Source organism: Pezoporus occidentalis, unplaced genomic scaffold (genome assembly GCF_034315485.1).
Source record: "Pezoporus occidentalis ecotype Australia unplaced genomic scaffold, CSIRO_AGI_Poc_V1 ctg139, whole genome shotgun sequence".
NCBI classification, from domain to species: domain Eukaryota; kingdom Metazoa; phylum Chordata; class Aves; order Psittaciformes; family Psittacidae; genus Pezoporus; species Pezoporus occidentalis.
The window spans coordinates 97353-169441 of NW_026913198.1; the positions used below are offsets into that span (position 1 = coordinate 97353).

Consider the following 72089-nt stretch of genomic DNA (forward strand, 5'->3'; position numbering starts at 1 on the left):
CAACAAATAAAGTATGAGCAACACATTCCTCAATCTATTGCAGGGCTAGCACCAGTGCCCGTAAATTATACACATGCAGAGTGAAGACAGTCAGACTTCAAGGATCACATCTCCAGGGCACTTTCAACTGACCACTAAATTCAGATGGTCAAGTATTTAATGACAGCACTTTTATCTTTGCTCTCTTACCTGCTGAACTATTTGTGCTTTGGTATAATTGCTATTATGTTGCTTGAAAAATTATATGCACTTATAATCAGAGTAGATTTTTTTATTTCTGACTGAAAGCAGAATCTGAAACATTGGTTTTAAATTACTCCAATTTATTTTATTGTCAGTTCTAGGCTAAGTCTAAGTAGGTCAAGAAATATATCCTGATATCACATACATGAACTGCACATACTCTCAAAATATTTTCACTGTACTAAAGCAGATACACTGATAATTCTTTGAATTGTTCACAGGATCAAATAATGTAAAAATAATTTAAACCATTTGTGAGATACCAAAATTACAAAGCCTCTCTTATTTTGCCATGCAGGATGGATGTAGAAAATATGTAAAAGCTTTATATGTGAGAAATTTTTTGAAACTATCTGCAAGGTCAGTGTCCAAACTGAAGTGGAGGCAACGGAAGATATCTGATAAATAGATATGACAGGTGGAGAGAGCAAGGGAAAAGGAACTGATGAGTTACAAGTGAAATGTAATTGGCAAGTGTCCATGACATCTCTGTTGAATACCTTTCAACTGTGGTTTGTCTTGCTAATATTAAGCCTCACACATACATCTGCTTACTCTGTAGAAATAGGCATGCCAAGAAGATTTGCACAAGGACCAAATCTCTCTCTCTCTTCAGGCGTACTATGTATGTATATATACATACATATGCACTCACGTGTGGAATGAAACACATGTTTATTTTCTTTCAAATCTTGCAAAAGCTTTTTCTCATTGCATCATTTGTGTATTTTTTAAGTGTCATTGCTTGGTTTAACAGAGTACTTCACTGCCCTATACAGATCCTGCTCAGTCTGGTCCTCTCCTCATGTACTGCCTCTTCCAGCTCTACTTTTTTACACCAGAAAAAGAAGTATCCCAAGAAACTCAATGACAATCCACTTACTTGCTTATTCCAGTTTTTCTCAACATAGTCCTAAGCTTGATGTCTAACTTTTGCAGGATTTGTGTGAATGTGGAAATTTAGTAAGGATGTGTTAAGGTGTTAGTATAAAGCGGTGAGAATTCTATTATAAAAAATATATGCAAAATGTAAACATTGAATATTTTCTTCAAAATTGAGGCACTGTTGTAGACTGGTTTGCTTGTCAGAGCACAACTGGAAGGAAATGCCATTTTTCTCAGGTAAAATGAACTTATGTGTGGGAGAAGGCAAAACAAAAATAGGTCAAAGTTTTCCGTAAGAGCGCCTCATAGCACATTGCATCAATCTTTCATGGATTCAGGCTCCTGTTTCTACACTGTTTCCCAAAGTCCACTAGTACTGTTTATAATAAAACATAGCTGCTAGAAAATATGACAAAAGATAAAGAATGATTTTAAAGTAGTTCTGCAAAAACCTGTTTATATTTCCTGTAATGTCATTTTTCAGAAGAAAAAACCCAAAGTTGCAATAAACTATGAAATGTGCTCCTTTCACTGATGTGTGAAGCAGGCCTGTAAGTCCAAGAAACACTGCACACATTTTAACTTTTCATTCCTGAATTCAGATTTTTTCTGATCATGGTATCTGGGATGCTTTACATCTACTGCACCATGCTTTGCTGTATCAAGTATTGTCACCCCTAGAGAAAAGTGGTCTAAAAACTCATTGTTAAGTTGGTATTTTCTGGATTTAAAATATCTGTCTTAGTCTGTTATATGTAGTTAATAAAAAATCAGTATGAAAATTGAAGTCAATGTTATGTTTGCACCTGCAAATCTACTGTTTTCATCCCAGCTAGAGCAGCACTACCTCGGAAAGGGCTTTAGGCTCACCTCATTCCCTAGGGATTGAAACCCCCATCTTCCCTGTTTTCCAACAGTTGCCTTAATCATTAGCTGGACAATAACTGGGGAAAGGAAGAGAAAAGGTTAACTTCCATCATTCCCACAGAGGTTACTGACCCTTGCAAAAATGATGTTAAGAAGCCACAGTGGACTCAGGCTTAGCTGATATATGATTGTTTGGGCTCCTTGGCTTGGCGTGGTGTGTGCACTGGGACCCTGAGATGTAGCCCCATCATCTGTTTGAGAATCCCTCCACTTACAACAAGGCTTTGGCTGCAGCTGAAACACTCCCTTCTCAGTCATTTTAAGATTGTAGCATTTTCCTCAGCAAAAACATGTCCTGTATGTTTGAAGCACTGTACAGTGGAGTGGCTCTGATATTTGGGTTGATTTTTTTTATCCTGTCAACAGTCCTGTTAGGGCAGTTTTACATTGAATCACAGAATGGTTTGGGTTGGACACCGAAATTCAGGTTAGAGATTCCTATGGCTTTTCCAAAATATAAACCACAATTAATATGTCAAGAATACTATCAAACGCTTACTGGACTGAGACTAGGGCCTGGCCAAATTCTTGCAACTGCACCCTTTTTTAATTTCATATACGTTGCATCTAAATTTTGATGTTATGCTGTAAAAAAAAAAAGATGAATGCCACCCATAAGGTGTAAAAGTTATTAACTGGATCTTTACATCAGAAAGTAATTGATAAGCTGAAATCAGAACTGTGTTTTACATGTAAAAAGCAAACACAGTGCTTACAATGAAGAATTTGGCATGCCTAATTTCAGTCCAGAATGAGTTTGTGTAATAGTGTTCAAGTTGATTGTGGACATAAAGATATGTGTGGACATGAAGATATGTGTGGCTATATCTGTGTGCAGATTTATGATGAATGAATATCAACTTACTCAGAAACCTGCAACTGGTACCACTACAGAATTTGTTGGATGTTTGCCAGAAAAAGGCAAGGTGTTTTCTGAGTTTATTCTAGATTAACCATAAATATGACAAATTACCTGTTATATTAAAAGTCCTCAGGAAAGATCTCTGGAATTCAGACATCCAGTTAATGTAATCAATCATAAGGGGTTACTTTTCCTTTATGCAAATGGGATAGAGAGAACATTTGTCTGGCAAATTTGTCTGTCTATAGCTTTATAGAGGCACTCTTGTGTGCCAGTTACCATTTTCTCTTCTATCTCCTTCACCAAAACTGATTTCCCAAGAAAATCTCCCTGAACATATGTTGCTTGTTCTTACTTGTCACTGACTATTGCTCACAAAGGCCACCAAAGTTTCTCAAGACCAAGGGCTGTTTATCAAATCCAGCAAATGGCACATGCATAGTGTTTGCTAATGACCAGACAGTCGTCCTGTAACAGAGAATTCCAACAGTATCACATGAGAAGGGAATTCTTAACTATTCTGTCCACTCATAATTAGTTTAATGATCTGAGCTTACTTGGTTGATTAGGCTGTGGCAAACTGGTCTAACATTTTCTGGCTTCTTCATTGATTTTTAAAGCATTGCATGTAATGTTAACATTTGATAAGTGATTACTAAGAGCCTTGACAATGTGTGAGAGACACTCTCATCCCTTGGTTATCCTTCTCTGTATGCGTATTTTAAATAATACATCCTGTAGCAGCAGTTCTACTACTCCACAGCTTGGAAATTTACATTGCAAGTCTTCTGCTTTTTATTTTTATTATATAGGAAGCAAAACATAGTGTTGCACTGAAAAAAAGTGATGCATAAGCCTTCCTTATGCTGTAGTTCTTCTGTTTATGAGATACTTAAACCTTGTACTGTTAGCTGCATTACATTCATAGCCATGAACTCAATAACATGCTACCAGCTAAATCAGTGCTCCCTTTTACTTTCTTTTCAAGCACATTCCTTTAACTCAGCTGTGAGAGGGAAGGGTAGGGAAGGAAACAGAGTTTGTCAGCATTATGCACAAACACTACCATACTCACACTAGCTGATTTTCCGAGTCATGAAACAGCAGTGGGGTGGGTCTATGCATCTGGCCCTATGTCCACATAGGGGCACTGATGGCCAGTACACAAACCAGCACAGAGCTTCTGCTGGCTGATTTTAATTTTTCCTGATCCTACCCACTTGATTTCCTGTGCCTTCTTTGAGGAAATAAAAGTCAGTCTGCTGTTTACTCTAGATCCACATTTTTTTGATCAAAAGACATAGCTGACAGATGACTGAGATCTCCTGAGAGGTTTAGGACCTCTGTTTTTTTCCCACTTGGCTGATTGTGGAGCTCCAGATTTCTTCTAGTCTACTTGCAAAAAGATTTGTGTTTAGTTCTTCTTTGTAGTGTTATAAGTCATAATTATTTAGACTGCAACACAGACCTAGATCCAGATGCTTCCTACAGTGGGGAAACTTCCTGTTCAAAAGCAGGGGTTTTATGCCATTTATACACAAGCATGCTGTGTGTTCTATATCCGTAACATATCCAAGTACTGCAAAACAGCAGGTTCGCTTGTAGGGACACAGGTCCTTCTCCAGGAAGCCAGCCTTCAGCCTTTTCGGCAGCCCTTGGCTTTGCATGCTTCACAGCAGGCTTTTAGGAGGCTTTCATTAATTCTGATTCTAAAGACCCCAGTAGTAGCAGCCTTCTTTATGGCAGTTGTTGCAACACTTTCAGTTCTTCTTAGAAAGCAGAAACAAGAAGACAAAAGGGTTTTCTTTGATTTCAAAACTTCTGTTTTCTCTTCCAACATCTTTATGCTGACTCTTTGCCAAGTCCTGCTATTTACACCTGTATGTTGTGGACCTTGTAACTCACAGTGGTGTGAGGCAGGCAGCTGGTAAGGCCATGTTCACAAAACTGTATGTATCATAGAATCATAGAATCGTTAGGGTTGGAAAAAACCTTAAGATCATCTAGTTCCAGCCCCCCTGCTGTGGGCAGGGACACGTACTTGAGATTTGCGAGCTTCAAAACCCCTGCCCAGTACCTGCTTAAATCTGTGCAGGTCTTAAAATTAAGACAGAAAATCTTATGTCCCCAGGGATCCTGAAGTTCCCTTTCTCCAGCAGTCTCAAAATGGGTCAGATTCAGGGAGTCTGAATAGTTTCATCCCTGACATCCCACTGATGTGCCACTGGGTTGCACAAACAAGGAGTTCATCTGCTGTTACTGGAAAGTAGCTTCAAAACACATGTAATACATACCTACAAGGTTAGGCTCTACATAAAACACAGTGGCAGAAAGTACTTTCATATAAAACAAAAAGACAGGAGGAGCTATGAAAGAGCATGTTCCTTTGATACAGCTGTACAGCAGCCAGAACAAGTACTTTTGAAGGATGACATTTTAACGCCCTCTGGCCTAAGCCACTAAAGGACACACTCCCTCCACTGAGAAGGATGCCCTGAAACCCAGGCTGAAGACTGCTCTCCTGCTAAGTTCTGAAGGATATCCTTGAAGACTAACTGGGTCAAAGAAGGAATAGCCCTTTAGCCTGATGACTGGAGCACTCATGGAGAATAAGCCTGGGTCTTGAAACTTACCGTATTGATTGTTTCTGCACTGTTACAGAAGGGCAGAGCAGAGACCAGAGCCTTGGACTCCCCAGGCAGCTCCCTGACTGTGTGCCCCCTGCACAGCTGTTGCTCAGCTTTCCTTCACTCCCTCTCTCCCCATGCCCCCTCCATGAAAAGGTCTACATGTGTGATTCTTTGTTCCTGCTTCTTCCTCTCCGGCGCATACAATATGTATATATGTGTGTACACATATATTTACCATGTACACACATGTCAGGCACAAGCACTGACAGCTACATCATTTATCCTCTTGGCAGACAGGAAATGTTTTGCTCAGCTCAACTCAGCAAAAGCAGGAACCATGACTGCAGACTTATTAATAAATAAAGTAAAATGTCAAAAGGAAAATTTTAGTCTGGTCACTCAACTGAGAGAGAAACAATACAGTCACTAATGCAGCAGTTACACTTTTGAAATGGAGCCAGATGAAATGGAGACTGAATTGTGTCTTGTGTTTAGTGTATCAAATTTAGATTTATATTTATTTATATGATTTAATAATGAATTGAATGACTGTATAAACCTTAGAATTTTTTTGTTATTTATACTGGAGGAGTCTAGAGAAGTTTCTTGTGCCAGATAGCTATCTGCTTATGTCATTCTTCTACTATCAAGTTAAATCATTTGTGTTAGGACAGTTTTTGGGTTAGGTACTGTCTTCTAAAACACACACTCATCCAAGGGATAAGCAGTATGCTTGGAATGAGGCTGCACGTGTGGGTCTGCCAGGGCTCTCACCAGTATCCAGAAGGCTGTTGAATCAGAGGAACTCAAACTCTGTCTAAATGCCAGCAGGCCCTGTGCTCAGCGATTGTAGGCAAGGCAGGAGGATGGGTCTTCCTCTGAAAGGTGTGTTCAAATGGCTTTTCACTTGTGAAAAACACCCAACAAACTGTGTGGGCAGGTTCTTTCCGTTTTCTGTTTCTCAGACTCCCTCAGGTGGTGGAGTTATTTCACGAACATTTCTGTCATTTTCTTCCTATGCCACAGCATCTATGGGCCTTATAGATGGAACAGGCCCTGTAATAGCGTGAGCTTAGCAGGATGACTGTCTACTTTAATTAGAGAAGAGAGAATGTGTCAGAAGCAAAATAGGGGAAAATAGGCTGAAACAGCTGCCCCAGGCCTGGTGTTGGTCCAGTGGCGTTTTTCTGGGTGTCAGTAGCCTGCCCCATCCCCTCCGGATGCTGAGGAAGTCCCTTTCCCCCCGCCGCCGCCGAAGCTGGCACTCTGCCTCTTGGCTGCAGTCCCTGCGCTGCTGCCCAGGCTGGGCTCTCCCTGTCACACCCTGTCTGCCAGGCTGCCCTGAGGTGCTGGCTGGGGAGCGGCGTGCCCCTGCTCCCCAGCACAAACCCCCGGCGCCGCTGGCAGGGCAGGCAGCCCTCCGCCTGCGCTGCTGATCCGGCAAAGGAGCCGAGGAAGGAAAGGGCAGACCACAGGCAAAGCAGCAGCAGTGCAGTCTGGAGCCAGGCTTTAAGTCTTTGGCCGATAAAAGCATTAGTAATAGCAGGATGCGGATGGTTAGTGCAGCCTAGAACACTACCCTGGAAGTCAGCTCTGAGCTGGGACCAGGACCGGTAGAGAACAGGAGATGGGGAAAAGACCTGGGCAGCAGTGGCAGGACACACTGCCAACCTGCTTCTTGCCCTAACCTCCATCCCCAGGTATTGAAGATTTTTTTGCTTTCTTGATCTTCTCTGACTGCATTTTCATCTTTCCTTAACAAGGCAAGGTTGTGTCCTGCTGGCTGAGCAACAGCCTCCTCAGATCATCCCCCTCCCCAGCATCCTAAACATCAGGCCAAAGTACCCATATTCTGGACAAGATTTCCTGGTAAACCAAGTGTCCTGAAACAACTAGTGGGCTGCTCTTGTATAGTGTACTCATTTATACAGTGGGTTCATATGATATTTCTATGGCCTGCTACAAGCTTAATATTCTGGGTGGTGTCAAGTAGAGCTTTGCACTGGCCAGATGTGGTCAGTGTTTCGGTCTTTGGGCTAAACTTGACTGGGGCTGGTGGATGATCTGATGGGTTTCAGTAGGCATTTTTTGGGTAGGGACTGGAGCAGGTTTGTTGCTTTGAGCACATCAAAGTGAATCAATGTGAACCTGTTCTTTGTGTCCAGCATCTCTTCCAAGTTACAGGAATCACTGAAAGGGCCATGGGAAAATTGCCTGGACCTTCAGGGCCTCGAGCACAGGGCTGACTGTCATCATGCTGTCTTTGGGTGAGCATTATAAAAGGTAAGACTAACCAAACCAGATCAATTCAAATCCAAAGTTCCTCCTAGCCAAGTGCTCTGTCTCCAACAGTGGCCAACAGTGGATGTTTTAGGAAGAGAATAAGGCCTGTGGCAGTAATTCCTTGAACTGTTCCTCTAGCTTGCAGCATGCTGTGTGGCAGCTTGGGGAGTGCATTGAGGAGGAGGGAGAACTTCAGAGCTCCCTTGTGCTTCCTTCCACCTACATGAGATATGGTTTAGTCCCACACTGCAAAAATGCTACAAAAAGGATGGGAAAATGGCAGCTGCTTCGATTATGATCTGTGGCATTCATAAAACTAAGAATGGATGGTGACAGTGATAAGTAAAGGCCAAAAAATGGCCCAAGACCTTCCAAAGAGAAGAATTAAAGGTGGAAACCATGAGGTATTGTTCCTTGTGTGATCTTATGCCAGTGTCTTGATGCTGCTTTTGAAAACATGAGTTAACTTCATATATTTCCTCAAAGCAAGGTTCAGGTGTTAAAGGTGTTCATAGGTGCTGATTTCCAGAACCAGTAGATATTGATTATCCATTAATGAGATGGTATTACTCAGTGTTTTGCAGACTAGCTAGTCTCAGTTACCACTGCTTCTCCCTGTACTTAGAACAGAAAACCAGTGCTATCAAACTCTGCTATCAAATACTGACTTTTGGAGTAGTGCCTGTTGTACATCATCTTCTACAGTGAATGTATCTATATGTGCTCCCTGTAATAAATAAGCAGGGAAACAACATATAAAAAACATTCCAGTTAGGACTGCGAGGGGACTGCAAAGTTCATGACCATTAATTCCTCCTCCTCAAACATTTTTTACATTAAATATTGAATGAAGCGATGATCCAAGGAGGAGGGCTTGTGAAAAGCTTATCAGCGATAAATATTTAGAAATCTTTGCTATTATAGCATCATTCCTGACAAGTTTATCTTAAGAACTCTTGCTTTATACAATCTTCCAGCACAGAACTTGCACAAAAATGGACATTCAAAGTGGTTTCATCTGAAGTGTATTCAGGCTTTCCATATGCATTTCTAATGTTTCCCTGGACACCACTTTGAGCTATTTAGGAAATCTCAAGGGTGGTGTTTGCTTAAGATTGGTGAACAGAATGGCACTGAGCCTGGGAACTACACAAGCAAAAGAGAAATACTGTCCTCACGAAATACAGTGTGGATGCCTTGAATTACTTTGAGTTATAGCTGATACTAAAATTAGCAGTGGAGTGTTATTGTTGTGGGAGCACGGGGAGTGTGTTGCAGCACAAGCAGAGCTCCAGCACCCAGGGCTGGCTGGGATGGGAGCTCCCATTGTCCTCACTGCCTGGAAATGCCATGTTTCTCTTACATTTAATAACTTAAAAAACATATTACTCTCACCCTGCATCAAAAACATAAAGCACCTCAATTTTCTTTCTTTGAGCACACTGAAAAGTCATCACTTTTATTGTGGGTTTAATGCTTTAGTTCTTGTAAGCCCTGTTGGTGATAACCACTTCTCACATGAGAAAAAGGTGCAAGGACTGGTCCTCTCTTGGGCAGGGACCCTTCACATGGTAGAAAAGAGACTTCACATTTTATTTGTACCTTCCAGCAGTGGGTTGTTGTTAGCTATTCAAAGCATCATCTAAATTAGATAAAGACAAACAGTGAGAGAGTGTGTTCTCCATGGTTGTCATAACCATTTATTTATTATGTTTTTCTTTCTAAAATAAAGAAAACTGTGGCTAGATGTTTCAGGCCAAAGGCATGTTCCTATGTCTAGCTGTCCTTCAGCCCTCCTGTGCTTGTATGTCCTGAGACTCCTTGGGAACATGGAAAAAGATATTTTTGTTTAAGGAAACAGGAAAACAATCAGGAGAAAACTGGCAGTGCTCCCTGTGTTTTTATACAGGAGAAAGAACAGGAGAGAAAAGTGCAACCATAGCTTTGCCCATCATCTGGAAGCAAATAACAAGTGCTTGGCTTCATACTTCAGACATCCCAGCCATATTTCCAGTTTCTTCTTTCTCCAGCTTTATTCACAGATAGGAGCAGGGCTAGGGCCACCCCATTATACCTGTTACTTGCTTTGACACCTTCTGTACCAGCTGTTAGGTCAAATCCTTCTGTTTAGTTCTGTAATCTCTCCTGTGTGTGCATATGCTGTAATATCTACATTTTCACTATTACTGGTCAGGACAGGCCTTGCTACAAAGTCAGCTTCAGATCACCCCTGCTCTTGGATCTATCTACTCCAGTTTTACAGGTTCTTTCTAGACAGAGAGTAGGTATGGTGCAGGGAAACTCTTGAGATGGGTTTTTTTCTTCACAGGAAGCAGAGAGGTAGCCCCATCACTGTGCCATGTAACTCAGAGAATGACAGGGAAAACAGAAGTATTTGCTAAGTGGAATGTTTGTGAGCAAGTTCCAGAGATCACATGTAAAGTAAAGCAAATCTTCCAGGGTATTAGCCTCTTTTACCAGCGTGTTGTCCTGTTCTTCTCTCAGGCAGCAGCAGACATAGCTGGGCTTGCGAATCAGCCTGCAAGTGAAAAAAAAAGTCAGCTAAGAGGAATCTGGGTGTTTTGCAATGTAGATCATTGTATTTAAACATCTCCAACAATGCAGCACAAGTCAAATAGCCAAGCAGAAGATCCTTCAGGAACCTCCCCTCAAGCACTATACTCCTGTTGCAGGAAAACAAGAGTTCCCTTAAAAACCACTTTGCATCAGAGATGTTTTCAATCAGGTGCACACAGAGAAGCTCTCGTGAATTTTCCACTACACTTTAAAATGCTACCCTTCCCCTTGCCCCCCCTCAAAGCTGTCTGCTCCACTCCCCTGCCAGAGGTTTCCACTGGGATGGGAGAGAAGCTTAGCAGGTCCAACCTGCTTATGCTTACCACAAATACACAGATGCTGGCTGGAGGCCGCAGCACACAATAGGTCTGCTTCAAACTTGGTGCTTCTAGGTCTCCAGGGGTTGTGCAAATATTTGCTTTGCTCTGCAGTATCATGGCACTCCCTAAGTTTCTGTTCTGAATAGACCCAAAATGCTCAAAACAAGTTCAAGTGAAACTGCCATTCTTCAGGTGGTTTTGTACTGAAACCATGTCAAAATACACAGTCACTCTTTCGCAGGGAGTTGTGGAAAGATATATTTAGAAAAGATAAAAAGGACAGTGACATTTTGGTAAACTCTGGTATTAAGGACAACTTCACGCTACATGGGTGGATCCAGAGCTCTCATGCATTATGATGAGCAAAAATACATGCTGTCCATAAACATCCAACACTATTTTCAAGACATGCTCTTTCATCCCTCACCATTTAATTTAAAGATGTGACACCATCAGGAGAGATCCTGACTCCCTTTCATTCTTGTCCAAAAGCCTGTTACAGTGTCAGCCATCCTCCCTTGTTAGGGCAGGACTGGGGCCACAGCCGAAACTCAGGCTTGACATTAATGTTATCAGAGAGTACTACATGAGAGGAAAAGTTTCAGATGACAGGCTGTGATTAGGTTCACTGAAACACCATGTCTGGAAACACTGATTACAGAAAAGAACAAGATTAGCAGCACAGGGTGACCAGATTAGCACTTGCTTAGCTCCTGTAGCTTGAAGCTGCTAAATTCCCCCTCTATGTACAATACAAACTTGACTGTCAGAGACTTGACTTAAAACTATCAACTCCTGTCACCTCAGGTGAGCTCAGAGACTATGTGCTGTGCTTGTACTGGTCCAAACTTCCATTTTAAATACAATGCATACACATTTCCTAAACCCTTACATTTTTGCTAACAAACCACAATCCCTCTTTTCAGTAGCGTCACTCTGAGTAGAGTTCAGTAAGGATTTAAAATCCTTGTGAAAATCATTGGCAGACCCCTGAGCACCAGGAGCATTGGCTCTCCCAGAAGAAAATGGGTGGCTGCACTTGTCTAGACTGAAGCTGCTTCTCTAGGGTACAAATAGAGCTGATGGGAAGCTGTCCATTCCCAAACACGCAGTCACAGTCTACGACATGGAGCAGTGGCTAAACACCATTAATGTCTAAATTACCTTTAAGAATGTTGTATAGGCTCTCAAGTCACTTCCACATATCTGACCACGTTATCCTAATGGCTGAATGTTGATGCTCTAGAAGCATTAGGTTGCGCATCTGTAAAATGATCTTTTTTCCTTTAGATAGGGCTGTCATGAATGGAAAAAAAAAAATCTGTCAACAGTAAATGGATTCATAAAGTAAGAATAATGAATATGTTTGGGAAACAAAGACACACATAAAGATGGAACAGTGTACCATGGCAAGAGCTGGCATTTTAATTGAAAGTACAGACAAAAAGGAGAGAAAACAAACCTACACAAAGCTCATCTTGAAAGATGACCGGAAGTGCTGATAATTCAAGAGACAGGTTGATGATTAAGACTTTTGTTGACATTTAAACCAACAAGGGAGCAAGGGCCACATCTCAGTTATGTCTTTATCCCATTGGGATCTGATTAAAATGGAATCAAAGACTGATGCTACGGTTCAGCACTGTTTGGGTGGGCTTTCAAAGGGACAACGTTGGCACAGACTTGCAATAGCTCAAAGCTCAAACTGGGTAGTGAAGAAAGTACATTTGTAGAAACACACTATGGGGCTTTGAGCCTGACCACAGCAGGAGGGTTAGAACCATATGATCTTTAAGGTCCCTTCCAACTCAGACGGCTCTATGATTCTATGATTTGTATTTGTTAGGTAAGGCCCCGCAATGTGATATTAAACAGAGGATCAGAAGGCAATGGCTACAGGCGTCTCCCCTCCTCCTACATTACTCCAGGTTACACTCAATCACATAGTTTTGGACAGACTTGAGTTTCGCTGTGGCTTTTGATTTCTGACACTGCAGACTGTGGGGACTGGCTGGTATTTTTAATCCCTCTGCTCCTAGTATCAGTGAAGATTTCTTGCCCAGAAGAACTTTCCTGTTTGTGTTCCACACAAGGATTTACAAGAGACTGTAAGAAATAGAGGAAGAGATAAATGGGGGGGGGGGGAAAGGCAGAAAAAAAAAGTGAAAAGTGATTCAGAAATGTGTCTGTTCTTTCCGCTCAAGCCACTGTACAGAAACTATGCTTCTATTGTGGGACAAAGACCTTTGAGCACAGTGAGATGTGTTTATGCTGCTCCTATCAAAGAGCCTTTCATCTCCACAAAGCAAATTATTAACACATTCCACTGAAGATGTGGGGGTGGAGGCCTGGCCTTGGAAAAAAAGCTGGCCAAAAATGAACATTTTTTTTTATAAACACTTTTAATGATAGTGAATGGCGCCTTGCCAAGACCCTTATGCCCAGTGAAGCACTGCAGGCTGATTGTTTGTCTGGAGAAGTCCCGTGGGCTGAGCCTTTTGTGCCAAGGAATTTCTCATTTGAAAGGCAGTGGTGTGGGAGGTGTGGGCCTTTCCAGGTTCATCGAGTTAAGGCCTGCACTGCCGGTTGCCTTAAACCTGCACCAGAGACTAATTTTTGTTGGGTGAATGAACACCCACCTCTGTTCCAGGCGGTAAATATTGGCCTTTCAGGAGAAGCTTAAAACATGAGGAGCAACCTACACAAAATATGCAGAACAGCTCTGTTAAGAGACTACTCCCCATGTACTCCGTGCCCCATGGATCAATATTGGCTTGAGTAGGAAAAAGGCTCATTGTTAGTAAATGGAGTTCTGAAGTCAGTTTATCAATAAATCTGTTAAAAATGTGCAGGTTTGGGGCTTTTTCCCTGTTTTTTTTCTGTTTCATTTGAAAACAGTATCATTATTTGCATGAGCATCCTATTTCTTCATTGCTATTATTGTCACAGCACAGAATGCATATATATAAACAAATTGCAATGAGCTTTGATGGGTTCCTATGATTCAAAGGACAGCTGCTGTCCCTGGAAGACAATATATTTCTTCTGGGGGAGCATTTGAGTATAGCTCAACAGGCTCCAGGAAAGGGAAGTACCTGTGGGTTTCTACCCATGCTCAAGTGCCTCTTTCACACTTAACATTTAGCTTTTGGGCAGTCATTGACACCAGGGGGGAATAGGAGTTTCTACATGCTTTAGTTTCTGCGTGCTTGTACGTATCTTGGATATTTATATCCTTGTGTTTGCTAATTCCAAGTTAACTTAAGATACTTAAGGAGACTCTTCAATGTTTTTTCCAAGATACAAATATTCATATTGAACACTGAGGAGTAGGTCTGGAGTTTGAACATTGAAGTTTGCTATGCACAGATTAGCCTGTGTTTAACACTGAGGAATAGTGGCAGCAGATAAAAATTTTCAGCTTCCTACTGTAAAACCAGACATTTCATGCTGGAGAATGTGATCAGAACAAACCAAATTGGAAAAAGCACTTCCAATTTGTGGAAGACGTCAATGTTTAGAAAATTAGCTTTCTTCTGATCTGTGACAAAACCAAGAGTCAGAAGGTACTCTCTGAAAAAGGGAAGATCCTGGTTATAGCATATATATGCCTGGTTTATAACATCTATAGCATGTAATTTCCGAACTGTAAGCCACAGAGGCTCCATAGTCTTAACCTGAAGGCAGCTGATCTGAGACCTGAGGAATTAACAAAGCTTGGGAACTACCAAGAACCATCAGCTGGGAAGCCTGAGCTCCTGGGTGCTTGGTCACTGTCTGACCCAGGTTGACAAGTAAGGTGAAATTAGGAAAAACATGTAGAAAAATCACACCATGTTGTTGGAACTTTTGCATTTGTACAAGTTGGCGATTTCAGATTAAAAAAAACACATTCTTTTCTGAAATTTTCCAGCAGTCTTGATTTGAGTGAGAGCTGAGTTGGGTACAGCCCTGCAATGCAGTTTTTAGAATATAAGGACTGGTAAACCAACATAGTTTCCAAATACAGGTATTCTGGTCCCTAGGCAAAAGTAATATCACTCAGTGAATTTTGCTCTGTGTGTATACATGCATATAGGTGTACAGCATGTGTACACACTCTGTATGTTACTACAATATCGACATACAAGAATTAATTATTTTTGAAGACCAAGAGCAGCTTTTGTCAAAGGTAAAGTGTACTTTTACTGTCAATTTGACAGCTGTATCTGAACTTTAGCAGTAATAATGTAGCTCTCAGTAATGCCCATTTATAGTGGTTTACCTCAGATGGAAATACATTTTCTTAATTTCTTTCCACTGCCTTCTTTATACATCTAAATAGTTGCTCCAAATTAATTTTCGAATGTTTTCATGACAGACTGTGAAACTCCCAGAGTGAATGCTGGTGAATTCGTCCTCACTGAACTCGGTGGTTAAAGACTGGCTTCCCCTGCATCCAAAATTTCAGAGCTCCCGTTTGGTTGTGGCAATGCTAGGATTTCACCAGCCAGCTTCACTGACAAACACATTTTCCCATTCATTCCTAGCCTTTTTTTAGCTTTTCTCCTCCAGAAATCCAGTTATTTGGCATTATTTTTGATTCAGTCAGCTCTTCTCTGATCTGCTGGAGGATGGCTGAGTACAAGGGATCAAAAGATTCCCAGACTCTTAATCTACCCTTCCTTAGATGGGTTTGTTTTGTTTTGTTGTTTGCTTGCTTTTCCACTGAAAGCTGTTTCCCTGCTCTATTTACTCTGTGTGAGAAAGTCTGAGTAGAAATAGTCCTGAAAAGAACGTCTCTGCAGTATCTGTGATCAGGGGCATCCTGTCACCAGGCCTATGGAAAGCCATTGTTCACAGAGAACTGTTTTTGGGATTTGCACTGCTGAACCCATCAGGACATTACTGTCTTTGTCCTGGATGCTGTGCAAAGAGGCACATGGGAGCTGTCTCTTCTTCAGTAACCTTATCAATCTAGTCTACCAATTTAGGCATTAGGCAGTAATATTAGTTTATTATATATCTTTCATACAATGTTTTAAGAGGCTTTTAAGACAAGTGAGAGTTCTTTCTCAAATGTGTCAATCTGTGTAACTTCATGGTAGCTGGTAAGTTACCCAGGCTATAAACACAAGTCAGCAGCAGTTAAGTTGTGAAGTGCTTAATAGCCACAATATTTGAGCATGTGTGCTTAAGATTAAAGTTTGAGTCCATCTTCCTGTTCCTAAATAAAATCAGAACAAATTTAAGAGTGTCCTAGGACTCCATATCACTTCAGGTAGCTTATCTTTTAATTTCAATTCCTATTTCCTACACATTAAAACTAATGAGGGTCCCATTGGAGAGTTTGCTATCTCATAAGCTGTGCTTCAATGTACAACTTACAAAAATGCTCTAGGCAATAGAGGTCAGTTTGTTACTTCAACTTTTTCTTTCAGCTCTGCTTAGAAAGCCAAGCCCTTGCTCAGACTGCAGGGGTTTGCACGCTTGGTTTAACTGTAATGCTAAATACCAGATCTCCCTTTATTTCATACTCTCGATTTCCTTTTGGCCAGCACTCCAGCATCACTGGTGAACATGAATTTATGCATAAATCAGCTCTTGTCAGCAGTATAGTTTCAGCAAAAAGTGTGTTTTCTGAAATACTGAAATTAAGCTACATAATGACAATGTCTTAGAATCATAGAATCATTAGGGTTGGAAAGGACCTTAAGATCATCTAGTTCCAACCCCACTGCCATGGGCAGGGACACCTTACACTAAACCATATCACCCAAGGCCTCATCCAACCTGGTATTGAACACTGCCAGGGATGGAGCATTTACAACTTCCTTGGGCAGCCTATTCCAGTGCCTCACCACCCTAACAGTAAAAAATTTCTTCCTTATATCCAATCTAAACTTCCCCTGTTTAAGTTTCAACCCGTTACCTCTTGTCCTATCACTACAGTCCCTAATGAAGAGTCCCTCCCCAGCATCACTATAGGCCCCCTTCAGATACTGGAAGGCTGCTATGAGGTCTCCACGCAGCCTTCTCTTCTCCAGGCTGAACAACCCCAACTTTCTCAGCCTGTCTTCATACGGGAGGTGCTCCAGTCCCCTGATCATCCTCGTGGCCCTTCTCTGGACTTGTTCCAACAGTTCCGTGTCCTTTTTAAGTTGAGGACACCAGAACTGCACACAATACTCCAGGTGAGGTCTCACAAGAGCAGAGTAGAGGGGCAGGATCACCTCCTTCGACCTGCTGGTCACGCCCCTTTTGATGCAGCCCAGGATACGGTTGGCTTTCTGGGCTGCAAGCGCACACTGAAGCCGGCTCATGTTCATTTTCTCATCAGCCAGCACCCCCAAGTTGTTCTCTGCAGGGCTGCTCTGAATCTCTTCTCTGCCCAACCTGTAGCTGTGCCTGGGATTGCTCTGACCTTGCTGTATTTTGAGCTGTGTAACAAGTAAGTGTGCTGATGAATTATGGGGGCCTGGCACACTGCTATCCTTCATCTCATGACTACACATTATCGAGTCCTTCATGAAAGTTTCCAGCACCTCTCAGACCACTGGTGTTCTATATGATTAAGATTAGTTCACGGTGCACTTGCCATTTCTGAAGTACTAGATCATAGAATCATAGAATGATTAGGGTTGGAAAGAACCTTAAGGTCATCTTAAGTTCCCATGGGCAGGGATGTCTCATCCTAGACTCATGGTGTGTCAGTCTGCTTTCCCTGCTCCTGGTATGACACTGGAAGAGAAAAGCCCAGTGCTTGGAAACAGATGCCTGTTAATCACTTACAAAGGCTGAACTCCAGAACTAACAATTGTATGGTTGGGTCTTGCAGTAGGATATGTGAGAGATGATGGGTAAGGATCCAATCTCATGAAGAAGTAATGTATATACAAGTTTATTTTAAGTACTTTCCTCCTTACAGTGGCTAAAGGACAAACAGATTTCTCATAAAGACAGGGACAAAAAGTAGCTCCTTGTAATGTTCTTCTAGTCTTTGTCTTTCCAACCCAGCTTCCAATTTCTCTTTGATTTTTTTCTGTTACAAATTTGTCACTGCTGCTGGCAGTTAACTTCCCTGATGGTAGGCAGGAAGCTGCTGGGGAAACACCTTTCTCTGTGTTGGTTAATTTTTCACCAAGGGGTTATTTGCTTAGATAGGAAACTCAAAGGAAGTGAGCATGTTGAGAGGTTTGGAGGAAATGGAGAAAGAGAGAGTCTGAGGTGGTCTACCAATGGCACTGCAGCTGCTCCAGCCCTTGCACAGTTAAGATTTTAGGGTGGTGGTGATGCCAAAATTTAAAGCAATCAAGCAAGCAGGAAGAAGCTCTGTCCGAGGAGAGCAATTGTCTTCATAGCATTAGTGAAAGGAAATTGAGATGTGAGAAGGAAAATGGCTGGATCCTCACAAGGAGGGCAGAGACTGGTAAATGCTCAAGGAAAGAGGGGAGTGCCCCAGAAAATCCTCCCTGCTCATGGTGTTGCCCCTGTTAAAAAAGAACTTGCAGTCACATAGAAGCCATGTAGGTATTTATAAGAACATGTGTTAAACTACTATTGACCTTGATCTTTCTGATGGCTTTACACTGGCACCTCTCTTCAGGGGTAGAGGAGGCTCTTTGGAAGCAGTCAGGTACAATGCAGAGCCAGAGTGAACCCATGCTTAAGTCTGACTTTGTGACTTTATGCCTTTGCTACATATAAAGCCCACACAGAGAAGTCTGACTTGCCGCTTGCTACTGCTGTATGATTTAAGTGTGCCAAAGCAAGCAGTGCTGACAAAAAGGAGAGCAGGCTGGGCCTGAAAGCAAACTAGCTATCGCAGTACCTTGCCATTCAGAAAGGGCAAAATCCAGACAGCTGATTGTCAAAAGGCATTTCCCTCCTATAGGAGCTAAAAGAGACCTTTCCTGGGCTGAAGCTACCAAAGCTGACACAGGAAGACCAAACACAGTGGCCAGTAGAGAACAACAGGACACGCAGGATCAGCCTTGACTGTTGTATGCTCCCTGAGTTAGTCTTTTGGTATAATTAACTAATATTGACCTGCAAGCTAGGATTTCAACTATCACTTTTGAAAAGGGAGCAATCATGCAAACCATACATTTTGCTATTTATGGACTTGTTGGGAATAGCTGAACTGTTCTTAGGTATGAAAATATGAGAGAAATGCTACTTCTAGGCTTGTTTTTTTTTTTCTGTATTGAAATTCCTTTAGAAATAAGGAAGTGAAGAACACACAGGAATTAAGCAACTGAAAAAATAGAAAGCATTAAAGAATCTATTTCTATAAATGCTTTTTATGTATTTTTATTTATACGTAACTGCCTAACTGGATTAATTTCAGTTCAGCTGTATATTCATAAGACTTTGTCAGGATGTGTAGTATGGTGTATTATTTTTAGCCCAGGGTAAACCACCAAGTTAGTAAAAATCATTCTGGACTTCCCACTCTGCCATGCAGCAGCTCCAACTTCAAAGAGGGCTGGGGCAAGGAAAGGTAGAGACTGATTGTCGCAGTTTTCTCTAGCCAGTATCTCCCTCCCTGACTTTGTGATAGCAGAGCAGAAAGGGAGTCTACCAGGAAGAGAGTAGCAACTCATTCCTAACAATACACAGCAGACATGGCTTGCAAAAGGACTTGTGTGATTGTCGTCTTATTATCTTCATCGCTGACATGGACAGTGGGATTGAGTGCGCCCTCAGCAAGTTTGCTGATGACACCAAGCTGTGTGGTTCGGTTGATACGCTGGAGGGAAGGAATGCCATCCAGAGGGACCTCGACACGCTTGTGAGGTGGGCTGATGCCACTTGACCATGCCAAGTGCAAGGTCCTACACCTGGGTCGGAGCAATCCCAGGCACAGCTACAGGTTGGGCAGAGAAGAGATTCAGAGCAGCCCTGCGGAGAAGGACTTGGGGGTGTTGGTCGATGAGAAACTGAACATGAGCCGGCTTCAGTGTGCGCTCGCAGCCCAGAAAGCCAACTGTATTATGGGCTGCATCAAAAGGAGCGTGACCAGCAGGTCGAAGGAGGTGATCCTGCCCCTCTACTCTGCTCTTGTGAGACCTCACCTGGAGTATTGTGTGCAGTTCTGGTGTCCTCAACTTAAAAAGGACACGGAACTGTTGGAACAAGTCCAGAGAAGGGCCACGAGGATGATCAGGGGACTGGAGCACCTCCCGTATGAAGACAGGCTGAGAAAGTTGGGGTTGTTCAGCCTGGAGAAGAGAAGGCTGCGTGGAGACCTCATAGCAGCCTTCCAGTATCTGAAGGGGGCCTATAGTGATGCTGGGGAGGGACTCTTCATTAGGGACTGTAGTGATAGGACAAGAGGTAACGGGTTAAAACTTAAACAGGGGAAGTTTAGATTGGATATAAGGAGGAAATTCTTTCCTGTTAGGGTGGTGAGGCACTGGAATTGGTTGCCCAGAGAGGCTGTGAATGCTCCATCCCTGGCAGTGTTCAAGACTAGGTTGGATGAGGCCTTGGGTGGTATGGTTTAGCGTAAGGTGTCCCTGCCCATGGCAGTGGGGTTGGAACTAGATGATCTTAAGGTCCTTTCCAACCCTAACGATTCTATGATTCTATGATTCTATGATTCTATGATTGCTGCCTTTAGCCATGTCCAGAAAGAGGTCAGGGTGCTAAGTCAGTAGAGGCACGGGTACCCAGGAGTGCTTAGGAGAGCCTCTCAGTGTGGTCTTACCTGTATCTCCTAGTTATACCCTAAAAACCAAGGCTCTCTGTGTGGCTCTGTTCGGTCAGTGATCGTTTCTGAGCAATACTGAAAAAATGTTGCCCTCTGCTTTGGCCCTGTTACTGTTTGATAAAGCAGGCTGCTGCTTCACTGGCATCTATCCATCACGTTGTGTCTGGAAACTGGGTCAGAGAAGACTAGCTTTTTGACATACACTTTATAATTGTCACTCTTCATTGTGAACTGCAAGGTCACACGATTCAGTGGCCTGAGGAGAGGCATAGATGTGCTGAACCACTGCCAGAGCAGCTGAAAAAGAACTCCTATTCATTGCAGATTACATGTTTTGACCTAACTCTGACAGAAAACATACCTGTCAGCTCCATGGCAGGCTGATTAGGTTAATTAAGTCCTTGCCTATGAGAACAATAATTAGAACTGTCAGCTGTTTAAATGATGATAGAAGAAAGGGAAGATTCAAGAAGCACTGCAGTTTGCAAGTACTAACCATACAGAAGGGAATCCATAACAGAGAGTGATTTAAAACTTCCTTTCAGGCAACCACGTTTATGAATAATGCTGAAGGGAGGAGAAAATTGTGTCCAGTGGGGCTTGTTTTGTTTGGTTTTTCACTTAGAGTAATGAGAATTGAGATGGCCAATGAGTTTATAAATCAGTTTTATAGGCTGCAAGCATAACTGTTGCCTTGGGGTAACCTTAGAAAACTTCACTCTTTTCACAGGGAAGTTCAAGGCAAATAGTGTACATTTTCTCATCCTCTTAATCAAGATATGAGAAGCCATCTTGTGTAGTCTTGTAGATTTGGATTTGTCAGTAAATGCCGTGCACCAAGGTGATAGGTTATAGTAGTAGCACAAAATGGTAAAAGGGGGGAGCTGAGAGAAACAAAGCCAGAAAAGCCATATGTAAGGCTAGATAATAAGACCGCACAATCCTGAGAAGCCTCTCAGGAAGTCTGATTTTTATGTCTTGAATTTTTAGGTGTAAATACATTTGCAGGAGACCAGAGGAAAGAGAAAAAAATGTTTTACAGCAGGCCTGGAAAACATAACATGGTAGGAGCAGAGTTTAAGACAAAGAGAAGACTGAGGAGGAAGAGAAGACATTCATGGTAACACCCTTCCAGTGTGCGCAGAAGGATCACTTGAATCCCACAGCAGCTGGGCGAGGGACGGGAAGAAATCATGGTGCATTGCAGCAGGAAAGAGTGTGGTGGAAAACTTTAGAAGTGTTACCAGTGTTAAAGGAGGCTGCCTAATGGTGTGGCAAAAGTACCAGAAAGTATTGAGAAGATGATGATAGGTGAACATTTATTTGAGTTAATGGAGGAAGATAGCTTGCCAGCTCTTACAACTCTATCCATTGGTGACTCTGTATGGGGTTAGGATTTAGCCATGGTCAGGTTAAGATGTCAGCAAAGCACCTCTTCAAGCAAGTCAGGAAAAAAAAAAAGAAAAAAAAAAAGATGAAACACAATAGAGGGAAGAAGATCAGGAACAGCAAGACTATTCGGAGAACTGGACTAAGAATAGTACTGATAGGACAAGGGGTAATGGGTTTGGAACTATGGGTAGATCAAGTTATCCAAGGAGTAGTGCAAAGCAGCTTGACAAAGAGCCCGAAGTCTCAATAAAGCAGTGCAGACACCCCAACAAAGTCTGTTGTAATGACAGATGCAGAATAAAATGAAAAGGTGGAGAGAAAACTAATAATGACTGATCACTTTTTGTAGAAGGGAATATGACCAACAGCAGATCTGAGGGAGAAGGGAATGAACAGACACATGCAGACCTGGCTATGGAAAGGTCATTGAAAGTGATGCAAGGACTAAGGTACTGTGTCCTGAGGTACAAGAAAGTCTTTATTTTAACCCTGCAGCACTAAAACCAGTTTTAAAGAATGCAATTCCATGTAAATTTTTTTTAAAAGCCCATCTGCCCTGAATTTTCTATCATGCACGCATATGCCACAAAGAAATAACGCAAGCCAAGCTTTAATTAGAAAAACCTTCCAGAAAACATTAATAACTTGCCTCTGTGAAACTGAACAGCTTCTCATCAAACTAGCTTAATCAGAGATATGCACTGTTAAGAAGTCTGTGTAACTGTAACTGATGTTTGGTTTGATTTGGACATGATTTGAGGAAGGAGAATTAATACACAGATATGAGGTTCTCAGTCATTTCCTGACATTGCTAAAGAAAATACAGTCATTGTAAAGCACAGAACATTTCTGAAGCATGGCAGTGATAACAACCTATTTCTTTTTTACCAGCACTAGATAAGTGTTCTGGGCGGCTGGCATCAGATGCTAGAAGAAGCTTATGAGTTATATCCATCTTGAGCAGAAGTGCCAGAGCCAGTCCCATTCCCACCAACGGGGACTGTTGATGTGCAGCTTTACCAGTTAATGAATTGGGTCATTAGCAGCAGTGATTCCTGTGGACGAGGACTGCCTGTGCTGTTCTGTGTTAAGCAGAGACACCTGGAGCCACCAGTAAGTCATGCCACCTGCCTGCTGCCAGCTGTTAAACACCAGTTGTTGAAACTTCACTATAGCTTTTTTTTTTCCTATGGGAGAGAGGCAGACAGAATGTAAATGGCACAGTGTCACACTCTGCTCTCTGACTATGGTGAAACTCAAGTGGTTTTAGCTGGAGCTCTGAAGACAAAAATCAGGGGTTTCTGATAAGCATGGGGTTTTGTTATTCAAGCCCTTCCTATGCAGGTAGAGCACCCATCTCCTTTTGCTTTTGTTGATGAATGCAGAAACAACTGTGGAGCCTCTGCTTTATAATTAGAAGACACCTAAGTAATTAAGAAATAAACAGAGACTAAGTATCTAATCATGGTAATGCCCTGAAATCAAGTTAGAAAGAGAGTGTTGCTATTTACCTTCTTTTCAATGTTATCTAACTTAAGGGAGCTAGGGATATCTGTGCTACTACATGGCTATAGGAAACACTACCACTTTATTTTTTCACTTTCTTTCCCTGCAGAGCTACATGCCAGTGGCTACCTCACAGAGTCTTTTATAAGCTGCAAGTATGTGCTCAAGAAATAGTCTTTCAGGCTTCAACACACAAATAAATTACCACAGGTTCATGGGTCTCCACTTCCTGACAGGGAAGGTGCATGTGAGTGGTCTCATCCTCCTGCAAATGTGGGGAGCTGAGGCGGTTGTGGTTCACAGTGGAACAGGTAGAAGCCCCCTTGCATTTACCATGGAGAAAGGGTTTCACCACAGGCAGCTCGCAGTCACTGAATGGTGCTTTCAGTCATTTCCTCATATTGCTTGAGAAAATACAGTCATTGTAAAGCACAGAACAGTTCTGAAGCGTGGCAGTGATAGCAACCTCAGTTTTTTACCAACGCTAGATAAGTTTTCTGGGTGCTGGCATCAGATGCTAGAAGAAGCTTATGAGTTGTATCCATCTTGAGCAGAAGTGCCACACTGGATCCTGGGGTTGAGGCCCTAAATTTTTACAAATCACTCAGCAAGTGGAAAAGAAGAGTTTTAGCTTCAAGTATAGGAAATCTTGATCAAACTGGGGTACATCCCTTTTAATTCTGCAGTTTCTGAAAACTGGTAAAAATTCTTACCTTTGGCCCTACATTGGGTTCTTAAGTACCTGTTTTGAGACAACTGCATAGAAATGGAATAGCTTTCTCAGGCCTGGAGAGGTAGTGGGTGCAGAGCTGGGGCAGACAGGCACATGCTCACAGACCTGATGAACTCTGTAAGATTTGGATGTGGTTTTGGTGTGTTTTTATGTGTGCTTTATTATGTGCTTCTGTGTAGGGCTGCTGCTCTGGGGCTTAGCAGGGGTAACAGATCTGAAGTCAGTGCATCTATCTGATTCAAAAGTACTGAGGCGCAGGGTTCACCCAGAGGAATTTTGTCTTACAAAATTCAGTGAAGACCTTGTGGTATTCTGGAGGTATTGGACAACAGCCAAGCAGGAGACAGCACAGGGTCATTTGATGTCTTCTGGCTCTGGATTTACAGGGTAATTGCTGAAACCAATAAGGTATAATGATCAGTATATTGTATTTTATAAGCAGAAAACAGTGTAGGACCAGTCTTGTTCTGAGGAGGTAAGGGCTAATGGATTAGCCTTAGGGTCCTTTGAGCATATGTATTTCACAGGCTGATGAGGATGTCTACATTTATCTGATATAACATATGCAAGATGCTGATGACATGAATGAGTCAGGGTTAAATGGAGGCTGGCTTGTAAGAAAAAATAACAACAAGAACTGGAAGAAGCAGGCAGTAAAATCTCTGGTAATAATGACAGGCTTTAGCTGCAAGATGGATATCACAACCCAGGTTTTTAATCATTTCTAAATTGGAGGTTGTTTGGTTGTGCAGTTATATTTTGGGCATAACTCTATTTATAAATAACAAAAAGGTCTTCATGCAACCTGCCAATTTATGCAGATGGACAAAGACAGCTTTGGAGTCTTAATAAATACTTTTTTTGTTTTACAATGCTGCATCTGTTTTAGATAATGCAGGAATGCTGTTTAATAAGATCTTTCATATAAGCTTCCAGTTTAGTATCTCTCCATAATCACTTTAGATACTTATATTAAAGAAATTAAACTAGACAAATGCTAAAGTGACAAGAGTCAGATCTGAGCAACGACATAAACCAGGGAAGCAGATTGAATCTGTAGAAATACCCTGGTCACAAACTAATAAAATTTTCTTTTCTTCAACTGGACAAAGGGTACATTTTATTAAGCAAGGCCCTTCTGACAGCTGTGTTAATACAGTTAGATGTTGTTGCTGAGAAACTAATCAGAGAAATGTCTGGAAATAGTTTAGGTCTCCTCTTTGATTTAAAAACAGAGTGAAGTTTGAAATGCAACCATATAAAAATAGATTCAGCCTCTGAGTTGCCATTGTGAATAACTCAAAACTCATTGTTTGACTAAAATCTGATAACTTAACCAGAGTTTTTACAAGACTGCAAAACCAGTGGTGTTCTTTCTTGTCTGGTCTCACAGACATTCTTATCAGTATTCAAGACTTCATCTGATTTTATTGTTTGGAAAACCCCAGAAGAGTAAAGTTTAGGACTGAATTTCAACTGATACTATCTCATGTAACTTCTTTCACACTAGTTTATCCCAGAAGAACATGTGCCCATTTAAAATTTTACTACATCCTAAATCCAGCGAGGCTAAATCTTTACTTTAGGAATATTTCAAGGGCTGGAGTAAAGATCATTAGCAAATATATTTAATTATGCTTATATTGACTGCACTTCCTGCCTGCCTCCAGTGACCAAGTTTTGTGTGGAAAAAAAAGGAAGAGGTAGAGATTGCCTGTGAAGAACAGAATTGCTTTGAATGGGTAAAAGTGGATGTTGGTCTTGTCCCAGACATTGCAGTGGTTTGGTGTATAAAACATTTTCTCAGTGTGCTAATCCTTAATAATAGCATACTAGCATGCTGCAGTACCCGTTCTGTGCTTTATATGGCTTTACAGAGGCCTATTGTTAGCAGAGATTGATGGAGGAAGTTACTTAGGTCTACTGAGATCCACCCAGGTCAACTGTCAAGACTTGTGCAGCTGACGCTTACAGTAGGGGAAAAACAAGTTGTAAATGGCTCCTCCATGGGCTTCTGGAAACCAGCACTAGCCTTTGGCTGCATGGAGCGTGTTCTCTACAGGGCATACTCACTGTGGAGTCTGCCGGCAGTCTCCGGTTGTGGGTGGGGATGGAGGGAGCCCCATGCGAGTGCCAGGAGCCGCGAGGGAGGGCTGCCATTCACACAGCCCAGCTTGCCCCTGGCCTCCCTGACACATTTGGCACACGGTAACAGTGTAGCTTTTGTTCCTATCAGCGGCACTTTTAGTCAGCACGCGTTTGGGAAGTCAGCTTGCTTCAGAGACAGTCACTTTGGTTGGGGGAGCTCAGGAGTCCTAGAAGAGGGAGTTCCCTCCTTCCCACTGTCATTTGCAGGTTTCATGATCCTTGCATTGGGTACGTAATACTGAAGATCACGAGTGTTTCTTATGAATAACCCATGCAGAAGTGAGGCACACTGAATGTGTGCTAGCTTCTACCTACGCATATATATGGAACTAAATTGCATGGAAAAGACCATGTGAAAATCAGGATTTAAAATGTAATTAACCCCCCTTTCCCAAATGTGTAAAAACCCTAAAACTATTAAAAACAGGAAAAAAAAAGAAAGTTTTCTGTGAGGGTGCTGAGGCCCTGGCACAGGGTGCCCAGAGAAGCTGTGGCTGCCCCATCCCCAGCAGTGTTCAAGGCCAGGTTGGATGGGGCTTGGAGCAAGCTGGTCTAGTGGAAGGTGTCCCTGCCCATGGCAGGGGATTGGAACTGGATGAGCTTTAGTGTCCCCTCCAACCCAAACCTTTCTACGACTTATGAAAATTGGACCCAAGCAGGAACAGCATGGAAGAGATGAGACCATTGCAATGACAGCTCTACAGGGACCTTCTTGTGTGGTCTCACAAGAAGGTCCTTCTTGAGACAGTGCCTTTTGCAGACAGTGCCAGTTGCCAGCCCTGCTCTGCCATTAATCCCTCCTCTGTCTCTGCTTGGCCTCTCTTCATCCCAGACATCCTGCTGTCCACATCAGTGGGGCAGGTGCTATGAGCACAGCCTTGAAACCTGCTGCTAGAATGTGTTTGGCAGCAGGCATGAGTGACTGTGATGGAAACATCTCTGAGGAATACGAAAGGAGCACAGAGAAGTCTCTGATCTCTCTGCATACAAGGAGGTGAACTGTTGGCCAGTTGAACAGACTGAAAGTCTCCATGGGGCTTCAAAATTGTCCCTCTCCTCAACAAATGACTATGGGGAGGAAGTCAAGGGAGCCAAACCTGAGGATGACTGTTTGGATAGGAATGGAGCAGAGGCTGGTATCTCATGAAGCAAAGTCTTGATCACTCTGATCTTTAAGCTTTTTTGAGCATCACTAGAGAAAAGAACTATTTCTTATCTGGCCAAATCACTCTTCCTACCTGTAAGTCCCTGTCTGGGTTGAGTTGTCCATCATGGGGCTAGGCAGGTACTGCAGTCCTCACTGCCCATGGTGGTGGGGTTCCTGTGTGTGGTTTCAGATCTGTTGGGAAAACAATTTCTACTGTAGGCAACACAGACAAGTGCACACACAGGCATATCACGAGTAACATGATGTCATATTCAGTTCTTGCAAACTGTTACTGTCGCAGTGGACTTTCATCGTATGGCAGACTACAATACATTCATTTTTTCTTGCCACAAAGTCAAAACAATAAAACATGCTCTCTCTGACGAGCAAAGAAGCCAGATGTTCAGAATAATTTTTGAAGCACGAGCAAATTCAAAGCCAAATTAAGCAAGTATGTCTTGACATAGTCTTTTCAAGGTCTGTTTTCCCTTTCTGAAGTCTCTCAGCATGAAAAAATAAAAATCTAGCTGGGTGGTAAAACAAAACTTGGTGATTAATTATAACCTTTTCTCAGGGGTATTTCATTGCTGGGAATCATGTCACACATAACCCTCAACTGGCTCTAAGCATTATCCATATTCAGTAAAATATTATAAAGATTTCTCCCTACATTCAATGCCTCTTATGATTTAAATAATGTCAAGGACTCAATTCTGCTTCCTTATTTAGAATTTAAGTGCCATATTTGAAGGACACTATTGGCTACATTTTAGGTATGAAAGGCAGAGATTAACACAGGACATCTCAAACTTCCTCATGACAATATTGGATGGGTTATGACTTTGCATGAACATTTGCTAATTCAATTTTTGAGAAGTGCAGTTTTTTGGTGAACAGCATGCATATTTGTACATGCAAACATGGTAACTCCACTCCCGCAGGTAGGTAAGTTCTTGAATATGGTTTTGTATAAACCCCATAGAAAAAATTTGCTCTTGTGTTCTGCAATCCACACATTATGAAAACACCCACTTTTCTAAGTCTAGGGGCCTTTCCAGGAAGAAAATTTAGCCAGATTGTCAGTTTGGGGGTATATAATCAGTCTGTACTTAACAATGTTTTAGTATTTATCTTCTGTGACATACTATTTGAGCATGCATTGCACACTGCAATGCATACAGATGCATGCTCATTGTACCACTACTGTACAGGAAGGTGCTTATTATAATCTATAAAAATTCTTATGAGCTTGGTTTTAGTCTGGTTTTGATTCATTGGTTTGCATTTAGGAACACAAATACAGAAGCTTTGCAGGATGTAGACTTTGGAAAGTAGCACAGTTTGTTGTACCTGTATCTACTGCTATTGAGTATTAACTTCTTAATAATGAAGTCACAGTATCACAGTATCACAGTATGCTAGAGATTGGAAGGGACCTCGAAAGATCATCTAGTCCAATCCCCCTGCCGGAGCAGGAACACCTAGATAACGTTACACAGGAATGTGTCCAGGCGGGTTTTGAATGTCTCCAGGGAAGGAGACTCCACAACCTCCCTGGGCAGCCTGTTCCAGTGTTCCGTCACCCTCACTGAGAAGAAGTTTCTTCTCAAGTTTAAGTGGAACCTCTTGTGTTCCAGTTTGTACCCATTACCCCTTGTCCTATCATTGTTTGCCACTGAGTAGAGCCTGGCTCCATCCTCGTGACACTCCCCCTTTATATATTTATAGACACTAATAAGGTCACCCCTCAGTCTCCTCTTCTCCAAACTATAGAGACCCAGCCCCCTCAGTCTTTCCTCATAAGGGAGATGTTCCACTCCCTTAATCATCTTAGTTGCCCTGCGCTGGACTCTCTCCAGCAGCTCCCTGTCTTTCTTGAACTGAGGGGCCCAGAACTGGACACAATATTCCAGATGGGGTCTCACCAGGGCAGAGTAGAGGGGAAGGAGGACCCCTCTCGACCTACTAACCACCCCCCTTCTAATACACCCCAGGATGCCATTGGCCTTCTTGGCCACAAGGGCACAGCGTTGGCTCATGGTCATCCTGTCGTCCACTAGGACCCCCAGGTCCCTCTCCCCTACACTGCTCTCTAACAGGTCGTTTCCCAACCTATACTGGAACCTGGGGTTGTTCCTGCCCAGATGCAGGACTCTACACTTTCCCTTGTTATATTTCATCAAGTTACTCCCTGCCCAACTCTCCAGCCTGTCCAGGTCTCGCTGGATGGCAGCACAGCCTTCTGGCGTGTCAGACACTCCTCCCAGCTTAGTGTCATCAGCAAACTTGCTGATAGTACACTCAATTCCCTCATCTAAATCATTGATGAATGTATTAAATAATACCGGTCCCAGTACTGACTCTTGAGGCACTCCACTAGTTACAGGCCTCCAACTAGACTCAGCCCCATAGACTACAACTCTCTGGCTTCTCTCCTTCAGCCAGTTCGCAGTCCACCTCACTACCTGATCATCCAGTCCACACTTCCTCAATTTAGCTGTGAGGATGCTGTGGGAGACTGTGTCAAATGCTTTGCTGAAGTCAAGGTAGACCACATCCACCGCTCTGCCATCATCCATCCACCGTGTTATTTCCTCATAAAAGGCTAAGAGATTGGTCAAACATGATTTCCCCCTGGTGAAGCCATGTTGACTGCCCCTCATAACCCTCTTATCCTTGATATGCCTTAAGATGGCACCAAGGATAAGTCTTTGAAATCAAAGTGACACAATAGCACACTTGCATCTTGTGGCTTGGCTGAACACAAGATAGAAATAATTTCTTTTATCCTTTTGCCCAATGCATTGACTTTGATCTCTATGTATGGACAATTCTCATTGCACTACACTTTCCTTAAATATAAACTCAGTACACATATCTTATGTGTATTTTTGGCTATTCACTCCCTCTACCACATCAAAAGTGCCGATCAATTAGATTTGGATTCTTTTGTGCAAAGGAGATCAGGACAAACTGTGCTTTCCTTTGTTTATATCAACCAAAATCCTTTCACAGATTACTTTTCATTAAGCTCAAATCCATAATATATTGTAGCAGAACTAAAAGCTAATCTGATAACTTTGCTGTATCTCCATTCTTAAATAAAGTACAAAGACACTGTCATTTTGCAGCAATACAGCCCTTCCCACCTTAGAGAAATAAAGTGTCTTTTCTGAGTGTTTTAAGAGGAAGAAGGTTGTACTCACAAGCTGGAATGAAGATTGACCACTACTGTGGAGCCTCAGTTTTGAGGCACTAAGGATATGCTTTCTTCCCGTGTTCAGCTTTATACAGTGCTAAAAGTAGCAGTGATTTCGGTACAGCTGTGAATACTCAGCATTTATTTCAATTGGGTCTGAAGGTCTCAAGCCAGGCACTGAATATCAGACCATCTGGAAGATGTTATGCTAAAGTGATTTGACTCTAGAGCAGAGACGAGGAAAAATCTGTTTTTCCAGAATGACCCTAAAGCTGAGCCCTGCCAGGCAGGTGTCCTGTGGGGAAACTGTATATGGTCAGTAACTGAGGACTCCATCCTGCGTTGTGGAAGGGCCTGAGGAGAAAGGGAGTTAAGGTCTCATAGCCTGTTTGGGCATCTCAGGCTTTGGATGTTTAACTTGTTCTTCTAATGTAACTCTGTGTGCTCTGGAGGAGCAGCAGTGACCAAAAATGCCTTGCAAGGTCTGACCATGAGTTTTGAGAGCGTAGGGAGTTCTGATTCTGGCCCTGGAGGGTAAGGGACATGAGCACATACTGTTCCTCCCCAGTGTGACCCTTCTGTGTTGTCACCCCTCACTTGTCTTCAACCTTCTTCCCTCATTTAGACAATTTGTATATGCAGTCCTTATTTTTGTCAACCAGCTCCCAGGGTGGGACTTAGAGACTCGATATTACCCAAGGAAGCCATGGTTAAGACCACAGGGAAAATCCTGCAGAGCTTCAGACTAGACACACATGGTAGTGGGCAAAATCTTCAGTAGAAAAAGTGCCGAAACATGTGAGGAGCTATCAAGCATGTGTAAACTAGATTTGACTGGTCTCTAGCTTTGACGAAAAATCACACTTCCTGCCAAAGCACTGTTGACTTACCTCTGTAAAAATTCAGGTGATACTTTTCCTGCCTTTCCAGAGCTTCAGAGTTTAAACCTTCCCAGAGAACATTTCAGTCATGGCACAGTTATTTTTGGATATTCAAAATAGTTTATTTCAGAATGAGAATTCTAGGAGTAAAAATGGTCCAGGGTGAGGTAAGGTCCACAGCATAGAAAATTTCAGCCCAGCATGTAAAGTTTGCCTGCAACAGAAAAGGGATACCCCTTGCAAGATGAATCCTGGCAAACCATGCTTCTGAAATAATTGATCCATAGAAGAGCAACCACAGGAGCTGCTGGATGCCCATGGAAACACCGAGCAGCTCTTTCCGTGCCCAACACGGTATTCCCTTGGGAAAGTAGGAAGGGATTAGCCAAGCAGCCAGAATTTAGCCAGAAATGCACCAGGGTTAGCGCACCCTTTCATTTTTCCTCCTTTTTTCACCTTATGGAATGGGCTCTTTCTTGACCAGCAGAGGTCAGGGCCTCCCAGTTCAGCCTCTCCCCGTGGCACCCGGGCGCAGGGAGGCTCCTGGGGAGAGCTCAGCAGCCTTGCGCTGGCACCCGGCTGCAAGAGGGGGATTTAAGAGAGAAAAATACTTCATCTGTGAAAGCACAGCACAAAGGGAGGTGGCTACTGCCTGTTCGGGGACCGCTCTGTCCTTCCTGCGGGGTGAGAAGGGGTCACTGCTGCATTCCGTGTCACAGGGTCCCTGGGGACCACAGCTGGGCTCACACAAATAGCAGCAATCTCTGCCATGGGGGGCCTCCACAACCCTGCTGGACAAGGGAGAGGAAGTGACTGTTTCGGTGTCACCCAGTAGGTTAGAAAAGGGTTAGTAGGTTACTAGAAGGATGTCACATTATTCTATGGTTCTGTGTTTTTCTGACAACACCTTTGGGAAACAACCACCTCGTTCTTTGGGGTGTTTGCAGGAATCAAAAAGCTTTGGGTTAAATCCTCTAATAATGCTTAATTGGGCTGATAGTGCTGAGAACGTTCACTGACAATTTTAGATAGACAGGTCTCTACTTTAAACTTAAATTCATCAAAATCCAATTCTATTGCTCTTTTATTCCTTCCCATTGCTTCCTTCCCATTTCTACCGTTCAGTTGATTTATTGGAATAGTCATTTTTTACTTCCTTCTTTACACAGGACAGCTGGTTGTTGCAAAATCTCTCACTTCATTTAGCTATGCTGTGCACAGAGCAGAGTCAATGACTGTTATACTCATTTAAAAGAAATACAACAATATACTGGGAAGCTGTTTTCAATACGGAAGGAACACCCTTGGCCTAAGCCACCTACAGTTTAAGATATTCCAATACCAAAACCTGTTAAATTAAAAGTTATCACTGAACTTTTTCTGTTCTGACTTTAGACCAGTTTTGAACTGTAAAACTAGCCAATCTAATCTAAATAGCCTTTTCAGTATTAGAAGATTGCTTGATCTTAATTTTTTTGTGCTGATGCTTAAGCAAATAATAAATAATTTTTTGAACTTTCTTTTTCCTGTGGCAGTTTTCCTGAGTACACATTTGCTGCTGCTTGTAGAATAGTTCATAAAATAAATAGATATCCAACTATATGGAATCATAGAATCGTAGAATAATTGGGGTTGGAAATTACCTTAAGATTGTCTAGTTCCAACCCCCTGCCATGGGCAGCAACACCACACACTGAATACATGGCACCTTTTAACAACTGTGCTCTCTTCCCAGGTTTCTATAGAATAAACGCCTTGAGCTGCAAACAAAAGTCTTTAAAAGTAGTTTCTGATTTTTTTCTGCATTTTTCATATTTTAAATTCATAATGTAGCCAACAGTAAAGTTTTTTAAGTACATTTTTCACACTTAGACTAAAATCCAACCATATAACCTTAGAAAGTCAGCTTTTGTGTATTGAGAGAAAACAGAGAAGGAACTTGATCCTGGTCTGTAATTGACAACAGTGGGAGAAAATATTTAAATCTAGCAGGATTCGCAATCAAGAGGCAAATTGAGCCCAGTGATTCAAAGGTGAGTCTGCAGAAACTAGAAACTGGCGGATGTTTGTAAAATCACAAGAGCCAGCCTGTTGGAACAGTGTACCGAGGGGTGCAGGAGGAAAGCAGGGAGCTTTCAAAGCATCGCTACTTCAAACCATATTTGACGCTTTCAAACCATCCCTGCATCTGTCAGGGATGGGCAGGGTCCACCACAATGCAGCTCTGGAGCTGGTGGGCAACTTGCATCTACTGCACTGTTGCAGGTCTCAAGGGGCAGTCGGGTGCTGTGACACCCCATGCACTGGTTCAGCATTGGCCTTTGGATGCCACATGAGCCCAGGCTGTGTCTCCATTCCCAGCTGAAATCTGGGTGGGAACCATGAAGGTGAACATGATGAGCAGGAAACAAGAAAACATGTGGAATTAATCAGTTCCAGTGAACTGGGATTTTCTCATTAAAATGTGTTCAGTCAGGCCCATGGAGCGGAGAATGGCTGCCATCCCTAAAATTATATCCTGATTCTCACAAAGCCTGTTTATTCAGGAAACAAAACTGGATGATGGGTCTTTCCAGCTTCCACATGAGTTCCTGGTGCTTGTTTACGTTTGTGGCAAGTCTGGATGGTTTCTTGATTTCATTAGAAAGCAAGAAGCAGCTCTACAATTTTAAGTGGCCTATGCTCAAAAATGCTTTGCAAAGGCTTAGTTGTGAAAATATCAGTAGGATTCTGTTTTGAAAATAACAAGTTCAGTTACACTTTTTCAGCAGTTGTATCATTTAAGTAAACTTTTAGCACACTTTCTGCATTCAGAGTCATATGTTAAGGTCAAAGATTTGCTGTTTTGCTCCTTCAGTGAAAAGATAACATAATCACATATTATTAATCCATGCACTTTTTACTTCAAAATTAGTAAGAAAACCAAGACAAGCTGTTTTTTTAATGTGCGGGTGAAACAGCTGGATTAATTGTGCTTACATGCTAACTGGAGTTAATGGGGTTGAACAGGTTATTCTGACATAGGAGTACAGCAGCTTGGTATATTTCCACAGTAAAAGACCAGAACATTTTTCCAGCAAGCTCAACACAAGTATATTGTGTTTTAAATCAGGGATCCACAAACTGTGAAGGAAAAAAATACAACTCTGAGGGACCTGCATGATACTACAAAGTTTATGTCAAACAGATTTGCCTGTAGGTTTTTGGACTTTTCTTGTTTATTCCAATCTTCTTTCTTTACTCTTAAGTTTATGTTAACTTATGAGTTTATGTCAATTTATGAGCTTATGTCATAAGTTAATATGAAAGTATTTGGTGATATGTGTCTATCCCAAACAGCAGCATATACGCAAAACCTCACAGGCAAGGTGCCTCATGAATCATGTCATGTCATGTAATTGTGTCATCCTGCAACCCATGTTGCAGGGCATGGCTGAGGGGGGTTAAAGATGCCTCCAATGCTGGAGCTGCAGGACAGGGAGGGATGCATTTAGCCCCATGTTCCCACTCTGGAAGCAGCCTCTTTACTGAGGATGGCCAGATGTGGAAGTCCTGAGATTAAGTCACCTGGGACAGCACCTCTGTGGGCACATCTGTCTTAGGTTTACAACAGTACGTTGGGGCCCTCCGGCATGGAACTCCAGCATGAAGACCAGCATGGGGTTCCTGACACTCCATGTTGAGGAATAGCTCTCTTTCTGGGGCAGTCTGCTCTGGGGCTTGGGAGGTGCAGAAGTCCAGACTGAACCCCTAAGGCCACCTGAGCTCCAGTCTGCCCCAAATGCTCTGAATGTCTTTGGTCACCCAGCCCAATAGCTGTGACCTCCCTGCCAGATTAAGGGCAATGCGCACTGTAGGTTCACAGCATTCATGGGCAAAGGACCACCTGATGTTTTGTCTACCCTCTGCCCTGCTCTGCAGTACCCTGCTTTATGCCAGTAACCACCTCTTGTGCTTTCAGCCTGTATCACTGTCTTGCCTTTAACCTGTCTGTCTGCTTTCATTGCTTCTGAACACTTTTCCCATTTTTGTTTTAGCCAATGCTGACAATTATCAGTTCCACATGAATACGTTTATGCCTCAATCATATCTGTGTTACCAGAATGTCATTAGCATTGTGTTGAGCACTTCATAAATCGTGGCCTCAGCTATGTCCTCACTGACACTGATGGAAATTAAATATTATTTTGGGGTATTTGTCAAAGATGCAGAAGTTTGAAGCCTTTGCAAAAACATGCTGAAACACAGACTGTGATTTTACACAGAGCTGTAATAGAGCAAATTTCTAAGATTTTTCTGTTGTGAGCTCAATTGGTAAAATCTCTTCTGACTAAAAAAACCTTGAGAAATGCTTTCTAAGTCCAGACGGCCACCTTCAGTGCCGGTGGCTGCCTCAGAGCCTGTTGAGTTCAGCAGAAGTGGCAGTGGTGCCTCTGAGCGCTGAGCTGCGCAGTCCCATTGAAACGGCATTTGTGTTCAAATGTCCGTGCTTATCAGTTGCTGGGCAGTTTGCTCAGAGAAAATAAAACCTAGGAGCTGGGGTGTGAAACATGAGCATCTGAGGTGCTGTTTCTGGTAGGACACACTGCTTCAGTCGTGAATAAGAGCAGGGTTGTTATGTGGGGAAGCAATCTGTTCCTCTAGCTATGGATCCTCACTCTTTCATGGTGAGCTCTCTTGGCTTCTTCTTAAGATAATCAGCAATGTAGCTCCTTTTTATTTTGACCAGAATTCAAACATCTGCTCCTGACAACTACAGGGAAAGTAAAAACATAACCATATTCATAACCACAAAATGTTTATGATGAAAAGGTCGCATACAGTTTTCTCTGCAAGGCATTTAGCCCGGATATGCTGCTTTAACTGCTATGCTGCACTTACATATACCGCTAAGAGCAAGCCCTCTTGTCATGCATTTGTGCACAAACATCCCACACTGCCTCTTGTAACAACAGCCACATTATGCTTCCTTGCACAAAACCAGCTGTCAGTTTAGATTTCCTTAATCCTGCCAGATTCCAACTCAGCCAGCTAACAACCATTATCTATGGGAAACCCTTCTGCGAAATAAAGCAATGTCCTTACTGAAATGACATGTCATAAAAATTAGTTTGGTCACCAATCCAATGAAATATATTGTTTAAGTTTGAAAATTACAGACTTATGGTATCATATTCTCTGGTGCTACAGATCTCAGAAATGATGAGCACAACTGCACAGAAACAGCACACAGGACCAGATCCCTGCTTGCCCTGATCACATAACACACTTAAACAGTGCAATTGTGTTTTGCAAGTTGTTGCTATGTAGACAGTGCACACGTATGGGCAATGGCACGATACTCTTGGGCATAATCTTTCTGAACTTCATCAGTGCAAACAAGAAATGTGAACCATGAGGATTTTGACCTGACCAGAGTTAGGATGGTTCATTCAAAAGCAGTATGCTACCACAAAGAAAGAGTTAGAGGTGTCAATGGCTCCCCAAAAGAACATGGTAATGTTTCGTATGGGCTTCTCTGGGGAAGGTTAAGGAGAAGCCAAAAGAAAGGCGCATATTGCAGAGCTGATTTCTGCCTGTGGTAAACATGAGGCAGAGAGAAACCAGGCCATGTTTCCTGACCGTGGACACAGAACACCATGTGGATTTGATCAATGAATGAACATGAGCATCTTTAGCGCAGTGATCTTCAGCTGTCTTAGCCCACAGTGAGCCCTGAAAATAATTTATGTTTCCCCATGTACCTGACTCACTGGACAGGAGAGGAGAGTAAGACTGGATGTGAGCCCAGCCCACAAGGACCGTATCTTGCTAGTTGAGAAAGGGAAATCATCCCAAAGACAAGTCAAACAGTTCAAATGTGTTCCACTTCCAGGCCTATTAGCACTTAGACAAGAACTGCAGCTTCTCAAGATACCAGCTGGGGAAAGCTAAATACTTTGTTCAGGTTTTTCTGATTTGCCGCTGGTTTTGAGCGTTTGCATCATAAATGGATTCCAGAGTTGCCAATTGCAGTCGGTTTAAAGCCAGGAGTCAGTTTTCAATACATCAGTAGAGTGTCTTAAAAAAAGAAAAATCAATATGGGATTTTTTTTTAGTTACACTGTAGATACCATTAAAAGCAACTATGGGAATGTTTTCTGCCTTTTTTTCCCTCTGTTGCAAGAGGGAGAAAATTATTATTTCTTTGTAATGAAAGTTGTGACCTTTATCTATTTACAAGATTTGGCAACAGGGACTTTCAGAATAAAAATCGTGATGTATAAGGGGACTCATAGTAAAATCCCAAAAGATGTCAATCCATACATAATCTGATAATCCTTTTACATCCTGGTCAAAGACAGTAAAGTTTTTAGTGTGTTCAAATTAGAATCTCTTCATGACTTTTCAAGCCACTCAGCTTGATAATACATTTGTAAAACAAGGGGCCAGATTTATGTTTGTGTTCAAAAATAGAATTGTGTGGTTATAGCCCACTGCTGTGCTATAACCACACCAATAAAAACATGTACTTCCTTGTTTGGGAGGAATATCATGTCTTTTTGAAGATAACTTTCATGTGGAAAAGGAGAGAGGTTAGTATCTTTTACAGTAAATGCACTAAATACCATTTTATGAGCTTTCCTTTAAGATTTTGCTTTTCTAAATTAAAATGGTGCTTCTTTGCTAATAGTTATTTCCAACCTAATTATTATTGTTCTGTTGAGTTCAAACTGCTATTTAGAGAGGAAAAAAGCCCTGCTGTGGACTGTTCGCTGTGGGTTGATGGAGGCCTCTAGGCAATCAAACTAATCGGAGCTCAGTCTCAGGGTCAGCCTGATCTCTGCAACAATCTCTGCAGAGGCTGCAGCTGAGCTCTTCACATCGTGTTTGAAAGTTGTGCACATTTTATATAAAAGGTGACAGGCACAAGCAAGCAAGAATCCAGAGCATGCAAGAAAGATGTTTTAACAGGGCAACACTGCAGGCCTGTTTCCAAACTCAATTTTAAATTGCATATAGCAACTGTATTTTTGGGAACAGAAAAAAAAAACAAACCAAACTTCCCCAAAGCATTGTTTTAGGGTGAGAGCAAACAATAAAAGGATGGTTTCACAGTAAAATGGTGAGAGGAAAGCTGGGGGTCAAACCTGTTTCCACTATAGACATCAGTGGGGTTTTGTGGTAGTGTCTGTGCTTACACTTCTGCTGCTGCTGAAGAGAAGCAGCAGTACACCCTTTCTGAACCCCTTTGTCTGTTCAGTTGATTTAGACATAAGTGCGCAGTGGCAGAAACTCTCTCCTCCTCAGTGGCAAAGCAGTGCCCTGCACAATGAAACGCTAATCTCTGCTGAAAACCAGCGATGCTGCAACAGCAACAGGAAGAATGAAGCAGGAAGTGCAGCATTTAAAGGCAATAGGAGAACACGATTTGGCAAGATCGCATCACATGAAACCTTTCTGACTGGCTAACTATGGGGTGATAGGTGAGCAGTATACAATACTGATTATTTTTAAAATAGGGATGGCTTTGGAAGTCCTCCTGCTAATGGATGTTGGTCAGGCTCATATCAGGGATCATAACTGAGACAGAGCAACTTGCATCCACTCTGAAGGATGAAAGATTTCAAATTCCTGTGCATGGCTCAGAAAACCTCAGTGTGTGCATGCAATACAGCAAAAAGTCTGTGCAGGTTATTAAAGTTTCAAAGTCAAACACTGAAACACCAAGAAACAGCAACAGAACTGTTATTTAGCCCCCTTGTTGTGTGTTATGATGGTGTCTGAGCACTACTGTTTTGTGGTATAGCCCCTCCCTTCTTCAGTGCAGATGATGAATAGTGGTTGAGTAGTTCTAATTACAGCATGCTGCCACTGGAAATATTTTTAAAAGACTGAATTTACTGCCATTGTCTGCAAGGGTCAAACCTACAACTGTGAAGGCCCTCCCTGTCAGGAGGTTTAAGGAAAAAGGCACAGAAGTTCAGATGAGTTTGCAGAACTTTTCTGTAAAGAAGTCAGGTATGAAGGGAGAGGTAGTACTGGATGCCAAAGAAGGAGAGGAGCTCTGATGGCATCTTTCATGGCTGGAGATATCTAGCAGGCAAGGAAACCTGTTGGGAGATTGAGCCAAAAGGGCCAGGTCCTACCATCCCAGAAGGTGCACCAGCACTCCTGAAAGCTTCACTGGGCAAGTCAAGAAGTGCAGGAGGGAAGAGATGACCTCATGATGAGGGTGATTTAAATATTGCCCTGGAGAACTGCATTCTGTCCCTGCTCGTGTCACAGCATTTTAATTGCTAGGAAAATCAATTAACAGAGAGTGGAAACTCTACAGGTTCCTCTTTCTCTGATGTCTGTTTCCTGAGACATCTGGGTTTGATTTGCAGGGGGCCATAGTAGATGCTGCACATCAGGGAATGAATGACCCTATCATTAGAGCAGCGGTTGGACACTGTGCTGAGAACACCTCTGTATCGCAGGGTCACACACCATCAGCAGTGAGACATAAACCAGCCATTCATTCATCTAAAATGGTTATTCCTGTGACCTGAATGGGGACAGGGACCCAGTGGGGATGAGGCACTTCAGTGCTCTTGTAACATGTGTCTGGCACAGAGGCCAATTACTTGATGACTCTGACTTCTGAGCACTTTGCTTTACCATTTGGTTAATAACCTTGTATTAATAAAATACATGTTCATTTTCCCAAGATAGTATGAGAAGTATCACTGGTTTATGGATGTAAATGCAAAGAAGAGCCTGGTCCCCTGCAGAGTGCACTGGATCGGGGTGCAAAGAATGCAGGCTCATTCTTGGCTCTTTCTCTCATTTCCATGGTCAGATTATTCTTCTACAACCTCTCTGTACACCTGCTTTCTCGTATGGGCCATGGACCCAAATATTCACCCTGCATTGTAAAGCTCTTGAAAGTACTTTCTTTGAAGTTGCAGGGACCATTTTAATAATATGCATTAAAATACCTGTCAATTCCTGCACATGTCCTAGCGCACTTAATCAGATTGGACTTCCATGCCAGGGTCAATTACAACAAGCTGAAAGAGGTAGAAGTAGATCCATGGAGATGTAATATTAAAAAGCCCTTGAAGTTCAAGAGTGTCCTATTCTATGCAAGAAACATTGTTTTCCGTGCAAAAACCAAGGAGGCAGTACTGTGCACAGTACAGCTGAAGGGCGCCTATAGCCAATTCAGCTCAGAACAAGCAGAACTAGAAAATCTGTCAGAAGATATTTTGGCTTTTTTTTTTTTTTCCACGTAAGAACCTTGCTTTGAGAAGTTTGTCTAAATCCTTGAAGAGCAGAAACATCATAAACAGAAATGGAGAGATTTAATGTCATGGAATTAGAACACAGCAATGTGGATAACAACAATATTAGGCAAATAGCTGCTTATTTTCTTGAGTTTACACACATTCTAAGCCCTGAATGGGCTGGTCAGGAGACAAAAGAAATAGCAATACCTGGCAAGTTAGGAGCAAATCTAGACGGTGGTGTGTGGGACCAGTCTTCTTTGCTTCTGCTGACTGAACAGAAAGATCTATTTCATGTGGTGGTCTAATAATGACTATTGGTTTGCTTTTTCCTCTACAGATAAGGCAGAGGTGTGTCCCTAGTTTCCCTTGACATCAACTTGGCAATCTTACACTCACCCCAACCGTATCCTGGTCTCCCACTGATGGAACTTGTGCTCACTGGGGTCAGTGATGTCTGCAAACACGTGGCTTCTTGCTTGAGGAAGCATAGGGAATATAGCAATATCCAAATTCTGTAGGCAAAGAAGAAGCTGAGCACTATTTTAAGAAAATATTTCCTGCACAGACTTCCGATATGTCTTCTCTTTGTGTTTGCATTTCTCTAAAAGTACTGCATGTGACCACAGAGGCAATTTTTCATACTTCATTTGCAGTACTTAGCTATTATTTTGCAACACAAACCAGCTGGGAAGTTAGATGAGTAAGATAAAGAGAACAACCAAACCTAGCTCTCTTTCCATTTGTAAGTCTCAACAGTAAATTTCATGTTCAGTAATTCCCAACACAAAGTTTTCACCTGAATTAATTTTTTTTTTAATTTTTAACTTTAAAGCTTGAAAAAAAGGCAAGGTGCTTTTTCAGAGCTCATTGGTGTGAAAGGAGAATAGCAACTGCAAAGTTCTTTGCTTCTTGATTTGTAATAGAATATCAAGAAAGATAACATATACATTCTATACTGAAGATAATTATGGAGATGGGGTGGGAAGGGAAATGGATGTCCTCTCACTGTGGTCTTTTCCACAGAAAGTTCAGTTTCGTAGCTGTATAGGGTCTTTGTTGCACAGATATTTGCATCTGTATTACTCAGATTCTTGTTTTGGATTGGACCCATGTTAAGGGTGATCAGACTTGAGCTAGTTTTAAAATTCTGTAGGTTTGCCTTTAAAAACAATGCAGAAGAAGAAAAGACTCTTTCTCTCTGTGGCAAAAGCTTGTGCCCTGAAAGTTGTTTTCCTTGACTTGAGGAACTGGCCAACAGAACGCTTCTGGTTGTTCCCATTGAACAGCTTATGCCTCTGAACAGCTTCCTGATGAATCCCAGGAAGAAAAAAACCTGACAGCAAGTCAGTCTCTGGGATATCTGAGCTTTCTAAATGGGCACAAATTAGCCTTTTTCTATATTATGCCCTTTGGATTATATAGTTCCATAATATATTTATTTTTTCCAACTTCTTTGTGGGTTGCTACAGAAGTTGTGCTCTCTTTCAAGAAGAAAGCGCCATGGTACAAGAATTCCTCAAGCTAATGGGGAGCAGATACTGGATTGCATAGTAGATCCCCTGAGGTCTATGCTTGGTTGCACTGTGGCTCAGTGGCCTGTTGCAGAGCATGTAGCTTTTCTTTTTTCCTCCTTTTCACATCTTATTTTCTATTTTGTCTTTAGATAATATTGGTCCTGTCCTGTCCATGTACCACAAGATACGCGGTCCAGGCTTGCTTATGGTTTTGAACAGAAAAAAACACAAAGATTAACCTACTGCAGTGACTACTTGGAGACTACATTTTGTTTGAAGAGGAACTGACGCATTTCAATTCAACAAGAGATTCCAGCCCCAACAAATTTCCCTGTGAATTCGCCCTTGTGTTTTACTCCTGTAAGCTGGGAGTCTCTCCAGAGAAAGCACTTTCCTTTCTTCCTGATGCTTACTTCTCTCTCAGGGGTTTCATTTGCAACACTAGTATATGACATGTCACAAAATCCACTCCCTGCAGCTGATGTGATATAATCTGGGGAGTTGATGTGTTCATCCAGTGAGGCTCAGTGTAAGATATTTTCAGTCCTCCTAACTCAGCTTTTGGCGCAGGTGTGCAATGACCACAGGACGCAAGGGGTTGGCAAGCTAAAAGAGGTCCTGCACACAGGCATGATTGCACCCACTACTGGTACACAGACCCTGCTCACTGGTTACTGCTGCAGGAACGGCAGCCGCTCTTCCTCTGGCACAAGCTTTCAGTTCAGTTAATTTACTGCATATTCTCTCCCCTTGGTAATCAGCAGAAAGGTCACTTTTTATTCACTAACCCATGGATTCACACACAGCTTGAACACAGTTAACAGACACTGACAAGCAGCGGTTTGCTGGGAGACATTTAGGGGGGCATTGCTTCTGGCTGGTGCTGCCTGTGGTGATGGGGGCCAGGCAGCAGCAGGGCTGAGCTGTTGTATCCCTCCTCTCTTCTGTAGGACTACACGGCTACAACCGTTCCCACAAGCTGTGTTTTTAACTGAAGTTCATGTACTTAACTATTTCCTCAGCTTTGACCTGCCCAAGCAGGCTGTGGGACACCTCAGCCAGGCCTGAGGACAGCCCAGAGACCTTCCCCAATCTGCCTTGCTGGGGCAAAAGGCCAGTTCCCCAGCCACTAGCTGGCCTTGCCTACTGTTCAGCCCCAGGCACGCTTTATTGCTCACTCATGGAAATGGGCTCCAGAAATTCATAAAAAGAATGTAAAAGCCATGAGATTACACCAAGTTATAAACTCTGGGGGGTTTAATTAGCTTTGGGGGTTTTAGCTTTTGTCTTGAAACTACAAGGACTAAATATTTATCTTAAATATAAGCTACAGTTCCCACATAATCATACACAGACACAGGCCAGACACCAGAAAGCAGATGTGGGAAACAACCAGAAAGGCAGGGCAGTGTAATTAATGCCAGTCAACATGCTAACAAGGTTATTAGACCTCCCTTTCCTGTAACAGTAATCATGTTGATGAGACTGTAATCTTATAAAAGTAACTGGAGTGGTCTGCCTCAGTAGTGGGTGCAAATAATGGTATTATTGTTGCATCCTGTCTGGCTCAGCCAGATACAAGGCAGTGCTGGTTGGAAAAGCCATGCTGCTGTATTACCATGCCCTCATGCACAGAAACACAAACTCGTGCTTGTGCATGTTTCTGTGCAACAGATTGGTTAAAAAATATATTACAAATTAGCTATATATCTATACAGCTATTCATATAAAAGTTCAAATGGCCATAATCTATATTAGCTACATGAACTATCAGGTATTAAAAAGTGTTGGTAAATGTTGAAACCTCATCCAACAAACTTTGTGGGCAAACCTTTGGGGATAATACCTGGGCCAATGTCTTTTGGCAGCTTCACCCACAGTCTGAAGGAACAGATGTGCTTAAATCTGGTGAAATCTGCAGGTGCCACAAACATGGGTGCTGCAGTAAATAATGAGAAGAACAGATCACTCCTGCAGACTAAACGGATTGACTGGTCAGGTGGGTCCATCTGGGCAATATGTACTTTTATATGACAAAAGGCAGACTTTCTCCAGGAAAGATGAAAAATGTAGAAGGAAAAGCACAGCAGTGGAATAGGCTCAGGGAAATAGTGGGTAACCCACTAAACATCAGCTCCCAGGACAATGTTATTGCTAAGTATGAAACTGTGACTCCAGGAACTTAAAGCTAAACATTGACCATAACAAGATTCATGATAAAGTCATGAGAGTTGTGAAGTTATCAGCCCCCACCCCTTCTGGGTGCCTCTGGTCCCAGGGAACTCCTGTGCTTGTGAGGGAATGTGTCTATGATTTCTGCAGAAGGGCTGGTGTGCCCTGTGTATTTTCCCAGGGACTTGTGTCTCCTTCCTTAGGGATGCTTGCCTTGGAGGGACAGTGCACAAGGACAAACCTTCCATAGCACTCTGAGCACCTCTGCTTTTTGACTTGTTTGCTAATGGAAATGCATTCTGAGTTTGGGCACATGTGTTATCTTGCATGACTGTAACAACAGAGAACATGGTAAGACTCATATTGCCATCCTAATATTTACTGAGCCCATCCAGTGGGATTGCTGTCTTTTCAAGGACTGAAGGCAATGGTGAAGAGCCTCTGCGTATGTCTAGGTGATGTGCACTTACACTGGGACTATGAAGGAGAGCAAATGGGTTTGATTAGGATACACCACTGCTATAGCAACCCAGAGATAACTTCCAGGCTTGTTACAAGAGAGTGCAGCGTTTGTAATGTCTTAGCAGTCTGGGGATGGGGGATGGATAAAACACACCTTGGAGTGATGAGTTTGAAGAAGATAACCAAATCCCCAGTGCACACTACTGTGACTTGCACTCTGGTTCCTTCCAAGTTCCAGCACACTCTCATGTGAAAATGTTGATGCCTCAACACTTTGTGCAATGCTTCATCAAATGGAAGCATTGCATGTCTTGCTCATCTCCCTGAGGTGTCAGGCTACAGGTTTTATGACCTTTCCCTTCCATTCTTTGCAGATAGATTTATACTGCCTACATTTCATGAGATTTTTGGGATGCTTTTGAGTCTTTTCCAAGCTTCGACAGAGAAAAATTATTGATAGTGTTTGCCTCTTCAAGACAAAAAAGCAACAATATTACATAAGTCATTAATCTTGGTTGCATTGCTTCATTTTTCCTATTGCTCTCAGGGCTTATATAGTGTGCAACTTCTCTTTGAAGACCCCATGAATATACCTATAGTGAGAAAACTGTGCAGCTATGTACAGAGAAGACAAGCTGTAGTGGAGCTTTACTGGTACCGGCCAGGGACACATATCTGATACTTGTCTTGGTGGCAGAGGGCCGCTAACCAAAATGACGGTTTCTGGGAAAATGAACACAAGGCAACTGCATAAAGAAAGTGAAATGGAAAGTGCCAGGATGAAGACAAATGAGAAAGAGCAAAAGGGAGGAAGAGGAGAAATATGAAAACAGAGACACATACATGCGGAAAACACAGAAACCACATGAAGGGACAGTGAAAAAAGCACAAGGGCTCAGACATAGGGTTCACGTCCCCGTATTTTAGCCATTTTTGTGTTGGCTGCTTTCAATTACCTTTTTTTAGAAGTCTTTATCTGCTACAGAGGAGGCTCAGGCAGTTATCACAGATCTAACCTCCAAATGGCTCACCTCATCTCATGTGGAGGGGAGTGGCACTCAGGAGCAAATTTCAAAGCTGCTCAGCCCATTGCTCAGCCTCTTCCATATGAAAAACCTTTGCTTTATGGGCCTCTGATAACTTGACATCACTCCCACTCAGACTGCCTTATCATGATGTGCAATTATTATTGGCTTCTGAAAATGCTCAGTTCTCAGATGCAGCATTATAAGGTGCTATGAACCCATTTGCAGTTGCCATAGCTCAGTATCCATCTGGTAGGGAACATAAACATGTCAGGGAAAGAAGTGCTTCTGCCTTTCTTCACTGAGAGACTTCATGAGCATTTTTTTACCTGGAATAGTTTCACCATTATGCATTATTTATTTATAGTCATTATATGGAAACCATACCTATATATATATTTATATGCTATACACTATATGATATATACATATATAGAGTATATATAAATTGTGTATATGGATTTGTATATATTATGCATGAGAAAGCTTGAGCTTTTATGTCCACTGTGAATTCTGCTTACCCTTCTGTTAGTAGGAAACACGAATTATTGATGAAAATGGAAAGCAAAAATATGTGAAAATTATCAACATGTTAAAATATTGATCTGCTCAGCTCTTGGGCACCCATGAGATAATAGGGCCTGTACAACGGCAAACACATCTCTGAGATCCCCTGAGCAATGTATACAGCAGGGAAGGTTTGCTTAACAGAAGATAAAATGAGGATGAGTATGAACAGAAGTTTGTGTAAAGTCTGATGAAAAAAAGATGTGGTTTTCAGTTTTGCACAAATAAAGAACCATCAGTATAGATAAGATGCCATCTTTGTACTGTCAGTTCTGGCCAGAGCAGGAGCCTCTGAAGATGATCTCTTGTCGCACGTGGCATATTGCTCTATCTCAAGGGCAGAACAATTCAATAGAGAAGAACATCTTGAGCCTGAAATGTAATGTAAGAGAGCAACTTACAGTGTGAAGTATGCAGCCAGGAAGAGATTGCTTCATATCGTTGTCACAAGAAATAACCCAGAAGCAGAAACTGTATTTGCAAAAAGCCCATGGTATTTCCATTCATAACGAGAATTAATCACAGATACAGCCTTCTGACAAGTCAAAACTAAACCGCAACCAGTAGTCCAAGCCAAACAAGTCCAAAGAAACACAGTTGTCAGTACTGTTGGAGATTGACCGGTTTCTCAGACATGAAGGGGATCCCCAGGGAGGACCGACCACAGGGCAGCCACACTGGCAGCTGATTTGCAGAGACATAGTAAGCCTCTTTCCACCTCCTAAGACTGCTTTGCCTTCCTCAATGAGCTTTCAAGTTCTGCACTGGAGGGACGCTGAGTGTGGCAGAGACAGTCACTGCCACGTGCTAAAGCCTTATGGCCAAAATTTATTCCTGACAGCATCCAGTAAAAAATTCACAGGGTAACGTAGAAGTACACAGAGTAAAGGGATGCCCACTCTTGGGGGCATTTGAAAAGCTACCTGTGATGGAAGAGGAAGACACTGCAGAATTTACCCAAGTCTAACTTTGTGCTCTAAGTTATCAGCTGAATGGAAAATTTTTGCAGATGTGGTTGCAGCTAAGGGGAGAAAAGAAGGCAGCATTTCCTGCAGTTACAGTCCCCAGTGCAAGAGGAACTCATCCTGTTCCTCCTGCCCCAATCCAGTGCAGCCCAAATCCTGCATAGAGTGGAGAGGGAGTAACGTTAGGCACATTTCATCACAGCTGTGGTCACCTCAGTTTCACAATATATGTTATGCGCTGCTCATCGATAAGTTATGTTCAGGTGAAATTGTTCACGTGTGTGTACATGTACGAATTCAGTACCAAAACTTAGAGGAGTTTGCTCTGAGGTCTGCATAAGGACTCTGCCAAGCTATGACTGCATTTCTGGTCTGTTCTACACAGCTGAAGTTTGCATGGTATTATTTTCTATTAGTCATAAAGAAAATAATTATCAGAATTAAAAAAAATAAATCTGCTCTTTAGAGCATGGTCACATGAAAAGTATTTCATCAGACAGAAATAACCTGGATAAATTGGAATATAATATTCTGTTTATTACAGTGAGGCTATATATGAATTCAGAGGTTATGCCACCTTATTCTAAGAGATCATGAAGGCTGGTCAGGCAAATAGTTGTCCTTTCAAGCCAGAATAAAGTTAGAACTTTGACAGTCCGTATATTTTTGATTTTAAGTCTTCCACTATGAATCTTCCAAACCTAAGCAAAGGCTGAGAAATCACATAACAAACAATGAACTATGAATGCCCATTATGTACTTTCATCAAAGAGTGATCTTATAAGATGCTGCTAATTGTTGAATGACACTGAGTGTTGACTAAACACATTCACTTTAATGGGCAGATGCAACTACCATAATGCTTTCTTCTGTTCAGTCGTTTTTCAGAATAAAATAATAGCAAAGCACAGCACAGATGGGCCAACGTCATCAGATGCACTTAATCCTAGGCAAAAATCCAGGAGGTCATTTAGGAAACAACAGGCAAGTTCTGTTCACTTTATAGACCTTTGAAGAAGTACAAATGTCTACTTGAGTGGTATACTTTAAATTTTGTAATAATTGATATATTGATTTAAAGGGAAAGAACTTAAATCTGGAGACGATTCACTACTACATTTGAATCAACATTAGAAACCAGGTCTTAGCTTTGGGGAGCGAATTATCCTACCTGTCCATTAAAATACGTCTGTAAGCAAGGACAGGTAAATAAGATGCAGGAGGGATTTTTTTCCTTGTTTTTTGAACCGCGAGTTCTGTAGCATGGGGAAAATGAGCATGATTTCAGCATGAATATGACATAGCTTTACTAGCAAGACAGTACCAACAATAAAGATATCAATACTTTCAAAATCAAGTAATAGGAAGGAAAAGAGGGGTCTCCTGTGAGGATTCCAGTCAAACTCCTGAAAGTGCTATTGCACTTTGAAAATTTATCCTCACTTGAACCTGATACCCATCATTTACTGAAGCGATAGGCCCAGGGCAGGCAATGCTATGGGGATGTCCAAGCCTAGAGAGGACTGGTGAGGATGCAAGAACGACATGCTCCACTGTGGTCAGCAGAGAAAACCACTGCCAATTTCTTATGTAAAGCAAACAGAAAACTCATCCTGTTCCCCTTGCCTCTCCCCAGTGCCTTCCTATTTTTAAACTGGGTTTTGTTGCTGACTACAGAAGAATATAGTAATAACTTGAAATGACAAAATTCCTCATTCAATGGGTATGTGCAAGCTTTGGAAAGCTGCTTAGGTACCTAATTCTGAGATGGCTGGAGCTAGGTGCCCGAGTACCTCTTATCAGAACCCGGAGTTTTCTCTTGCTGTTTTCACAGTCTAAGTCTTTCTTCCCTGGCAACCCCAGTCATTCCTCAGATGTATTCCAAGAGAGGGATTCGGACAGGAGAGTAAGGTCTTTTTGCTCGTCAATGAACACAGCAGATACCCCTGCTGCTGTGCCGCTGTGCCACATCACTGCTCTGCCAGAGTCACCGTCTGCTGCCGGCAAGAGGGGTCTGCCCAGATGGAATGCTGTGCCTGGATGTGTGTGTGTCTCCCATGTATCCTCCAGTCATCACCTCCCAGCTACTGCGTGGGAGAAAAATAGTGACAAAGGATTTGCAGCAATGTTTGGCGTTTGTTGACTGTGAGGCTGTCACCTGTGTGCTCATGACATGGGATTCAAAACACCCTTTCCCCAAATTTAATGGGTTATCTTCACTTTGGTGACTGCTATCATGAGGCCTAGCCAGTTATTTGCTCTTTGTGTACAGTTTGTTTTGGTGATCTCCTAGGCCCTGTGATATAACACCCTGTCGTGAAACGGAAGCGCAATAATGAAGCTGTAGCTGTGAATCAGGGAAATTTGTAAGAGACCAGTTCTCTTTTACATTATGCTTCTCTTGAAAGCCATCTTGCATTGAGCAAGCTTTTGCTTGGAAGACCATATTAAATTGCTTCTAAATTGAGGTAGAAAGTGACGAGTGAGCTGGTTAGTCAGCCATTCCCATGCATGTAAGCGTTACACAGTCCTATTTGTGCTCCCCACTCCCAGAAGAGAAGGCTGGTGCCCTTCCCGCTGGTCAGTCTTGTTTGCACAGCCCAGTCTCTGGGTGGTATTCCCTCTGCTAATTCCAGCTGAAGTCACCTCCTGAGCTGACAAAGCTGGCCAGTGGACTGCCCTGCCCAGACTGCTGTCATTGCTCATTCCTCTTGCCAGAAAAATACTTTACTTTTTTTATTTTCAGATTTGGCCAACCAATAAGTAAAAACTTTGTCTCCCAAGCAGAAGTGAGGTCATGCAGATACTGAGCAGAGCTGGGAGTCTGAATGAGCCAGTTATGTCAGCCAGTTAATAACTTCTCTGTTGTCATTTATTTGTCATTCATCCAGAAGAATCCAAAAGTGCTTTACATTCTTTACAAACAGCTCTTCTTGCTAAGAGGGGTGCTTCACACATGGCTGAAAGCCCATCAACCCTGGGAGTGGTGCAAGGCTGCTGGATGGTGCCCTGCCACACTGCTCTGTCGGGGACAGGAGGCAAAGACCATGAGGGGTAACTGAAGCAGCCAGGGAGTTTGGTGCCATGCCCAGAGACAGCCCAAGTAGCCATTTGGAAATTGTCCCGCAGCCCTGGGCTAACACTTCCCACCAGTACACATTGCAGAAACAGACAATTGTGTCAGGGCCACCACCCCATGGGACAGACCCCTCTAGTGCTGCAAAGAGACCCTGACCTGGACTGCCTGTGCTTCTCAGTAAGCTGGGCATGTGCCCATCCCTGGCAGTGTTCAAGGCCAGTCTGAGTAGCTGCTTGGAGCAACCTGCTCTAGCGAAAGGCTTCCCTGCCCATGGCAGGGGTTGGAACTGGATGAGCTTGAGGGATCTGGAGTCAATAGAAGTGAAAGTGCCCATAAAAACTACTTTGCTATTTGCTTTATTTTTTTTCTTTTTCTTTTTTTTTTTTTTTTTTTTTTTTAAGAAATGTGAATACCAACATTTTTGGCTAACACAAAAATGTTTGTCTTGGAAAATGCATCTTGTATTCCCCTTTGCTTTGACAGCCTGGAATCTCCTGCTATACTGTATTTCCTGTGTAGCATTATATTCTTCCCTGGGGCAAATGAGCTGGTGTGATGGGATGACAGTTGCAATGCAACAAGGGACATGGGGGATGAGCAATGAACAATATAGGAGACATTTTTCTTCAAAGGAATATGTTTAATCAAAGCCATTTTCCATGAAAATATATCTTCAGAAAGACATTTAAGGATTTGTAAGTAATGTAATTAACCTGATGGGTTCTGCTTCTATTTCTGAAAGCGGCTGGAATGGAACAAAGGATAGTTTGGGCTGCTTCGGTGGGTGAGCAAATACTTGAGGTACAGTAACTAATCCTCAGGGAAGTACAGGATTAGAAGAATTTAAGAATTTTGGCGAAGTGGAAAACATGCAGATTCTTCCTGTCACTACAGACTCCAGTGCTTAGGTTCCAAGATGTTGGAATTTAAAGCTCAGAGACTGTAAGGAAGGCCCAAGAGAGCTGAACTTGTTTAATCTGATGAAAAGAGGGTAGAAGACTGATCTTATAGCAGTCTACAAGTTCTCAAAGGGGAGCTACTTAGACCTTGGAGCCAAATTCTTCTTAGCTGCTGTAGAGGATGCCACATGGGATAACGGCAACAAGCTGTAGCACAGGCTGCCCGTGGTGGATATTCAGAAGAGCATTTTCACCAGAAGGTTGGTGCAGCACTGGAATGGGTTACCCAGGGAGGTGTTCCAGTTGCCACCCTTGAAGGTTTCTATCATCCAGCTAAACAAAGCTGCAGTGGACCTGATCTAGCACTGATGGTAGGCCTCTTTGAGCAGTGGGTCAGACTAGAGACCCCCAGATGTCTAAGTGACATTTCTATGGCTCTTTTATTCCCTCACAAACCTAGGTTTGGAGCTGAAAGTCCATTCTCCCATATGCGCAGGTGGGAGAAGTCTCTAGGCTTCCCTGCCTCCATCCCTAGCATTGTCCCCCTTCTCCTGCCCTGAATCAGCACCACCTGATATTTATTTGATGGTGTGCCACATCAGGTTTATGGTTATCTTTGGGTCAAAGATTAATTTGGTGACAGTCATCAATTGCTTCCAGATCTTACTACCTAAAAAGTTTTCTTCTGGCTAGATCTCTTATGCATCCTTGCCTGGTGGAAATCAGCAAGCCTACTTGTTTATCTTAATCTTTATTTTAAGCCGGCTTTTAAAACAGTATGAAGTTTGTTTGATCAGCCTAGGCAATAGCTGCTGTCTGGAAGTGTAGCAATCTCAAATTTGTGTTGTGCAATGAAACAGATGTGACAAATTGAACTTGAATGGAGTTTGTTGCAGGAAGGCATAGAAGAGGACTGTTCCAGCTGCACTGTGATTAATATTATGTTGATGCATGATGAATTCACAAAAGGGTAACATCCCTCTAAAATGCTCTGAAAAACAAAACCTGCAGGCCTATTTGTTTTACCTTATTAATATTTCCAAGATTCTTTTTACTACTGAAAGCCACCTGTGCCTAGCCATTATCAGGAAATCTGCTTTTCATAGTGCCCTTGCATTGGGCTTTAGTATGTGAAAAGGGCATCTGGTTTATTTTGGTTTTTTTTATTAAATAGATAAAACTTCAAAGAGCTCCTCCAGATGACCTGCAGACTCTGAAGCCTTGGCAAATTTTCTCATGTAATTTGCTAAGAGTATTATTACCTGCAGTTTTGATAAAGGTCCCACTTACAGACTGTTAGTTAGTCTTTAAATCACTGCCAAGACATGCTGTTGAAAGCCTTTTTATGATTCCTCTCTAGGCATACCCAAGAATAATGAACAAGAAAGTCTTTCACTTCAGCTGCTAAAACCCCCAAACTCCTTTTTTAATTTGCAAGTCAAGTCAAAGTCCAACATCTCTATAGTAAAATTTTGCATTCTTCAGTATCCTATCTACAGGTCCTTTTGCACATTATAATCAGCAAAATAAAACCTACTGACTGATATTGTTTTGAGAAATAGCAGGGTAATTTACTGCAAACCTGTGAGTCCTGCATTTGCTTCTGAATATGACTTACCATGTGAAAAGGAAATTAACATAGATTAATTAGGACAAATACTTCGTGTATATGACTGTTTCGTACGTGATATATTTCCCTTCCAAGTTTTAAAATATTTTCAAACTGAATTTGGAAGTAAAAGTAGAGGCTGTGAACACTCAGATGCTAATGGGATGTAAAAAGCCACAGTAGCCTACCTGATTCGAGAGACCCAATTCTGCTCCCATTTAACTCCATTAATAAATAGATTGCACTCATCAGGACATGAAAGCCAGAATCAGATAATAGACTGAAGTATCCAGGCATGTAGCAGGATGAACCTCCTTGAGCCTTTATTCCTTGTCTGGAATAGATCTCTAATGCCTTATTGATAGATAAAACAATTCAAGACAACTATTGCTGTCCTGTCATTAGATAGTGGTGTCCGTGAACAGCAACAGATGGGCTTTTTTTTTAACCCAGAATATCTGGTGTCAGATGTAAATTAAGTGGATTTCTTGTAAATGAGTAGTTCTCAAAGGTTTTGCATGAATCCCCTTCCTCTGTTTTGTTCAGTGTTTGTGCTTGCTTTCCCCATACTGAGCAGCAGCTCTGTCCCACTGAGCCAGGGCAGGCTGGCTGCAGGGTGAGCTTCACACTCCTATCCTGCGGGCATCTGTTGGCTGGTCAGCAAACAGTTAGGATCAAATAGCTGGTCCTTTGCCAGCCCTAATTGTGATTAAAATCAACAAATAGTCCCTAGTTTTCTTCAAATTGTCTGCTGTTCTATCAGAATAGAGTAAAGAAGCAGGAACTGATTTATATTTTTTTTAATGTATAAAACTGCAGAGGAATAAGAGTTATAGATGGGAGAAACAACTCCTTCTTGAGCATCTTTTCAAACAGAAGATACCTTACCTGTGAGCTAAGTGAGTCTAAAGAAGCAAAAATAAGTCAGCAAAAATGAGACATCACTAGGCACACCAAAGTTAACAAGAAGTCTCCTTAATGAGCTCCTTATCTGGGGTACACGTTGCACAAGTAGATCACTACTGTTAGCTTCTTCCATTAATTTTCTTTTAAAAAGTCATGTCAAGAAATACTCAGAGAAATTGGGTTGAAAAGGAAACAAACCTGACCATGAACAAAAATATACCCAACTAAAGCAAGCAAGGGAAAGAAGTCATTTATCACTTTACTAAATTTGTTAGCAACCAAAGGTGGAATTTGGATCCTATTGGTTTGTTCAGTTAGAGGTGGGTGGATTCTCTAATCCATTTTAGATTCTCTGCTTTTCAAGTACAGGGGGGCGTTTCTTTAGCAGAGTCTTTTCAGACTGCTTTTGCTTTTCAAACAAGTTGGTAACAATGGTAATAAAATACCTTTAACTTCTAAATATTCTTTCATCTGAGATGCCATAGCACTTTTCAAAAATGAAATGATTCTTATGGCACTGAAATTTCAGTATGGATTATTATCCTGGTGGTGGCAGCAATCAGAACACAGAACAGAATAAGTAGTTTGCTCGTGTTGGTGGTAAAAAAATGAAACAGAATAAGGGCAGAAGTTGCTGCACATACAATGTGGGGGGAACTAAATCTTGTTCACTTGTAAATCTATGGTTCTCTGTGTTTAGTGCTGAGACGATGCTTAGCTTTTTTTCTGTCTTGACCATTACACTAGTTAGGGTTTTAAAGTTTTTTTTGATGTTGAGTATTCAAGGATAAATACAATTTTTATAGGAAACAGCTCCTTTGCAAACAAGAAATGTCCACGTTCAAGGATCAGTGACAAAACAAAAATGTTGGTGGCTGACAAAAATCACGTGAATTCCCATTTCAAAGATCCAAGTGCCTCTTATTCTAGTAAGTAAGGCCACCCATGCTCCTGGTTACTTTGGGTAACTCCATGCAAGTTGGGTAAGAACATACTGGAAAAGGAGTATTTTCTGCTTAACTTCTCTACAACTGGGATGTTAGACTACTGAAGTGTCATAGAACTGTCACACCCCTAACCAGCATTGCAGTCACTACATAAACTACAAGTTTTGATGAAAATCAAGGTGAATTGAGCACATTCTAAAAGATTTAATCTAGTGGGACTTGGTAAACTGAGCAGAAGCCTTTCGGCACATACACTTGCTTTGTGTGCTGATTTGATGGTGGTGCTGGAGCACAGGGCGCAGCCAAGCTGAGCGAGAACAATTGGAGAGCACCATGCTGCGAGCTCCGCTGGGGAAGAAGCATCATCATACCAGAGAACCTGTGGTCCGTAACTCCCATGCTGTCTGCCCATTTTGCTGCTTACATCTGGACTGCAGACAAGGCCCAAAGCCTGAAGGGCTGGGGTGCGCTTGGCTCTGCCTTGTGTCCACCCAGACTGCATGAAGAGGCAGGTTGGAGCCTGCAAGACAGGAGATGCTGTGGCCTGCTGTAGCCAGAGCCTGCTGGAGTTTACAGCAGGGTCACTGTTTAGATATTGTGTCTGAAGGGAGGGAACACAGACAGTGAGCAAGCCCAGTCTTGTGACAAGCCTCAAACCAAGCTAAATGAGCCAAGCGAGAGACCTTCTCTGTGTCACTGTGCCTTGAAGTAGCTGAGAAAATAGCTCTGGAAGCACAGCTGATATCAACACCCTTATCCCAGGTAAGCTTTGCACTTCTCACATCCAGGAACAGGCCACCAGCAGACATTAATGGGTGATGGAGGAAGATCAAGCCATTCCCCCATGAGGTTTTGAGAGTACCAGGCTCTGCTGCACCCTGTCCAAACCCACAGATTACTTTATGGTCCTCAGCATGCTTGGGGGTTTAGTTTAATTTTGGTACTAGTTTAACAGGAAGAGGTAGGAAAAGTGGTGCAGATCTTAACCACCCAGTGAAATGTTTCCTATTGCTTTTCAGCAGGTATTAAGGAATCCATTTGGATATCCTAATAACTGAAAAACATCCTCTGTTTCCCAGTGTTGTGGCGATACTTTTGGATTTTCTACTCTGATGGCAATTATCTCAGTGGAATAGCAGTTTCCCCCCTCCCATCTGTGCTCTGCACTGAAACAAAGAGGAAACTGGTGTCTTCTTGTTTTACGCAGCTTGACCCCCAGCCTGCAATTTTTATGATTTGTGTGGTAGTGAAAGGCAAAGAAAGGGGGAAAAAAGCAAGAGCACAAGGAAGACAAGGAGAAAGAAGCTTCATTTTTCCCAAGCTGCCCTAGCACTGACCGCAGCTCAGCTAGGGCTGATTTGTGGCCATCGAGTAAGCGAACACAAAGGCATCAGGGAAAAGGCACAAAAGGCTCTCCTTAGAGATTGACAGCTTATTAAGGACCATTATTAATACAAGTTCAACTTAAATGACAGGGTCACCTATATGATGCTGTTTGGGCTCCTTGCCCTGGTCTAATAGCATCTTACCACATTTTTATTCAGTGTTTGTCTGGTAGGCACATAACCCTGAATTAACCAACATTTATCCTCAGTTATCTGAACTTATAGGCTCCGTACTAACTCAACAGTGACTGAAAGGGCACCACACTCACCACTGTCCTTCCTCATCTTTAATGGAAGGAGGAATCACTTGGGTAAGAATCTTTTTTTTTTGGTTGAACTCGAAAAGCCTCATTTCATTAAGCAAATGAAATAAATTAGTGGCAAAGGACTACATGTGAGATATTACAGTGGTCTATATTTTAAAGGCATTTTTGCAGACATCTAGTGTAACAGCTGTGTCATAGGATTCTTCAATCCAGGATGACTGCTCTTCTGCAGGACCTGAGAAATGAAGGATCCATTCTCCACCTCCAAAATAGTAAGACCATGGCTTAAAAGAAGATAATTTACCAAGACAGGGTGAAATAGCTTAGTTTAATGTTTGTTGCTGTTAATTTGTTCCTTACAAGATGGCTATCTAATTAACCCTATTTCACTACCTCCTTTTTGGGAAGAACCTTAATAAGACCGTTTCAGAGAAGCTTCAATTAAATTAGATATTAACATTTTGAAATATTATGGATGAAATTTGTATGGGAGAGATAAAGAAAGGAAAAATGCATGTTTTTCAAGCAGTATAGTCTTATTATTTGGTTATCAGAAGCCTCCCTACTGACAATTTCTGCTAAAGAGCAAAATATTAAGGACAATTTTTTTTCTGCCAGAAACAACCAAAAAAGAATGACTGAACTTAATATACACCTTCAGCTTCTGGTATTGCTGGTCCATGATACTCCATTGTTTCCCAGCAGTATCCCAGGAAGGAGGCATAAACGGAATGGAAAGTTAAGGGTAAGATGACCTACTCCACCTCCTTCACATGTTTTCCCTCTCTTCTTGGCTGCGCAGCCTGTTTCCTGCACATCAATAGCAGCAAAGGACTGCTAAACTTAAACAGCCTGCCCTGGAATTTTACAGTCCTTCAGATTTTGCATGAAAGTCATCCTTTTTGTAAGATAACCACTACTTTTGTCCTTCAGAAACCAATACTAATTTGAATAAATGGTAAAAAACAGTGACAAGGCAAAGACAAAAAATAAATAAAAGGCTCAGCAGATGTAAATCAGAATGAATCTATTGACTTCAGTGGAGCTACCCCAGTGTGGGCAAACTGAGGTTTTCATCACTGTTATCACTGAGGATGTGGCATTTGGGAGAAGTTTTAGCTGCAACAATTTATTTTATTACCTTTTTCCTGCTTAGCCCATACATACTTGGCATTTTATTGTCATCTCCTCTGCAACAGTCAAGCTTTTTCTCTTGTAGGTGTTAAAATTAAGCATCATGCAATTTTAACACTGGTCTGCGTAGCAGGAGAGGCTATTGGCATCTTGTGACTCTTCCATGATGTTAAAAGAAAGTTGAAGAAACCAGGGCAATTTGGTCAAATAAAAAAAAAAAAAAAAAAAAGATTGTGTGAGTTTAAGTCTGCTCAGGGGCAACCTTAATTTATGTGCCAATAAGTTACACAAATATTTTCTCTACTATTCAATTAAGAACAAGTAGTTTCCTTGGCAACGGCCACATTACATGGAACTTACCCGAGCTCCAAGATCCAGCAGAGTACTTTCCCTAAGAAAGGAACATACTCATCTATCATGTAAATGTCTAATTTGTACACGGTTTTGAGAGAGAGGGGAGAAAATGGAATTTCCGGCAAATTAACAAAGCCCTTCTCTTTCACTGGAGTCAGATCCATGCTCTTTTCAGTAGTTTTCTCCCACTTTCTTCTTATATCCTAATGATAACCTGTCTATGAAAGTTGTAAAAAAGTAGGATGGTGAGCTGGGTGGATTAAAAACAGTAAAAGGCAGGCAGGCTACTGTTGTAAAGGACTACTGGGGGGGGTCTGCTTTAAAAGCAGGAAGGTGGCAGTCTTCTTCCATGCAGAGTTGCTACTGAAGGTGTGCTCTGTGGTTCAGTTGTGATGGTGGTGATTGATTAGTCCTTTTGTGGGCAAAAATAAAGGATCCCAGCCTGATTACACATCAAATTGCTATTTCCTTTTAAACTATCACCTTTCTTGGTGTTGCAATTACTCTGACCCATAACCCTTGCCAGGCTCTTTGTATGTAGGTGTCTTCAGAGGTGTGTGGGCAGTGCGTACGTGGAAGCAAGCTGGTGATCTGCATGTCTATCACTATGACACAAGGTGTCCCCCAGAACGGAACAGCTGCCATCGTAGCCAAGCCTAAACACCATTGTTGGGTGTGCAGCTCTGTAGCAAGTGGGGAGCCTGCCACACCTTCACCTTGGAGGGAATGCCTTGCTTCCTTTCCATATGCTCCTGCTTTCTTCCCAGTGAAAGCTGGGACCAGCCTCCCCAGGAAAGTCCTGGCTCTGCTCTGCAATTTGCACAGCCCTGCCATGGAAAATGGGTTTCAATTTTGTCAGATTTAATCCCCAGGAAAATGTTTCTGCAAAACTGAATAAAATCTGTCCTACTGCTTTCATCCTGTGGATTACATTACATCCATAAGTCAATTTAAGGTTTTTGAGATGTTGTTCCACAGCTTTTTCTCCCATACTTGAGACTTTCTAGAGCACGAAGCTGGAATTTGTTCTTTTGAGCTATTTGCAGCCCTCTGCTCTTAGAAAAAGACTCTCATTAGTGACTCTTCAGACTTGTACACTCTTTGAAATCACAGGTACTCCCTGTTTTTAAAAATCACATGAAGACAGGATTCTTTCCATTCCCTCTGTGTTAGCGGGAATTCTGCCGTGAAGTTAAACAGTGGCAGAATGGTGCCTGTTCCACTTTCCTCCCATCTGCCTGTTTACTTTTGTTCAATTAACACAGAAACTAAAGGAATCAGTTAAATCATACCTTTTATCCTTTGCACACCCAAGTTCATATAGGATAAATTAACAGACTTCTTATGGTAGCACTTTTCCTATTGAGCCACATTCTGCTTTGAAGGAAGAGCAATTCAGAGCAGCTTTGCAAAATTTGTTTCTTGCAGTTAGCAGTTAGATTAATTATTTCCTGTTTTACCAGTCCCTAAGGTACCAAAACCCAGACACAATATGTAATTACACTGCTCCAATTCCAGGTCAGTGTGAAGGTGTGACTGTGATGAAATACATGTTTCTTCTTACTTAATAAAATGTTCAGGGCTGGCTACGTGGTGGCTAATATTAAAACTTAAGTCATAATTTATCTCCTGTAAGTGCCTGAGCATTGTAAATGATGTGACAGATAAACACATTCTCATCATGTAGTGGCCGTATCTAGTTCTGCTCCCCTCCCATCCCTCCCAGCATTTAATTGCACCCATCCTTCAGTCAGCCCTATCTCCCCCTTAATTACATTCTGCAACATATTCATTTCTCTAGCTGCTTTGGAGGCTGGGAAATGAAAAGTCACTGCAAAGTCACCTCATCTGTGAGCAGACAGAATGGGGTGAGACAGGAAACACAGGTCACTGCCTGTTGCTGTGGGTGCAGACAAGGTCTGATTTTTCTTTTGTCCAATGGGAGCTGACACATTTTTGCTAACTTGGGGGTATTTTTTCCTTTCCCTACTAATTCCAGTGAGAATCTCCTGTAAACTGGGATTTCACTAGCTAAGGAGGTGTATGAATCTGTCCCTCATTCTCTGAGGTAAAGGCAACCCAGGATTGGTATTGGGACTTGCAATTAGTGTATTTGCCTGAATGTGTGAGAGTGTGTAATTCCCTGGTATTGTAATGGCGCTGGTACCTGGTCTATTCAACAAACACAGTATTGTGATGTTACGCCAAAAAGAAATATCTTCCAAGACCCATTTTAAAATAGATACTAAATATTTCTCTGCCTCCTTCCAGTTAAATTCTTTCGTAGCATCACTGGGAGCTCATAATAAACCTGGTTTGTCTCTTCAGTTACTAAACTCATAGAGCTCTGAGCCATTCAGCCATTCCAGTCTCATAAATCTGGACATATTTTTTAATGAAAATTGCTCTGACATACTGTAAAGTCTCCTTCCTTCAGGTCATATAATACTCCAGGCCACAACACTGAACATATTGAGCAATATCATAGAAAATTATTTCCACACCCCTTTCATACACTATCTATTTTTAAAAGCAAAAGTTATGGTTAGGCAGCAAAAAGATGAGATAGAAACCATCCCTGTGTGTAATGAGGTCGCTAAAATGGCACACGCACAAAATAAAAATCCCTTTAACATTACCCATCAAGGAAACTGTAATTTAAAAGTTTGGGGTGATGAAAAGAAGTATTTTCTGAAAAGCAGAGGAACACCTGTATGTCTCACAATATAGGCAACGCAAAGTCTGCTCACCTGTGGTCAAGTAATGTCCAGCTAGGCTGGCATCTCTAATGCTGTTCAGAGACAGTGGACAGCAGACCATGCATATAGTAAGATTCAGTTACCCAGTGCTGGAGAACTAAACCCGTATATGGATACACTGAAGACAATCACTCCTCTACAGTCTTCATCAAAGTACAAGATTTTATTTGAATCACAGCAGAATAATAATTTACAATTGTTTTCACCTTGGTTTATGATGCCTTTCCTACTAAAAATGCGATGTTAGGAAGAATGTGAAGGATGAGAGAATCTCTGAAATGAGCTCGGGATCACTTATATGAAAATTAGTATTTGAAAGATGACCTTTCAGGTCTGATTCTGAGCCCTCTGCTGTCAGTGGGAGTCTCTCCCTTATTTTGAAGAACCCCCTTGAAACACTGAAATGCTGAAGCATCTCAAAAGACGTGTGTGCCACAAACACAAAAGCAGTGCTTGTCTTTACCATTAATCACTTCCTCTTAAACTTTGTTTTCTAAGGAAGGGAAGTAGTGTGTAATTATTTATTTTGCTGATAGAGTTAAACAGGTGACTTAACATGCTCGTTGAGCCTGCACTAATTATTCGGCTGCCTAATACATTACATCTCTCTATTTTCAAGACAGTTTACTGTGCCAATTCTCTTTGATGTGGTCTTCATGAGTACAGAAAGCCCAGACAGCAACCCACAACTTGATCTACTAGCTGTAAAAGGAAACTTTTTGGAACAAGTTCCTTAAGCCTGACAATGACTGCATTGATCACATTATTGAGAACAGGAGCCTGCTCTTTCACATTCACAGAAATAATGGGAAAGTGGTGCATAGGTAAGAAGTTACACACAGAAACAGAAAGACAAATGAGCTTTTCATCCTCTTCTGTTCTGGAGCAAGCTATTTCCTTCATACAAATATCATGGCAAATGCCTCCCCAAGTCACTTCACCACCCTATTGCATTTTTTGTTGCAGCGGCAATGATGTAACTGAGAGCTGAGATTGGCACAATGTGCTTTGTTCAGCCATCTGCCAAATTTAATGAAGTGATAGGGAATCTTTTAAGCTGGATTTGGCTTGCATCGTATGATTAAATGGGGGAAGTGCCCCTATTATGTGTTAGATGTGCTTCTGGGTAAAGATCAGGTCTGCTCGGTTGCTGAATTAGGGGTATTTTACCTTTTGACCCCAGATCCAATAAAAAAGATCAGAATTATTTTGTGTCCCTTTCATTTTGATGGCAAAAAGCCAAATTCCCTGCATTCCTTATTTTTACTTAATTTCCTTTATCTTTTGACTTCTCCTGACTTCTATAATTTTGAATTAGCCTTTTTTGATTCAATGAGAAAGACCATTTGCTCCAGAAACAAACAGGCATGAAGACCTATGCCTCTGCTAGCCACCTGGAACCAGTAGAAACAGGTTTCTTACTGGAATTTCCTCTTGCAGTGTGCAAGCCAATACATTTTATCTGAATGCTGTTGCTTCAGAGACTTGTGGAGGCAAAGGTGCAATATTAACAATCTCTTCTACTTTTGGGTGACAGCTCAGAACCTCCTCAGGGCAGAATTCTTTGCTATTTTAGCAATACTGGAAGGAGAGTGTGGTGCAGGAAAAGCTCAGACCCTAGGAAGAACCTATTGCATTGTGTTATTGCGATGACAGGATCTGAAATCCTCAGATGAGATCATAGCCCTGTTTTGATAGGTATTGTAGAAACACAGAGTAAGAGATACGGCCTTCGGGGTTTCACTGTCTGATCAGGAGAGGCACAGATACCAAGTGGATGTGGATTTAAATTTAGATTCAGTTTTCACACTGGAAACATGGCAAAGACACAGCTGGAAAAGATGAAGACGTTTGTTGGTGTTACATGGAAGTTTCTGACAGAACGGGGAGATTTTCTTGGGTATCTGGACCTCCAGCCTTCCACACAGACCATAAGAAAGTCTTTGCTGTTGTGGTGATGCCAGAATTGCTGTCCACAGGTGGACAGACTGTGGGACATACTGCAGACACTACGAGTGCAAAGCAAAGCCCTTGGTACTTGAAGCTCTGTTTACAGTGATGTTTTATTACTTGGGGAAAGGACTGGGGGACATTTTAATCAGGGGAGGACAACCTGGTGAGCAGTCGTTATCAGATTTCATCAAAAAATTTTGCTTGCGCCATAAAGGAGTGCAACTGGTATGACAGGACTTCAGTGGAATAGAAGCACTGCCACACAATGCTCCTTGTTTACAGTTATGCAGCTGGTATGATGGGTCTTTTGCTGCATTTTGGGGGCTCAGTGTCTCAGCAGTGTTGTGCTGTTCTGACTGCTACTGCTGCTGCTAGCAGCTAGGCTTTTTGCTTCCCTGGACTTCGTCTTGTCCAGAGCTGCATAAAGAAGCCTCAGACTGGACAGATTTATGTTTTTTTTCTGTTATTCAAGATAGTGAAAACAATGATCTTGTAGGGTGTTTCTCTTCCCTACATGACAGTTTTGTCATAAACTTTTCCTTGGACTTGATGGGCATAAGGATTCCCAAGCATAGATATGGCACTGGTATTTCTCAGGCTAATGACAAAGTGGCAATGGCAGCAATGCCATAAGAGGTAATATTTGAGAAGGAAGCATCAGAGTTTAATGTGGAAAATAAAAGCTCTGGGGAGTGTCCCCTACAAGTTCATTATACCCAGCTATAAACCCATACTGCTGCTGATTCTCTTTGTTTGGGTTTCATATTTTCATATTTTTTTTATTTGCTTGTTTACATGTGTAACCATTAGCTGTTGCATAAAAATATGTTGTTACTCCATTTATGTTGTAATTCATTCTAATGCATAAGAAAAGACAGAATCCTTTGGCATCCCTATAGTCTAACACATAAACACACAGTACATGGACTCTCTTACCCTAAGGGCTAGCAGTAAAACAGCCTATTGTCTCCTTTGAAGTCCTTCCATATATCTGTGATATTTTCAGTATAAAATTATAAAAAAGATCCTTTATAATCTGCATTCTTATGAAATGGATTGGTACACACACTGTTCTCTCTTCAGAGAAAATGATTAATTTACAAGCGCAATCTCATTTTAAATGTGAATATTCCCAAAGGCTTTTATTTTTAATCATGTTCAGATGTTTCAGGCTACCTTAGAGAGAGGACATTGTCAACAATTAGGGCAAGAGGAAACCAAGGTCGGAGTATAAGGAATTTGGGGGTTTTGTTTCACTCCTACATTGGTAATTTAATTTAAAATTTGTTTATACTAATTGTAGACATATCTGAAACAAAATTTCAGCACAAAGCATTTTTCACAAAGAAAGTATGAGAGCTTATAATGGAAATTCTGGACAAGTACCTCTAAGCTCCACTCAGAGAGAAAGGACCATGTAAGGGGAAGGTGGAGAATACAGGAAAACAGAACTCCTTGCCATGTTTTTTGGATTTTCTCTGTCTCAGGTTTCTGTATCAAGGATAATCCCTTGGAGTGCTGTGAAAATTGGATACTGATGGTGAAATTTCCATGACTGCTTAGAGCAGTTACATGCTTCAGTCCCACTGACCATAATACAAATTAGACATTTAAATCCTTGAAGTGCTTTTGAGAAATTGATACTGAAACGTACACAGACGTTACAAGTTCAACTCCAGATTGCTTTGTGACTACTGGGAAAGCACAATCCCAGCATCCACCACTAGCAAGTTTAGGAGTAATATCCCCAATGTTCTAACTCATTTCAGTAGTCCCCCCTGTGCTGTAACAAAAGCGTTGCAGCTTCCTCATGAAGACTGACATGCCCTCTGTGCACCTTCTGCTTGGGTCTGGTGCCACATTTACCATCCTGAGCTTTTGTCCGGAAAGAACCAAGGGTGACATTCAGAGAGCTTTATCAAACTCTGTGGGTGGCACCAAGGACTGCAGCTTAAATCCCTTCCGCACAGACAGGTTGGGAAAAGGAGCAGCTGACTGTAACCTTTTGAACTTTCTGAGAAAGTCAAGTATTGCCTAACAGCCTAATGTTTCTGTTTGTCCCCTTGGTAGCTGTTTATATCCTTCTCTATGGAAAAAGCAAGATGTTTGAATCTTGAGGACTTTTTATATGTGCTTCTGGGTCGCCCCACTGCACAAATAAACTGTGTAGGTGCTTTGTGATCAGAATAATCTCACATGATCAGTCATACATTGTTCTCTTGTCAACAGCAGCCATGTAGGACCAGCCTTGTGTCCTGGACTGAATCCAGAGTAAACAAGCACCCTGATGGAAACGCTCCATAAACACCCAGAATCTGGAGACATTCTTAACTTGCAGGATGCCAAGTTTTTTTCTCTGAAGAAAAAAAATCCCTATTCTATTTGACATAAGGCTATTTTATTGGATGAGAGATTTAGATACGGAAAATTTCAAGCAAATTATTTTATGAAGAAAGTTAGGGAGTTCTATGCAGATGTTTAAAAAATGTGTTTTGTTTTTTTTTAAAAACAGCCCATGCTTTTCATTGTACTGGGTAGGATCACATAGGGCCAAATCTCTGACAGCATAAATGAGGAAATATACTGAAGCTAATAAAGTTGCTACTCATTTGCATCCTTAAACACTGTGGTCCCCTCGCGTTGCCCACAGGGCTATGGAAATTCATGATTTTAGCATTACACCCTCTCCCTCCAAGTTCTTGGGAAGTGTAAAGCTCCTTGTCCCATACAGCCAGGTCACCACGTTCCTCTTCACTTCAGGCACATTCATGGGAGATGAAGATAAAATTGTTTATCTGGCAGTTGTGCCTCAGCAAATTGCTTTTCCATATGAAGTTACCTATAAATAACTTTCAGTTTCAACTAAAAAAATAAAATGGATCCCAGACCAAAGTCATTCCTCACTTTCTCTGGGATCCATAACACATGGAACACGTAAGAGTACAACGATCTGGGATCCATAACCATATGACTGTGGGTTCTGTAGCTTACAGGTGATGGCTGATAGGATTTTAAACCAGCTTGCCGTTTGATCTGTAGGGTCCTGGTGGAGGTGCTGAAGATCTGCTCCAGCAGATGCTATATGCTGCTACCTCTTTTTGTCCCCCAGCCAGCATATCCAGGGCTGGCTCAGAACTTCTGCAGAGCACTCATATTAAATTGAACAGCAATACCCATAGTAGCATAGAGCACTATTGATATGCATAATATAATCTGCACCTAAAGCTGTAGATTAATCATCCCCTGAAAAATAGCAAAATACGTTATTGAAAGGTGTATAAGCATGGGGCAAGCTGAAGCTGCTTCCTTTAGTGCTGACCTACTGAAGGGTGGTATTGCCATCACAGGAATGAATATTTGGCCCTTAACTTTTTTGCTGTAATAATGAACATGGCATTTCTTATAATCCTTCTGCTTCTACCAATGCTTTGCCCTTAAGAGCACCAGCAGTTAACAGCACAGGTTCACATCTGACAAAGAGATCTCTAACTCCTCCCCAGTATTATCCCATTTATGGAAATTGCTGCCTCTCCATAAAATCAGTAGTGAGAATACTTCCTCTGAGAAAAACATTTCCATCCTCAAACTGCCCAAGGGAGGAATTAAAGAGAAAAGTATATACATCACAACAGGATATACTCCAGTGTCTTACTGCTATTTCAGTATGCAGGCCTTTATCTCCATTCCTGCCTTTCCACTCGTCGCTGCTCATTATCTTTTCCTTTGCAATGGAGCTCCGAGGCATTTCCACACTCTCCCCAGTTGAGAAAGAAGAGATGCTGGCAAAGAGTTATATTAGTGTGTGGAAGGGGGAAGGACTTGGGGTTATGCCCTTCGCACACCTGCTGCAACATCTGTATGTTATTATACTGCAAAATCTATTATTCTACCCCCAAGAAAACCTCCCAGCTGCCCTGTAAATCTGCTAGTTTTATATATTTGAATCTATTAATACTATAACAAAACTGGTTGAAACATTTACATGTGACACTCACAAAGGTGCCAGGAGAGTGTCAGGGGATGCAGAAACATCTGAGGGGTCAGAAGAAAAAGAAACAAGAGCATTGATGCACTCTTGCCTTCTTTGCTTCTTTCTGAACTTTGTAGAAGAAAATGGAAGCAATCAGGGCCATTGTGTCAGGTCCTGGCCTGAGAAACTAGTGTGGGTTAGGGCAGTGACTGTGTCACACAAGTCACAGGAATTTGTATGCTGTATGGGTGAGTGCAAGTGCAAGGCTTCTTGTTTGCTCCCCTTTACTCTGCCCGCATAAATCCATACCTGGATCAGGCACAGCTACAAGGGCATCCGTGTTTCCCGGGGAAGGGTGGGAAGATGGGACCGTGTGATTCCTGACTGTAGGTGACTGTGGAACCACCACCATTTGCTCGTTGCAGAAAATTACAAATGTTGTTTTTCAGTCTCTTTTCAGGGAGGGGAACTGCTATAGAAAGTCTCAGACTGAGTTTCCCTTGCCATTTGTAATAAAGGCTGGCAAAGAAGGGCAGACACCATTGTCTGGCAGGGATCCATGGGTGCCAGGTGTCAGCCTAGAGGCTGGTAGCGCATCAATACAGCACGCCACCAGACCAGAAAAAGCAATGTAAAAGTCATCTCATGATCCCATACAGACATTCAATGGCAAGTAGGAATTTGGCATGAGTCGTAGTCGTATAAAACGCAATAGCTATCCACAGTGTAATATGGTAGCACTTATTGTCCAAACAGGCTAGACTGTCTTTGTTGTAGAATAAAGGCAGGGCTGGAGATTACTGCTTTCGCTGGAGATCACTGCTTTATACACAGCTTTGGTAGGGCCTAAAATGCCGTGTGTACCTAAGAACTGTTTATGAATTGTGCACCTGAGAGGTGTTTATAAATTGAAGGTAAATCAGAGAAAAAAGGAGAGAACTCAGCAGCAAGGAAGTTAGAAGAAATGATAAGCAATCATTTGGTTCAAAAAGACGTCTAAGATAATCAAGTCCAACAATTAAACTGCAAGACCATCACTAAACCATGTCCCTAAATGCCAGATCTACACATCTACACATCACCATCAGGGCTGGTGAATCAACCACTTCCCTGGCCAGCCTGGTCTGATGCTTGACAATCGTTTCAGAGAACAAATGTTTCCTAACATTGAATCTAAACCTCCCCTGGCACAACTTGGGGCCATTTCCTCTTTTGGACAAGAGAAGGCAAGAGAATAAGCCAGTAGGCAAATCTATCGTCTGGGATAAATGCGGTAGGAGAGGCAAATTCAGGGGCTTTCAATGAGATCTTGAAAGCAAGAAAAAATAGTTAGGAGGATGTTTCTGTCAGGAGGTGAAAGGCTAGACATAACAAGGCAATCAAGTATTCTGTATAGTCTACTGGATTATCAGGGACAAAAATTAGAGCACCCAAACCAGAAACTAATCCAAGTCCAAGGCTGGCTGCTGCATCTCTGGGATTCCCTGGAGAAACCCTCTTTCCTCCAGTCATTTATGATGAAATCAGCATAGCCTTTGGGGAGATATCTGTGGAAATAGTTCTCTTAAGGAAGCAGGAATATCAGGGGTGACCAGCCTAAGGTCCTGGCTTAATGCCAAACTTCACAGGATTGGCAGTGGGACTGTGCTAGCTCTAGGTTAATACTAGGATTGAGGGAAGCAGAGCCAGCAGGGCTGCTCAGATGAACCTTGCTGGGCACACCACTGGTACCTGTGCCTGTGTAAAACTGGTGACTGTCACCCTGCACCCCAAGCTCTCTGAGCAGTGCTCTGCAAGTCTTTAAACTCTGAATACTCAAAGGTTTTGGCATATGGCTTGTGTTCACCCTGCACAAGATGGTCTTTTACATCTCTTACAGGTCCATTTCCTCCAGATCTGAAAACAGGGATGAATCCAGCAATAAGTCAAGGATAAGTGAGATGCTGAAACGAAAACAGTATCTTTGCCTCAAGCCTTGTCTCTTTTGCATAGGATTATTCATGCCAAAGGTTTGTTAGTTGCCAGATGTACCCAAGACTCCACTGTAAGTTTATTTATGGTGATATAACTTCAAGAAAGCAGTGAATTGAGTTGAAGGGAAAATTTAAAATGTTATCTGAACAAGAAGAAAAATTAAAAGAAAATTTCACTAAAGCAGTGATGTTGATAATTGACAAGTATGCACACGCAAACAGATTTAGATATGGCACTTTTACTTCTATCACAATGCTTTTTGTTTTGTGTAGGCAGCAAACTTCCTAAGTGTTTTCCAGAACGTGGACATAATCTCCAAAATAAGGTTTAATATTAGGCAATAATGGCTTTGTTCACTGAAGTCCTGATCCCTAAAACTGATACTTCAACCAAATTAAGCATAGAAATATTGGCCCAGTTTATGGGTCCAGTTGAAGACAGAGAGCCAAAGTCTGTACTCTGTTTCTCAGGATCTGTAACGTTTGGTAGACTGCAGCTGTTCCAAACCTCCCATGCAGACTACACCAATCTCTCAAATCTCTGTCTGGTTGGTACTTCTCTTACCTGTCCTTGAGATGTCTTGTCTTTCTACCAATGACTCACACAGCTCATACACATGCAAGAGATGAAAAAACAGGGCTCCTTGGAGACAAGACAGCAAAGATCAAGGCTTCAAGCTATGCTTTCTTTTTGCCAATCTTCCTTTTGGCTTGCTTTTGCATTGAGTGACAAATACAGCATCATCTCTAACATTACCCATTCTCAGAGTCTTTTACGCCTTTCAGCATAACCCTGTTTGTAGAAGCCACCCAGCAGAATGATATTACTACAAACCTCTGTGTACATGTACAGCTCTTCAGGGTGTGAGGACAGAGAATCAGCTGCCGAAGACTGATGACCAAAGTAATTTTTTAATATCAGCTGAGGGACTAGCACAGAGCACCTTGTGTTCCTGGTGAGACTTGGAATATCATCTGCCCAGCTCAGAGTCCAAAGTGCATAGTCCTTAAAAAGAAACTTTATGAGCACCATGGCACAGCTGGACTATACTGAGTTTCAGCAAATACACACAGGGTCACATCCTGCCCTGTCTCCAGTAAGGACATCAGAGGAGGGTATAGAAACTCACCAAGGGGCAGATGGAGGCAAACCTGTCCCCTGGGAGTCCTCTAATCCTAACAGGGGCTGGTCAGGTCTGAGATTTAAGCCACTGCAGCCTTTCTTGGAAAGAATTTTCTGTTGGTATGTTCTGCATTCTTGCTGGTGTTTAAAGATCCACCTCTTAGTTCAATCTTGCTAAGTGTAAAACATTTGTATTGGAAAACTGTCCCTCTCCTAAAGGCAAGCATCCGGTATGTACGGCTGCAGCAGGAGATCTGAGAATGGCTCTTGAAAACAGGATCCCCTGGGACCTGACTACCTCTGAGCTCTCAGCTGCTTGGTGGGCAGTTTTTCACTTCACTGTATGCAATAAACATTAACCTAATTCATCACTGTTTTGCAGAACTTAATTTACTTCAGCAAAATGTTTTGTGAGACCTAGAGATTTTTCTGTTGAGCTCAATATGAATTTGCTCATGTATTGATCTGGAGACTGTCAGGGATTCATCTATTTTAGGATTTAACCAAACCACTATACTATATTCATTACCAAAAAAAAACCCTCCACAAAACCAAAAAACAAAACACCCCCTCCCAAAAAAAAAAGAAAAAAAAATTTATTTTATTTATTTCTCTTCTTTTGCAGAGAAGGATGACAAAATAAAGAAGCCAAACAACTCCACTCTTGAGATGTTTTCTTAGCTGTTGCTTGTGCAGAGGCAGGGAAAATAGAGAGGAGGAGAAGTAAAATAAGGGAGGGGAAGGCTGTGGAGAGAAAGTACATTTAGGTCTAATTTATAAGACTTACACAACTGCCATAAAAGGAAAATTGTTCAAACTACAAATGTAAAGCCAAATCAATTTCTGGTGCTGCTCCATTAGCCTCTATGGAGTGCCGCCAGAAAGAACTTCAGCCTAGTGCTGTATAGCAGGAAAACGGCGAGCTTGTTCTTCCACAGAAAAGTGGAAAAGATCCCAACTTTACACTGTTAAGCTTTGTTACATGGGAGCTATAAATCCACTTATTATAATGGATAAAATGTAGAATACTGCACGGGAAAATGCCCTGCACCTTGTGTGAGTGTACACCCATGGCTGACCCCCTGCAGCTTGAGCACCAGGGCTGGCTCAGAGGCAGGCACTGATGACTCTGATGACTCGGTGGTGCCTAGGAGCATCCCTCCCTGTGTGGGCAAGAGAAGTGGCATGCCATCAGGAGCAGCCTTGGTTTGGCAAGCTGGAGAAATATGACTGCCACAGGCATGGTCGGCAGTGCCTTGCAGCACATGGAGGAACTGAGGTCACCGAAGCAGAAGCTGACACTTCCCATGGGCCTTTGCCTCCTGCAGTCCAACAGCAGCAGTATCCTCTGGCCTTAGTATATACTCTGGCTCCCCAGCTGCCTTGCTGAAAAGCCGCTACGGATCCAAGCAAGAACATTTGCTGCATCTGTGCCTCTCTGCATGTGAGGGTGATGTGTTGTGAGGTGAATACTGAGGAACGTATTCAGTGATAACCTTTGCTGCAAACAGATATTTGGTTTTCACTGTCCTGCATGTGCTCTGTAAAAAGCCCTGAATTTAAAGTTGTGTATTAAGAAGCAGTGAAAAACTACAGAACTTGACAAGCAGCAGACATGCTTGGAAAAAATGGCACCACTTTTTGTCAAAAAAGTTGCAAGATTGAAAAAGCTTTGACCAGTACTACTGACAGAAAAAAAAAAATTCGTGCTCCTAATGCAATTTTGAAGACAGCTACATGGAGTTAATTAGAGACTAGATTTCTGCTTTATAGTATTTGAAATGAACACAAAAACCCTGTTCAAAGAAGACGTAGCTGTTTATGACTTTCTTGACCTTGCTCTAAAGAGCAATGCCCCCCTTCCCTCCCCCCCCCCCCCCCCCATCCCTGCTGGATTTCGTACGGCTTTCCTGAAAGGTTGCTAAGAAAATAGTTTCAATGAATTACTGTAAAGTCAAAGATGTATAGCCCACATGCCTGCCTCAGGGCCTGCGGTTTGCTTCACTTGTTCATGCTTCTGAATAAAGACTGCTGCTTACAGAAAGTGTTATTATTAACCATGTTTCTCCCTGGTGCAATGACTTCTACAATAAGAATTGACCCCTTGGCATATGACCTGAACAAATGTACATAAGCTTTATCTATAAACTTTCAGTCTTTTTTTAAGAAGTTTTTATTAAACTAGATAACAACAAAAGAAACCATCGCCAGTAGAATAAGCAAGCTCTTCATCTAGTGCCAATAGAATTATTGCCAGGTCTTTTTATTGAAAAAAGAATGAGATTCTTTGTGGAAATCCAAACAAGGTTGCTTCTTAGATGTAGGCTGGCAAGTGGCAAATTAAAG

The 72089-nt window shown here is 42.1% G+C and overlaps 1 long non-coding RNA gene across 1 annotated transcript; it reads right to left on the reverse strand.

Moving 5' to 3' along the window:
• Positions 1–23244: 23244 nt before the first annotated feature.
• LOC134159015 (uncharacterized) lies at positions 23245–59374 on the reverse strand. Its single transcript, XR_009962990.1, has 4 exons — positions 59258–59374; positions 31437–31641; positions 27439–27539; positions 23245–23723 (listed from the first exon to the last, which is right to left on the reverse strand). It is a non-coding gene; the product is annotated as an uncharacterized LOC134159015 (long non-coding RNA).
• Between the last annotated feature and the right edge of the window lie 12715 nt (positions 59375–72089).